Below are 69,332 nucleotides of genomic sequence, written 5' to 3'. Positions count from 1 at the left end.
GCTGGGGTTGTGTGTCACTCCCCTGCCGGCTGCTGTCTGGAGTGTGTAGCTGGGTGGGGGGTGGTGAGTCCCCCAGGCCTCAAGTGAGTCAGAGCCCGGGCTTCCCCGCCAGCCCCCGCCCGCGCGCACGGCCTCTTCTGGGGCTCCCCGGCCATCCACGGAGGGGAAGGCAGCTAACGATAAAGAAAGTGCTTTGGGGAGTACGGAGTGATTGCAGGAAGGTTGGCAGTAAATATAACCAGAACGGGGGTGGGGCAATCACCCCAACAAACTACCTTGTTCACTCTGCGGAGGCCTCTCGTCAAATGCGCAAGTGTGTGCACCAAAAACGGGGAGATCCCACTGCATGGTTTTAACTAGTCCCCTATTGTTGGGCATTCTGGTTACTTCCAGTTTTTCCCATTAAAAATAAAATGCAGCTGAGCTTGGTGGCACACACTTGTAATCCCAGTACTTGGGAGGCAGAGACAAGAGGATTGCAGGTTCAGCAACTGAGTGAGATCCTGCTTCCAAATAAAAAATAAAATAAAATAGGGCTGCGGGTGGAGCTCAGAGATAGAATGCCCCTGGGCTCAATCCTCAGCTCCACAAATAATAATGATAATAGTAATAATAATAATGCCCAGCAATAAGGGACTCTTCAGTGAAAGGCGTTACAGATGATGAAGCGCTCTGGTCACAATGGCGTTATAACGACATGAACAGTGTCACCCTTAGGTTACCAGGGTCATAAAGCAGTATTGTCCCATTTTGATTTTTCTGAGAATGTGTTCTGTGGCTCTCTCTGCACCTTTTTCTCGCCCCGCTACTGGAGATTGAACCCAGGGGCCCTCAACCAATGACCTACATCCCCAGCCCTTTTTATTTTTATTTTAAGACAGAGTCTCCCTAAGTTGCTGAGGCTGACCTCCATCCTGCAGTCCTCCTGCCTCAGTCTCCCAAGTACTGGGATTACAGGTATGCGGCACCATGCCCGGCTGTTCTGCACACTCTGTTGGCGATTCTGCTGGCTAAGGCTCTAGAAGCGGATTGCTGGGACTTCAGACACAGGGCCCTGTGTTACCGGTGCCAGGCTTGCCCGTTCTGTTTCACATTCCGGCCATCTGCGTGTGATCCCTGGTTCTCACTCCTGGGCTCCACGGTTGCCACTTCCCCAGCATCTCTGGAAGAAGTACCCTGCCCCCTTCAGCAAATAGTCTGAACAGTGTTGGTAGATACTCAAAAGTCCAGAGACGCCCCCTTGCTGGGGGTACTGATAGCCCCAAAGTGCTTCTATGCTCAAAGAAAACAGAACCAAGATCCTTTGCTTAGAACACAGCCTTCTTGCCCATCAGCGCTGATGAGGGTTTGGGGAGATGGAGCAGGGAAGCAGAGTGTGCTGACCCCTAATTAAGATTCAGAGCCGATGGGGCAGCAAGAGATGTCAAGACCCTAGATATCAGCCGGGCGTGGTGGCGCACGCTTGTAATCCCTGCGCTTGGGAGGCAGAGACAGGAGGATCGCGCAGGTTTGAAGCCAGCCGCTTGCTCTGGCTTAAGAGACCCTGTTTCCAAATAAAAGTATAAAAATAGGTCTGGGAGTGTAGTCCGGAGGTAGAAGCTGCTTCCAGGAACCCCAGCACCACCAAAAAAAAAAAAAAAAAAAAGACCCTAGATATGGGGCCAGGGCTAAGGCTCTCAGCCTTGGTGGTTAAGAAAAGTTCATACCCTTTAATTATCGTTCTAAATTATAAAAATTATCCTACAAGCAAATGATTTCAAGCCACTTACCCCAACCTTGTAATTAGCCCATTGCCTTTTCCCGGTGGCCGGTGACATTCTAGACCCGGGCAAGGAAGAGCCAAGTTCCTCCCTGGTCTGCATAGCCAGGGTTTGTATCTGCAGTCACTGAGCACCGCCGGTCCCTGTAATCCCGAGGCGCACCAAGCGCTCCCTGTGCCAGCCCTGGAACTCTATTTCACATGTAAGCATCTTCTGCCTTACATCAGTAATCCGTTCCTGAAAACTGGCCTTTCTGCGTGAAAACATTAACATTCTACCTCTCATTGGGGGAAAAAAAAAAATTCTAGCCAGGTGTGGTGGAGCACGCTTGTAATTCCCGCGCTTGGGAAGCGGAAACAGGAGGATCGCACGGGTTAAGAGACCCTGTTTCCCAATAAAAATATAAAATAGGTCTGGGAGTGTAGCCTCTTAGCTCAGCCTCCCAAGCACGGGATTACAAGCGTGCGCCACCATGCCCGGCGTCAGGTTTCCATCTTTCATTTAGGAGTTCAGCCACACGTAGGGACCTCAACGTGCATGTTCTATTGGATGGACTTCAATCAGAGCCAATCCATGGACCTCTCGGGAGTTGGGTGGGGACCGGCATCAGCAGCTTCGTCTCCAGGCTTCACGAGTTAAGTGTCCAGACCACGCGTGGCGCACAGCGGCGCTTCATATCATTTCAGAAGCTTCTTTAGGCTGCATGGTGCGGTGGCAGGGCAGGAAATTCTGTCTTGGGTCTTCTGTCTACAAATCTGATGCAAACCAAACAGAAGAGGAGGAGGAGGAGGAAGGGAACAGCCCCAGGACCTGGCTAGGTGGGCTCAAAAGTAGGAAGTAGGAAAAAGAAGATACAGATGATGTGGGAGACCTTGTTGCGTCCCTGCGAAGCTGGGAGAGGCGGTCCTCTGCTCACACCAGGGCTGGGCATCTTCACAATCCCTCTCAACATGAGTCGGGGAGTCCAGAAGGCAGTGATGCGGAGTGGGTGGGCTGGCAGGAAGCTCTGGAGAACTTCAAGGGGAATAACCAGAAAATAATGACGGACTGCTGGTGGTGCAGCGGAAGAAGCAGGCGCGACCCAGGGTGAAAGTAGTGACCACAGTAGTCACTTGAAGTCTTTCTGTCTAATTCATAGAAAGGTGTTGGCAGAGAGACCAGAAGGATGTAGCCACCTGAGGTCTCCGGTCTACTTCCGCGGGGCCCTGGTGAGGGGGGACTGCCTCCTGGTAGCAGTAACGATAACAGGGACTTTGCGTCGTCCCGCGTGGTCTCCCCTTTGTAGGGACCTCACTCCCGTGATGTTCCAGCTCAGTTGGCAATGCTGACTTTGTGACAGAATACAGCAGGAAATTGGAATTTTCTCTATAGACATTCAATGGACAACTTTTATGAAGTTAAATGTTCTTTCTTGTCAGATGCAGTGGCCTATAACCTTGGCTACATGAGAGGCTGAGGCAGGAGGATCACAAGTTCAAGGCCAGTCTGGGCAACTTAATGAGACCCTGTTCAAAAAATAAAAAGAGGCTGGGCGTGGTGGCTCACGCTTGTAATCCCCGCTTGTAATCCCCGCGCTTGGGAGGCAGAGACAGGAGGATCACACAGGTTCGGAGCCAGCCGCGGGCGCTGGCTTAGGAGACCCTGTTTCCAAATAAAAATATAAAAATAGATCTGGGAGTGTAGCCCGGAGGTAGAAGGGCTTCCAGGAACCCCAGTACCACAAAAAATAAAAATAAAAATAAATAAATAAAAAGAGGAGCCGGGCATAGTGGCCCAGTCTCGTAATCCCGGCGCTTGGGAGGCTGGGACAGAAAGATCACACAGGTTTGAAGCCAGCCTCAGCTACTGAGCCTCAGCTACTGAGGAAGGAAAGAAGGAAGGAAGAAAGAAAAGAAAATAGTGTATGCTCTTCCTTTGTTTCTCGGTGGAGTCCAAGCCCCTTGTGGGCCTGGCCACGTGCGGCAGCCGTCCTCGTGCTCACGGTTGTCCATCTGCTGGGTAGAAATGTGGCTCGGTTATGTCACCGCAAGACCAGTAAAATCTCTTTTGGTGTGGACATCCTCACATAGCAGATGTGGAGTTGCCTTCAAAAGGAAAGTGAAATTGGCTTCCTCAGCACAGATGACAGCTGTAAGTGTTTAAATGAAGCACAAGTCCTCCTGCCTCAGTGACCGAAGAATCCAAGTGTTCCTGCCTGGCCATCGTCGGGTCACAAGGCACTTGGAACCATGAGGGGTGTCTGCAGATCTTGACAGAGTGTGGTTGGTCGGGCTGGGAGCCGAGCTAGGTATGGTGTGTGTCCAGGCACGTGCCGCCTGCACCCAGACGTCTTATCTCCTGATCTGCAAGCAAAAACATCAGGCTATTTCAACCAAGGATGTTTGGCTAAAACAATATGTAACCCAAGGCCAACTTGGTGCACAGGTCCCAGGATGCCGCGGAGGACCCTCTAGGGGTGAGAGAAGACCCTGCACCTGCAGATCTCAGGCATCTCCTGAGACATCTCCCGGACAGATGCTGAGCTGCTCTGAAGTGGTGCCCCAGCCACTCTGGCGAGGGGCTCAGAAGCCACGCAGCCTTCGGACCCAGGTCCAGCCTGCGGTGGTGGGTCATCCTGCCTCCTCTACCCGCTAGCCATCCAGCATCTGCAAGGACACGTGTGCCTCTGTAGGCTATTCTACTGTGTCTGGGTTCTCTCCCACCGCTACATTCCCCAGGGAGGGGACCCTGAGGGATGGAAGGTCTCACTGGGCTCCTGTTGCCTCTCCAGCTTTTAGAAACAGCCTTACTCGGAGCCCAGCCTCAGACTTGGGGGAGGAGCTTGGCTCAGGCCCGAGCCCTCCGCTTCTCCATTGCTTATTAACGGGGCCTGCTGGGCAAGCACTTAACCCCCTCAGACCGCGCTGAGTGACCACGCAGGAACGGCGGTGTCCGGAGGTCAGCTGGAGGTCCGTGTGAGCAGATGTGTGAATCACCCGGCTCTTCTGGCCCAGGACACTTCTAGCCAGTGTTCAGAATCCCTTACGATGTTTGCATTGAGCTCAGGAAGAACGCTGAGAATTTCAGCGGCGAGCCGTCACGGTCCTCGTGACCAGCTCCTGCCGGCAGATGCCCGTGCCGCCACACCCTGCGTTTCAGTTATTCTCGCCCCTGTTGGCTTTGGGCACCTGTGAGAGCATCTGTGGGGCGATTCCTAGAAGTGAGGCTGGTGTCAAACCTGGGAGAAACTGTTTTCAATGACCTCGGAAGAAGTTTTTTTTTTTTTTTTTTTTTTTTTTTTTGCGGGTTTGGGGATGGAACCCAGGGGCATTTGGCCTCCGAGCTACACCCCCTGCCCTACTTTTTATTCTTTATTTTGAAACCGGGTCTCACTGAGTTGTAGAGGGCCTCACTAAGTAGCTGAGGCTGTCCGCGCACCGTGATCCTCCAGGTCTCAGCCTCCCAAATGCTGGGATTACAAGCGTGCGCCACGACGCCCGGCTGGAAGAAGTTTTTAAAAATTGTTTGCGAGCAAGCACCTACATAGGCAAGTTGGCTGTCAGCCAAGGAACTGACTGGACGGGTTAGGACACCCTGAGTGTCGGGCTCAGCTGCCCCCGGGCCTGAGAGGATGTCCAGCAGGCTGCCGAGGACCGGCTGTCCCCGTGTCCGGGGCTGTAGTGGGTCAGCGTGTGGAACAGCCGGATCTCCCTGGAGTGGAGCCTTTTTAACCCCTGCTGAGAGATGGATTACTCCAGACAATCTTATCAGGCGGCTAGCCTTGCGTGAAATCCTTCCAGGGCCTGTTCTTATCTTGTCAGAACATGGAAGACATCTTTTCAAATTGTAGACAGTCTTGGGTCATCTGGCAGAGGCCCCCCACAGCCCAGATGCAGCCCAATCTAGACATAGCAACGTCTAGCCTTTTGGGGCTTGGTTCTGTGGGAATTCAACCCGAGTTCCAGCCAGAGACCTGGCACACAGGGATAGCACTAGTCCTCCACCTGGTCACCAGAGACTAGAATCAGTCCAAACCCCTGTCAGTAGAAGCCAGAGAGATAAATTATGCTGCAGCCAATGAAATGCCAGGGTGCCTTTTTTTCATACTAGGGATGGAACCCAGGGCATTCCATCTCCAAGGTATACCCCAGCCCTACTTTATTTTTTATTTGGAAGCAGGGTCTCACTAAGTTGCTGAAGCTAGCTGCGAACGTGTGATCCTCTCGTCCCAGCCTCCTAAGTACTGGGATTACAGATGTGTGCCACCAAATCCAACTGAGGCAGCCATTTGAAAGAGAGCCGGGGGTATAGCTCAGTGGCAGAGTGCTTGCCTAGCAAGTGTGAGGCCCTGGGTTCCATCCCCCATACTGCAAAAGAAAAAAAAGAAAAAGAAAGGAAGGCAGAAAGAAATGTTAAGCATGAAAATATTTCTGATTTTATCTGCACTAGGTGACTTCCTAAGGTTACTAAAGCTCCTGATTAGCAGATAGGATTCATTTTAATCCCATGATTTGCGAGGCTGAGACAGGAAGATCACAGGTTCAAGGCCAGCATCAGCAGCTTAGTGAGACTCTCAGAAGCCTAGAGAGGCCCTGTTTCAAAATAAAGAATAAAAAGGTCTGGGGGATGTAGCTTGGAGGTAGAACATCCTTTATGTTTAATCCCTGGGAGATAAAGAGAAAGGAAGAAAGAATCCTTTCTGGAGAAACTCCTGGAGGCCCCTCCAGGGCACTCTGCCTTCCCACTGACCCGTTTGCCCTGGGCTGCCCAGTTTGTGGCCTGTGCCCCTTCTCAAGGACTTCCTCCCAAAACCTAGTTCCTGTCTGAGCCGGTGCAGGTTACCTGTCCTCTACTTTAAGATTGGACACAATCACAACAAGTAATATCCTAGCCCTCAGTAACTACGATTGGAGTTTAAACTGAATGATGCCCAGGCGGTCGGCCACCCTGGTCCCTGGGGCAGTGGTACCCCACGCTCTCCTGCCTCCCCAAGTGACCGGGAGGCTGAGTCTTTGCAGTTAACAAGCAGACGCTAATCTGCTTGTCTCCCAGCAAGTGGCCGGCAGGCTGCGGGCACTGCTGTTCTTTATGACCATTGCCAACCCTGGAGGATCTTAGTTACCTACATTGTTTTTGTTTGAAGAACAGTCTCTCTGCCTCCCCTCAAAGGGGGTCATCTCGAGTATGTGCGTGAGCAAGTGTGTGTGTGTGTGTGTGTGTGTGTAAGAGAGAGAGAGAGACTTTGAGTCTGTGTGGTTGTGTTTAAGTTTTAGTTGTTATTCACAATGATGATTAGCAATGAACCCTCACCCACCTTATGCTAAACGAAGTAAACCAGACACCGAAGGGCAGATCCAGCAGGACTCCTGCATGAGCAGCCATGTTCCTGGAGACAGGGCAGAGGCCGGGAGATGAGACCTGGTGTTGAAGGAATGGGTGCAGCTCCTGTCTGGGAGATGGAGAGGTGGTGGAGACGGCGGTCGTGATGGTCAGACAGGAACGTGAATGTGTGTAATGTCACTGAGCTGTATACTTAAATTAAAATGCTTACAATGGAGCCAGGCATGGGGGCCCAGTACTTGGGAGGCTGAGACAGGAGGATCGTAGGTTTGAGGCAGCCTCAGCAAGTAGTGAGATTCTCATCAACTAGTGAGATGACCCTGGTTCAAAATAAAAAACTAAAATAGGGCTGGGGGTGTAGCTCGGAGGTAGAACACTCCTGAGTTCCATCCCCAGCACCACAAAAAAACAAAAACAAAAACAAAAGACACAAGCCGGGCGTGGTGACTCACGCTTGTAATCCCAGCATTCGAGGCTGAGACAAGAAGATCGCAGTTCGGGGACAGCCTCAGCTACTTAGTAAGGTGAGAGCCTCCACAACTCAGACCCTGGTTCAAAATAAAGAATAAAAAAATAGGTAGATGCCCCTGGATTCTATTCCCAGTACTGCAAACAAACAACCAAACAAACCAGAGAGAGAAAGAGACCAAGCCATGAGGTGTTGTTTGTTGCTTGATACTAGGGATTGGACACCGGGGCATTCTACCTCCAAGCTACAACTCCAGCCCCATTTTTAAAATTTATTTATTTATTTATTTATTTATTTATTTATTATTTTTGGTGGTACTGGGGTTCCTGGAAACCGTTCTACCTTTGGGCTACACTCCCAGACCTATTTTTAAATTTTTTGTTTTGAAACAGGGTCTCTTAAGCCAGCACAGCTGACTTCAAAACAGCTCGATCCTCCCGTGTCCGCCTCCCAAGAGCGGGGATTACAAGCGTTGCCACCACGCCCGGGCTATTTTTTATTTTGAAACAGGGTCTCACTAAGTAGCTGAGGCTGGCTACAAACTTGCGATCCTCCTGTCTCAGCATCCCAAGTCCTGGATTTCAGTGTGGCCACCATGCCCAGCTGGTTCTCGTTTAAAACAGCACAAATGCTCCTGCAAACCAGCTGCTCAAGATAGCTAGGACATGAAACAAGGCTTTTAATTGTTAGAAAAATTAACAATTCAAGCGAAAGACAGATGTGAGTGCACAGACAGCCGCGCCCGAGGTTCCCTGTGTGGACAACCTTACCCTGTCCCCTTGTAGCCCGTCGGGAGGACGTCCCCCAACCTGGCCGTGGCGAGCCCGCGACGCGTGCTCACTCCTCGGTCTCCCTTTTTCAGGGGCTTCTGAGATTGCTCTGCCCCAAGAAAGCGGCATTACTGTCGTCCTAAAGCTGGGGAGACCAGCTGTGTCGACAAGATCCTGCTACATGACGGTTTCTAAAAGGCACACGACCATGTTGGTCATCAAAGGTGGAGAGAGAACGGCCTTCGTGTTCAGCTGCCGGGACCCACAGAACTTCTTCATCATGGAGATCCAGAGAAACATCGGTGAGTCGGCGCTTGCGGGCTGGAGGCTGCTCCCCGCCGTCTCCCCGGGGCCCAGAGCGGACTCCACGCTCTCCTTGCTAAGCTCCCCTGGGCCAGGCCCAGTGCCAGGATCATTTGTTTGCTCTTCCAAAGCCCTGAGGTGGCACCCATAGCAGGTAACCCGAGAGGAGCCCAGAACTCCGGCTCCGCGGTTTGTCCTTAACCACTCGGCCACAGCCTCTTCCCGGCGCTAGCGAGGCCCACAGGTGTGTGAGGCTCCTGTCTCCTGTGCCGAGAACACCTGGCCCATAGAAAGCCAGTCGGGGGAGTTTGCTTTTGTCCATCTGTGCTGCGGTAACAGGGTCCCTGAGACTGGGTAACTTATTTTTTTCATTTTGCGGGCCTGGGGATGGGACCCAGGGGCATTCAACCTCCGAGCTACACCCCCTGCCCTATTTTTTATTCTTTATTTTGAAACCAGGTCTCACTGAGTTGCAGAGGGCCTCACTAAGTAGCTGAGGCTGGCCACGAACCGTTATTCTCCGGTCTCAGCCTCCCGAATGCTGGGATTACAAGCAAGTGTGCGCCACCACGCCCGGCTCCTGGGTAACTGATAAAGAGCAAAGATTTATTTTCTCACCCTTCTGGAGTCTGGGAAGCCCAAGATTTAGGTACAGGAAGTCACACTGGGGATCAGGTTTTGGCCCACGAATTTTGGAGGAGAAAAATATTCCGACCAGCGCAGCTGGGCGTGGTGGTGCACACCTGCAATCTCCTTGGGAGGCTGAGTCAGGAGGACCACGGGTTTGCAGCCAGCTTCTGCAGCTTGGTGAGGCCCACTGCTTCACTAAGTGGGACTCTGCTTCCAATTTTTAAAAATAGGGTTGGAGGTGCAGCTCAGAGGCAGAACGCCCCTGGTTCAATCCCTAGTACCGCGCCTACACACCGTAGCAGAGTTGGAAGAATGGAAGGTTGAGTCAGGCCACAGGGCCACAGAGCACAACAGAAAGGCCTGCAAGCTTTGGAGAGGGCGGAGCTCGCGGGGGCGGGCTCTCTGGGGCATAGGACCGGGCATGTGGCCTAGTCATGTGACTTTGTGGGCGGGTCCCCACTGCTTCCTGCCTTAATTTCCTAGGCTAAAATAAGGCTTCGCTCGCCAAAGAGTAGGGTCATGAGAGAGAAATAAAGTAATAGGACTGGAAATGAATAGCACCTAAGAGTTCAACGAACTCTGGACATTTGGTGTTTTCATTATTCATAACTTGAGCTGAGGTTAGCAGATTGACGTGGAAAATATCAGCCAGGGACAAAAATAGCATCTATAATTTCCCAATCTTTTTTTTTTTTTTTTTGGTAGTACTGGGGGTGGAACCCAGAGGCTTTCTACCTCTGGGATATACTTCCAGACCTTTTTTATAATTTATTTGGAAACAGAGTCTCACTAAGTTCCTGAGAGCCTCACTAAATAGCTGAGGCTGGCTTCGAACCTGTGCGATCCTCCTGTCTCAGCATCCCAAGCGCCGGGATTACAAGCGTGCGCCACCACGCCTGGCCTTCCCAATCATTTTAAGGGAGGCATGCCAAGGAGGAATTAGTAGACGGTGTCGACAACTGTGAGGGTACGATTGTGGTCTAATCAAAACCATAGTTTAGGGGAAGGAATTTGTAAGTCAAAGGGGAAATGAAAGTATTAAAAGATAGTTTTGAAAGCTATGTTTGATAGCAAGACCTGGTTCTCTGTTTAAACTAACTGACAGATCTCTGACTGATTTCACGGAAAAAAGAGAAAATACAAATAGCATTAACAGAATGAGTTGATTTTAATAGCATATCCAGAGACTATTTCTAAAATTATAGGAAAGTACATACAACATCATAATAATACATTTGAAGATCTGAATGAAATGGGTATTTTTCAAAAACAACTTAGCAGGTCAAATTAACTCACGGGAAGGCAGGAAGTCTAAGAACCAAGGACGGAAGCCAGGTGTGAGGGCGCTCGCCTGCGATCCCAGGACGTGGGAGCTGAGACAGGAGGATCGCGGTGCAAGACCATCGTCAGCAACATAGACTCTCAGCAACCTAGTGAGACCTTGTTTCAAAATAAATAAATAAATAAATAAAAAGATCTGGGAGTTTATCTCAGAGGTAGAATGCCCCAGGTTCAGTTCCCATCCCATATGTATGTGTGTGTGTGTGTGTGTGTGTGTGAGAGAGAGAGAGAGAGAGAGAGAGAGAGAGAGAGAGAGAGAGAGAGAGACAGAGAGAGAGACAGAGAGAGAGAGACAGAGAGAGAGAAGAACACCAAGGAGGAAATTGGAAAAGTACCCAAGACAGGACTTGGGCTAGTTAGGGATTGCTCTGTACACTTTATGAACTTTAAGGTACAGAGCTTTTGTAAGAGGTTTAAAGCATTCTAGAGAGGAGTTTGGGGACTCCGTCCGGCTAAGCCAGGTGGTTTGGCCAGGGCTTTGGCAAGTGGTCGCAGGAGAGTGACCGCCCAGCGGGCTGCCCGGGCACCTCGGAGTGGGAGCAGGGAGTGTCTAGCAGGGAGCTAGACAGCCGCGTTTCCAGAGGCTCCTAACATAGGTTTTGCCTTTGCGAACAGAGTCTAATTTTCGCCACACCGGTCACCACTTTATCTGGCCCTGTTTTATTGGTCTGGTCGCACAGTGCGATGCCACAAACTCAGCTTTAACCAAACCCAGATCAGGCTGGTCCCGGGGTTTTGTTGCTGCAAGTGGTGAAGCTAATGTCGCCAGGGCCCTGGGGCCCTTTGCAAAAGTGAGGGGCCTGGTCCATTGACCTCAGAGACCCTGGACTGCCCTGGAATCCTCCCGTCATCCGCGCTCAGTCATAGTGCCTGTGTGTGCGCGTATAGTGCTGGGGGTTGAACCCAAGGGCATTCTATGCCTGAGCTACGCCCCCGGCCTATTTTGAAATAGGTTTTCACTAAATTGCTGGCCTCAAACCTGTGATCCTCCTGTCTCAGCCTCCCAAGTACTGGGATTACAAGCGTGCACCACCACTCCCTGCTAACAGTACGTTCACATACCCCAAGAGAGCAGGAAAGAAGATTTGCCGGCTATTATTAGAGGCCAGAGGCCGGCACACCTTGCAGAGCCCTGGTGCACAGACAGCAGGAACCTTGAGGTGACCTGCCCCACTCCCTCTTCTTTTCTGTCTTTCCTCGTGGTTTCTTCTTGATAGCATCATTCCCCACTTTAAAAGGCTTAGGGAACAATGAACACCAGAAGGCGTCATTAGTTGTTAGCCATTAAAAATGCACCTGCAAGCCGGGCGCGGTGGCGCATGCCTGTGATCCCAATACTTGGGAGGTTAAGACAGGAGGATCGCAGATTTGAGGTCAGCCTGCCTTAGCAATTTAGTGAGACCCTCAGCAACTTAGTGAGACCGTTTCAAAATAAAAATTAAAAATAGGGCTGGGGGTGTAGCTTGGAGGTAGGTAGAATGCCCCTGGTTTTATTTCCAGCAACACACACACACACACACACACACACACACACACACACACAGAGATGAAAGAGTCCAAAGAGTCCACTGGGAGTGGTCTGGGAGGCCTGATCAGAAGCCCACTCTGCCGCTCTGGCCTGCAGGACCTCTGTCATTGAAAGGTGTCTTGGGCTTGATGCCCTGGAAGCAGAACCAGGGCCAAGGGTTTTTAAGTGATTCATTTTTAAGTGATTCAAGAGTGTGTGCCCAGAAGAAACCTGGAGTGAGGGAGGCCACGCACAGATGCAGGGGAGCACTGGAGCTGGGGCATCCCAGCCTCCTGTCCTGGAGCCAGGAGGTTGGCCTCTTCACTCCTGTCGGCCACAGGCTGCGGCTTTCCCCAGCTCCCATTGGCTGCCGAGGCTGCTTGGGACGGGATGTGGGGGTCAGTAAGCCTCCTGGGCTTTTCCACCCCAAACCTCAGGCCCTGGGGGAGTCCGCCCGGGGAGGAGCGCGGCCTCGCCAACCCGTGATCCCGTTGCTTCCGTGGCCCTGCAGACTGCGTGTTAGGCCCGTGCCCCTTCGGGGAGGTTTGGCTCCAGCCCTTCATCGCGGAGCTGCCCGCCCTCAACCGGACCTTCCTCTGGGACATCAAGGCCCACAAGAGCAGGGGCCTGGAGCTGCGCTTCTCACCGCCCCGCCTGAGGCAGATCGGGCCCGGGGAGAGCTGCGCCGACGGCGTCACCCGCTCCATCAGTGGCCACCTCGAGAGCGCCCCAGTCAGCATCGGCACCTTCTGCAGCAACGGCACTGTGTCGCGGATCGAGATGCAGGGGGGCGTGGAGATGGCCCTGCACCTCCCCTGGTCCCACCCCAGCAACGCCTCGGGCTTCAGCATCGCCAATCGCTCCTCCATTAAACGTGAGCCCCCCCCCCCAGTGTCTGCGTGGGAGCAGGGGAAAGAGCTGTCCTGGGAGGGAGGGAGGGAGGGAGGGAGGGAGGGAGGGAGGGAGGGAGGGACAGAGGGAGGAGGGCCAGCAGTTCCAGGTGCCAGCCTAGCACCCCAGCGAGATCGGTGCACCTGTAAGCCGCGTGGCTCGCACATTTCTATGCGAACCGTGTGGGGTGTGTGTGTCTGTGTGTGTGTGTGTGAATGAGGATTGAACCCAGACCCCAGCCATAAATATAGATATGTACATATGTAAATATGTACATGTTATATACATACATATATATTTACATATTGTTTTAGTATTCTATTTATTTGTGGCACTGGGGATTGAACCCAGAGGCATTCTACTTCTGAGCTACACTCCCAGCCCAATTTTTTACTCTTTATTTTGAAACAGAGTCTCACTGAGTTGCAGAGGGCCTCACTAAGTAGCTGAGGCTGGCCATGAACTGCGATCATCCTGTCTCAGCTTCCCGAATGCTGGGATGACAAGCGTGCGCCGCCATGCCCAGCTCCCAATTTTATTTCTTATTTGGAAACAAGGTCTCACTAATTTGTGGAGGACCTCTATATATTGTGTTTTTGTGTGTGTGTGAGGTACTGGGGGTGGAACCCAGGGGCTTTTCTACCCCCAGGGCTACACTCCCAGACCTATTTTATATTTTATTTGGAAACAGGTCCTCACTAAGTTGCTGAGAGCCTCACTAAGTAGCTGAGGCTGGCTTCGAACCTGGGTGATGCTCCTGTCTCAGCCTCCCAAGCGCTGGGATTTCAAGCATACACCACTATGCCCGGCTTCTATATATTGTTTTTAATTAAAGCAGGTTGCCAAGGCTGGGCTCAAACCTGCTATCCTCCTGTCTCAGCCTCCCAAATACTGGATTACACATGTGTACCACCACACCCAGCCCTCCTCTTTATTAAATAAGCAGACAGGTGGCCCTCTCTTCTTTGCCTGTTTGCATGGAGTATTTTCATCCCACGCTGACCTGGCAATGGTTCTACAGCCTCCTCTATCGTTCCTCTTGAACCTCAGTGGCCATCCGTCCCTTGAGTTTAGTTTTTTTTTTGTTTTTTTTGTTTTGTTTTTGGTGCTGGAGATTGAACCCAGGAGCATGCTGCCTCTGAGCTACACCCGTGTTTTTGTTTTGAAACAGGGTCTTGCTAAGTTGCCGAAGGTCTCGCTAAGTTGTCAAGGCGAGCGTCAAACCTGTGATCCTCCCATCTCAGCGCCCGAGGACTGGGCTACAGGAGTGTGTCACCAGCTCCACTTGTGTTTCTATACGTGGCCAGTGGTGTGCTGGGGCGTGCTCACACGGGCTCGAGGGAGCTGCTCATTAAGTGTTCAGGACTTGTGGGAGTTGGTGTTAAACAGAGACATTACACACAAGGGAACGAATGGTATAAACTTAGAGTTAAGAAACAAAGGCGCTAAACACTCAAAACGCATCGTTTGAACGCTTTTCGATGGTCCGGTGCGCGGAGTCCCTTGCGTCTCTGTGTCGTATGGAGGACACACAGGCTAGTAGTGCTGTTCCCCAAGCCACTGCCCATCACGCTGGAAGCTTGAGACCGGCCGGGACAGGAGCATTTACACCCTGGAAATGGGCCACTCTACAAATTACACCAAGGAAAAGGGCCACTTCCTTGGGAGGTAGAGACGGGAAGATTGCAGGTTCAAGGATAGCTTCAGCAGGTAGCGAGGGGCTCCTCAATTTATCGAGACCCTTTTTCAAAACAAAGATAAAATAGGGCTGGGAGTGCGGCTTGAAGGTAGATAGATGGCCCTGGGTCCAATCCTCAGTGCCACAAAAATAAATAAACATAAAACACGGACTCCCACACTAGCGCTGTGCTGCACCCTAATCCCTGTCTTGTGTGCGTTGGTGCCACTGTAGCCCCCGGGTTCTGCCAACCGCGGCCCTGTTTTCTGCAGTGCCCACGGGGCCGTGCACAGGCAGGCCCTGGCGTAACGCCCCGCTCTCTCTGGCTTGGATTCCACCCCACAGGCCTGTGCATCATCGAGTCTGTGTTCGAGGGCGAAGGCTCGGCCACGCTGCTGTCCGCCAACTACCCGGATGGCTTCCCCGAGGACGAGCTGATGACCTGGCAGTTTGTGGTCCCCCCGTACCTGCGGGCCAGCGTCTCCTTCCTCAACTTCACCGTCTCCAACTGCGAGAAGAAGGAGGAGCGGGTGGAGTACTACATCCCCGGCTCCAGCACCAACCCCGAGGTGTTCAGGCTGCAGGACCCGCAGCCCGGGAACATGGCTGGGAACTTCAACCTCTCCCTGCAGGGCTGCGACCAGGACGCCCTCAACCCGGGGGCGCTGCGGCTGAAGTTCCAAGTCCTGGTCCAGCGGCCACAGAACGAAAGTAGTAAGTGAGCCGCCCTCCCGTCCCCAGGTTGTCTAGCTGGGCGGGTCACCTGCTGGCTTCCCATCAGCAGCCCCTGGACTCTGCCCCGCGAGGGTTTCAGGAAGCGAGTTGCCAGGCGGGAGGACCGGCTTCCCGTGAACGGGAGGCGTTCCGTTTCACCTGCGCTAACATGACTTTACCTTGGGGTGCTAGGTTGCTGTGATGAAGGCATCGGGAGGTGGTGTGTGTGTGTGTGTGTGTGTGTGTGTGTGTGTGTGTGTGTGTGCTGGTTTCTATTAGCATATACACGTGTGCATATTTGTGTAAACACACACTACTTGAGCGTATTCCTAGAGACAGGTTGCTGTAGTGCAGTGTTGAAGCCCGCCGTGGGAGGGTGTAGAGATCGGCTCAGTCTGGAGACGCAGGCTGGTGTCACCTCACGGCGGCATGCTGCTGCGGGCCTCTGGTGAGCCCTGCTCCCTGTCATGGCGGGTTGGCTTCCATGGCTCTAACAGCCAGACACGCGGAGCCAGTGTGGAGAAGGGGCACGTTCAGTTCTGAGCTGAGCGGAGACTGGCGAGCTATTGTATGTTGTCACTTTCCCGGAGGAGGTGGGCGAGGCCAGCAGGAAAATCCCCAGGACCAAGCAAGGGCGGGACCTGCTGCTCGCAGGCAATCCTCCAGCCTGGGGCTGGGTTCTACTTCTCGGGACTCCTGGAAGAAGTAGCAGTGCACTCACATATATTATTATTATTATTATTTTTTTTTTGCAGTACTGGGGATAAAACCCAGGAGTATCTACCTCCAAGCTACACCCCCAGCCCTATTTTTTTTAATTTATTTTGAAACCAGGTCTCACTGAGTTGCAGAGGGCCTCACTAAGTAGCTGAGGCTGTCCTTGAACCACGATCCTCCGGTCTCAGCCTCCCAAATGCTGGGATTACAGCGTGCGCCACCACACCGGGCCTATTTTTTATTCTTTATTTTGAAACAGGGTCTCAATAAATTGCAGAGGTCCTCAGCTGATTTTGAGGCTGGCCACAAACCCGGGTCCTCTTGTCTCAGCCTCCCAAGTACTGGGATTACAAGTATGTACCACCATGCCCGGCTCAGCCCTATTTTTTATTCTTCATTTGGAAACAAGGTCTCACTAAGTTGCAGAGGGCCTCGCGAGGTAGCTGAGGCTGGCTGAGAACCGCCGCCCTCCCGTCCACATGTTTTCCTAACTGCCCTCCTTCAGGACACTCAGGACAGGTCACGCAGGCAGTGCAGCCAGCAGGGCCGCGTGCCGTGAGGATCAGAGCTGGGGGCATCAAGGGCCGTGGCTCCCACTGCAGCCACGGGACGGGGGAGCGCTGGAGGCCCCCAGCCAGCCTGGACCCCTTGTCATCCGCGGCAGAACCTGCCCACAGCGGGCCCAGCCCCAGGAGGCAGATGAACCTGGGCTTCTTGTCCTCCCAGACCCCCAGCCTTCTATCAAGCCTCCCTCTCCTTGGCTGGAAGACAGGAGTCAGGTTCTGACTGTCCCAGAGGACTGCTGCAGGGAATCGCTCTCTCTGGCTTTGGCCACAGACCTTCTGCTTTAGGACCAGCCATGCCCAGGCTGCCCGGGACCAAAGGAATCAGGAATGTGGCCAGCCGCAACCATTCTGTGGCTCCTGCTGGCTTAGGCCACGCCGGGGTGTGCGGCTGGGATGTTCAGGAGCCCGGTTCACCCTCTTCTCCAGCCAACCGCCCACCATCACGTGCTGCGGGACGCCCGCTCTACTCTTTGGGCAGCCGGGGGCTAGCACGCCGCCCCTGGTGTTCTTACCAGCTGGCACGCAGCCTGTGTCTTCCTTGGTGTAGTTCCTGAAAGGCTGGAGTGGCCCTGCTGATAAGGTTCCAGGAGTGGATGGGGTTCCTCCTCCTGTCTGTTGTTCTCCTGACGGAGCCTGCTGATTCGCGCTGCCACCCCTGGCTTTGAGAAGATGCTTTGACGGTCTCTGAAAACACCAAGCCGACGGGGCTCATTGGAATCCCTGGGTTTCTAGATGATCCAGAGTCGATCGAGAGGACGGACGCGAGTTTCTAGTGTGTCGGTGGGGCTGCATCTTCCTGGGGGGCCGGGGGTACTGTGGCTAGAACCCAGGGGCGGTCTACATCCTCAGCCGGTTTTGTTTTGTTTTAATTTGAATCACGGAGTTTCTTTAAATGCTCTGGGTACGTACTAGCTCTGGGCACAGTTCCGTTGCTTTGGTTTCTAGCTTTCATGACCTGGTAAAGCCCCTGACCAGTGGTTACTTTGGATTGGTTTTGTTTTGCTGTTGTCGCTGACTCTTGCTCTGTGTGTTGTAAATGTGCCATGCCAGAGTCGGCGGCATGGTCTTCCACCTGTCCCCACGGCAGCCCGTTTTCATCTGATTTGGGGGGAGGGGTGGTTGGATGAATCCGGGGGCAGTCTACCTCCCAGCCACACCTCCAGCCCTTAACCTTTTTATTTTAAACCTATCTCGCTAAGTTGCTGAGGCTGGTGTGCACAAGCGCACCTGGCTCTGCGTCTTAAAGGAAGAAATTTCTTCTTATAGATAACACAAAAACAATTAGGGGCCTTGATGAAACTCTGGTCATTAACCCAATCCCTTTAAAAGTCCCCCCAGTGCAGCTTGGGAAACAGTGCCAATAGCTATCAAGTAGTGAGAAGGCTTCTTTTTAAGGGCAGGGAGTTTGTTTGCTTGTTTGTTTGTTTATTTTTGCAGAACTAGGATTGAACCCCAGGGTGTTCTATCTCCGAGATACATTCCCAGCCCTATTTTTTAGTGTGTGTGTGTGTGTGTGTGTGTGTGTGTGTGTGTGTGTGTGTGTTACTAGAGATGGAACCCAGGGCCAGTCTACCTCCAAGCTACACCCCCAGTCCTATTTTTTATTCTTTATTTTGAAACAGGGTCTCCCGGAGTTGCAGAGGGCCTCACTAAGTAGCTGAGGCTGTCTGAGAAACTGTGATCCTCCTAACTCAGCCTCCCAAATACTGGAATTAAAAACGTGAGCCATTATGCCTCGCTTAGGGGAGTCTCTTTTTAAACCTCAGCCTTAAATACATATAACATTTCCCTCCTTGTTTTTAACTGGTACATAGTATTCCACTCAAGAATGTCCTGTACTTAGCCAGGCGTGGTGCTGCACACCCGTAGTCCCAGCATTCGGGAGACTGAAACAGGAGGATCGCGGTTCAAGGGCAGCCTCAGCTACTTAGTGAGGCCCTCTGCAACTCAGTGAAACCCTGTTTCAAAATAAAGAATAAAAAATAGGGGTTGGGGGGTGTACCTTAGAGGTAGATTACCCCTGGGTTCCATTTCCAGTACTGCAAAGAAAAAAAAAAAAGAATGTCCCTCCCTTTACTGAACTACCGCAGTGTGGGGTGGTTGCCAGCTCTCACAGCACTGAGGTAAACCGAGGGCGCACGTCACCCCACACTGAGGTAAACCGTGGGCGCACGTCACCCCACACTGTAGGACCCCGGGGTGCAGGGTTTTCATTTTTATGCCAGTTCCCGAGTGACCGTAACAGGCTGTCGCCGGCTCCCACCCGTTGGTCCCCGGCTTCCGCAGCACCCAGTAATGGCAGGTGCTGACGTTTCCCCATCTGAGCAGGGGAACGGGAACATTTAGTTGTAACTGGCCTTACAGTGACATTAATAAGTTTAATCTTTCTATTTGTGTATTCACTTTGCTTTTGTACTTTGTGTGGACGTCGCATTTGTAGCGCTATTCTCGTTTTTATTGGGATAAATGTCATCACTTCTCTTTTTTAACTTTCTCCTAAAGCTATTTGTGTGTGTGTGTCAGCGTGCATGTGCTGGAGATGGAACCCAGCGGCGTTCTACCACTGGGCTATACCCCCACCCTATTATTTTTTTCTTTTGAAAAGGGTCTTGGTAGGTTGATGAGTCTCACTCCTTTCTGAGGCTGTCCTTGAACCTGCGATCCTCCTGTCCCAGCCTCCCAAGTATGCAAATCACAGTCATGAGCCGCCTCCCCCGGCCTTCTAAAGCTATTATAACATTGCCCTAATAAGAGAACGCTTTCCCCACTGCTCCCTGAGCCTGGCTTCCTCGGGAGAGGCTGTCTCCTACCGCTGCCCTCTTGCGCGCAGGGCCGGCCGCCACTCCACTCCTGCTTTCTGTGGTTTCAGGTAAAGCGTACGTGGTCGACTTAAGTCAGGAGCGCACCCTGTCGCTCACCATCGAGCAGCGGCCCTCCAGGCTGGGCCGCAAGTTTGTCCCCGGCTGCTTCGTGTGTCTGGAGTCTCGGACCTGCGGTCCCAGTGTCACCCTGGCCCCTGGCTCCAAGTACAAGCTCTCCTTCCTGTGCGACGACCTCACGCGTCTGTGGCTGAACGCTGAGAAAACCATAAGTATGCCCAACTCACTCTTCCCAGCGAGGCGCTGGGCTGGCTGTAAATCCTGAAATGCCCCCCCCAGAGCGTTGGGCAGGGGCTCAGCACCCGTAGGACCAGCCTGAGGGAAGCCACTGCGCCCTCTGGCGGGCGCTTTCCTCTGCTTAGCCTCCTGCCTGCCCCAGCCTGAGCCCCAGCCTGAGCCCCACCCGCAAACGCGGCTTCTCTACAGAAGGCTCACAGTCCTGGGGCCAAGAACTTGGCCTAGCCGGGTGTGGTGGCACACGCTTGTACTTCCTGTACTTGGGAGGCTGAGACAGGAGGATTGTAGGCTTGTGGCCAGCCTCAGCTACTTATGAGGCCCTCTGCCACTAGTGAGACCCCATTTCAAAAATTAGTTAGCTAAGGCTGCCCTTGAACCTGGGTAATCCTCTTCTCTTAGCCTCCCAAGTACTGTGGCACATGCTTAATCCCAGCATTTGGGAGGCTGAAAGAGGAGGATCGTGGTTCGAGGACAGCCTCCGCTACTTAGTGAGGCCCTTTGTTTCAAAATAAAGAATAAATGCCGGGCGTAGTGGCACACACTTGTAATCCCCACACTTGGGAGGCTGAGACAGGAAGATCACGCAGGTTCGAAGCCAGCCTCAGCTGGCTTAAGAGACCCTGTTTCCAAATAAAATATAAAATAGGTCTGGGAGTGTAGCCCGGAGGTAGAAGGCCCCTGGGTTTCACCAATACCACCAAAAAAATTAAATAAAGAATAAAAAATAGGACTGAGAGTGTAGCTCGGACGTAGAGTGCCCCTGGGCTCCATCCCCAGTATAATAATAATAATAATAATAATAATAATAATGGGCTGGGAGGGGATAACACGGAGATAAAATGCCCCTAAGTTCAATCCCCAGTGCCCCCCCAGAACTTGGCCTAGTTCTTATTTTAGATAGCGCCTAGTCCCTCTTTCACCCACGGAGCACCTAGCAGTTCTGCATACCTACGACACGACACGGCCAGAGGCGGCAGCAGAGGCAGCCGACCTCCCCGCGAGCCCCGGGATCTGGACGCGGTGCTCCTGCTGCCCAGGTCTCCCGATGGGACTTGGGAGCACAGCGCAGGCCCTGGCCCCACAGTGCCCCTGCAGCGCTGGCCACAGCACCAGCCACCCTCTCACGGAGGGGACGCTGGCGGGGCGGCGGGTCCAGGTGGGGTGGGGACCTCGGGCCCCGCCGCGTGGCACGTAGCATCTTGGATACGGATGCAAACAAGAGAATCCTTCCACCCTGAAACCCGCAGAAGTTTGTCTCTGTGTTTGGCAGAGCAAGCACGGGAGCCGGCAGAAGGGGGAGCTGGCAAAGGAGGCTGAAATGAGGGCGGACGAGGGGACGGCAGCGGCGGGAGAGCGGGGGAGGCTGCGCTGGCCTCACCAGTGCCCCACGGGCCCCTGTTCCAGGCTGCATGGACCCCCGCTACTGCCACCGGAAGTCCTACCAGCTCCAGGTGCCCGGCGACATCCTCCAGCTGCCCGTGCACCTGCACAGCTTCTCCTGGACGCTGCTGGTGCCCAGGGACAGGCTGGGCCTGGCGCTGCTCCCGGCCCAGCAGCTGCAGCAGCACACGCAGGAGAGGCCCTGCAACACCAGCCTGGGCTACCTGGTGGCTGGTGCCACGCCTGGGCAGGACCTGTACCTCGGCTCCTTCTGCCCCGGAGGCTCCATTGGGCGGATCCAGGTGAAGCAGAACATCACGGTGACACTCCGCGCCTTCACGCCCAGCGCCCAGCTCGAGGCCGCCAGGCAGGGCCTGATGGTGGCCTTCACCCCGCACTTCAAAGGTAGGGGCCTCCCCGCCCCGCCTCTTTGGGCGCTCCTTATGTTTTGGGAGGCTGAGACAGGAGGATCCTGCAGGTTGGAATCCAGGCCCAGCCACTTAGTGAGGCTCTCAGCAACTTAGTGAGACTCTGTTTCCAAATAACGTATAGAATAGGTCTGGGAGTGTGCCCGGAGGTACCCCTGGGTTCCATCCCCAGCACCATAAAAAATAAAAAAAATAATAATAAAATAGAGCTTGGGGTGTAGCTCAGAAGTAGAATGCCCCGGGTTTAATCCTTAGTACACACACACACACAATAAATATCCCAGGCTGCCACCAAGGACCCTTCAGCTAGGGACATGGCTGTGTGTGTGTGTGTGTGTAGAGAGTGTGTGTGAGCAAGCTGGGGGTGTGGCTCAGTGTCAACACGCCCCTAGGTTCAGTCCCAGTATCCCAGAAAAATAAATAGTAACCTACCAAGCTGGAGAGAAGGGATGGTTCAGGGAGCTGGTCCTCACCCACGAAATGTGAAAGCCCGACGAGCCCAACCCTGGCCCAGCGAGGTTCCCCAGCAGCCTAGCACGGAAAAGTCCAAAGGCTGGAAGGGGAAACGCTCCCAGCACCGGGCAGCAGCGGTGGGTAGGCAGCAGAACAGTCAGGTTCAAGCCTCGTCGGAAGCAGGCGGGCCGAGGAGAAACCAGCACATTTGAAGGTGGGAACAGAAGCCCACCGCAGACGTGTTCATGGTTCCGCATGTCCAGTTAAGACCACAGCGTGAAAGGACAGAGGCAGGGCAGGGAGGTGCCCGGCCACGTGGAGGTCTCACGGGGTCCAAAGAGCTCTCCCCACTGCCCTCTCTGTGGTTGATTTCACTCAAAGAACAGAGACCATTTTGAAATCGACCAAGACCTGTGTTTTCTGTTGTTCCCGGGGCTCGAACCCAGGGCATTCTACCTCCAAGCTACACCCTTTCGTCCATGTTATTTTTATGTTTTGCAGCAGGGTCCCATTAAGTTGGTGAGGAGCTCATAAATTGCTAAGGCTGGCCTCGTTCCTCCCATCTCAGCCTCCCGAGTGCTGGGATCACGAGCACGCGGGACCACACCCGGCCAGCACGTGGGCCCTGAGGTCCACAGCGCGGCACTTGATCGTGCCGGGCACAGTTCTGGCGCTCAGCAGACACACTTGGCTCCCGGCTGCTCTGCCTCGGTGCACAAAGAGACTATTCCTAGGCTCTGGGGTGTAGCTCAGCGGTAGAACCCTTGCTGAGCATGTGCCAAGGTCCTGGGTTTGCTCCCCGGCACCACAAGAGAAGAGCCACGGCTGTTTCCGTCAGTGCAGAGAGTCCTGTTGACAGCCTGTATCTAGATGGTTCCCGGTCTCCTCTGCCCTACCTTTTGTTTTCATTTTAATGGAGAGGAACTATGTCCACCTTCCCTTCCCTTCCCTGCAGAGGAAGGCATTTTCACAGTGACCCCAGACACAAGAAGCAAGGTCTACCTGCGGACCCCCAACTGGGACCAGGGCCTGCCCGCGCTTTCCTCTGTGTCTTGGAACATCAGCGTGCCCAGCAACCAGGTGGCCTGCCTGACCTTCTTCAAAGAGCGCACCGGCGTGGTCTGCCAGACGGGGCGCGCGTTCATGATCATCCAGGATCAGCAGACCCGGGCAGAGGAGATCTTCAGCCTGGAAGAGGATCCGCTCCCCAAACCGAGTTTTCACCACCACAACTTCTGGGTCAACATCTCCAACTGCAGCCCGGTGAGCAGCAAGCAGCTGTACCTGCTCTTCTGGGTGACGCTCGCCCCAAGGACTGCGGGTAAGGTCCTCCAGGGTCTCTGAGGGATGGTGATGGATAGAAAATTGGGGTCTCAATAGCAAGTCAGAAAGCACAGAGAGTCCCGTCTGTGTATCAGTCAGCTATTGCATCAATGATGCTGCATAACAAACTACTCCAGAAGTTAGTGACTTCAGACGACGGCTGTTTATGATCGCTCGGGTATCAGCCAGGCAGCTCTGGCCTGAACCGGGCTTATCAGACTCACTCTTTCATGCAGTGCAGGTCAGCTGGAGGGTTTTGCTGACCTTAGCTGGGCGCTCTCATACATCTGGGGCTCAGCCAAGACCATCTGAAACCAATGGACTCACTTGGTTCTTGTCCACCTAATCTGTGTTTTCTCCAGCCGAGCCCGTTTTCCATGACAAAGGTAGAGAGATCCACAAGAAACCAGCAGAAGCGTGGAGCGCCTTGATGCCGGGGCCGAGCGCTGCACGCCAGCCCTTCTGCCACATTCCTTTGCCACCTGATTTTTCTGTAGTTGGCCTTCCAGCATTCTTCACTCAGTCTCTTCCTGACGTAGGGAAGCCTCTGCACTCCTGTGACCTTTATCCGTGTCCTGGGGCTTCGGGGTCAGGAGTTAAAAATGTAGGGCCCTGGAGAATGCAGCGGAGATGGAGACGTGTGTTGCTGCTAGTTTTCTATTTCTTACCAGTGAGACTTTGGGATCTGTGAGGTGGCTGGGGGCAGGCTTCAGAGCAGAGTGGGGGTTTGCCTCTGTGTCTCCAGGTTGCAGGAGCCCCTGAAGGGTGCACACGGAAATGCACTCATGAAGCCGGGTGTGGTGGCGCACGCCTGTAATCCCAGTACTTGGGAGGCTGAGACGGGAGGACTGCAGGTTCAAGGCCAGCCTCAGCAACTTAGGCTCTCTGCAACTTAGCAAGATCCTGTTTCCAAATAAAAAATAAAAAGGGCCAGGGTTGTAGCTCAGAGTAGAGCACCCCTGGGTTAAATCGGAAGGATGGGAGGGAGGGAGTTTTGCACGTGTGGTGGGGGATGTGCCAGGGGCCATGTCTCCCTTCGTTCCACGACCACCACTATCATCTCCGCCCTCGCTGCGCTGTGGGCCGGGCTGGGCCAGGCCGGGGGCCTCTGGGGGCAGGCCGGGGTCTGTGCTAACCCGCTCTGCCTTGTCCCCGTGTCTGCTCCAGGCCTGGCTGCCGTCATTGCTCCCGTGGTGGGAGGAGGAGTCCTGCTGCTCGCGGTCCTCGGGATCATCATCTTCTGCTTTGTGAAAAAGAGGTGGGTGGCCCCACAGCGCCTTCGTTCACGCCGGCCAGTGTGCCCGAGCTGTGGCCATTCCCTTTCTTCCCACTGTTCTCCAAAGACCAGAGTTAAGAATACGACCGGGGGCGAGTTAAAGGCTGGGGGCCATATGCACGGGGAGCACGGGAGCGCGGGTTCCGACCTGCCGGCCGCGGCATCTCACAGCGCTGCCTCAGCCCAGGCTCCCGGTGAGTGGCTGCTGCCTGCTCGCTGAGCGGCCATCGCAGGAGCGCAGAAGGCCCACACAGGCCCCCGGAGCAGGCTGCTGGAACAGCCCCCGAGTGCCCTCCAGGGAAACCACACCGTTGCCCCAGCTGGTTCTCCTGCTTTTATTTATTTATTTCCTTCTTTATTTTGTGGTACTGGGGATTAAACCCAGAGACGTTCTAACTCCAAGCTACACCCCAGGCCCCCATTTTTTGGAAACCTGGTCTCACTGGGTGTTTCTGAGAGTCTTGCTAAGATGCTGAGGCTGGCTGTGAACCTGCGGTCCGCCTGTCTCCGCCTCCCCAGTACTGGGATCACGGGTGTGCGCCACTGCGCCCGGCTCCTGCAGCTTCTTAAACTGCTCTGAGCTGTTGACACCGCAGAGCAGCCCTGTGGCCTCCTGGGGTGGGAGGATGGAGACCCCGCTCTCTGCTCCCCCTAAGGACAGCAGCTTCCCCCGCACAGAAGGGGGATGGCCTTTTGAGTCAGTCCACGTGGAAAGTTCACTCTGTGTGGGGGAGAAGAGATATCTGTTTTCCCCAGTGTGTTTTGACCTTCCAGAAAGCCAGAAGGAAATTGTTTTTTAAATTAACCACAGCCCTGAGCATGCAACCGAGATTCCTGATTTGCAGGGAGACCAAGGCTGTCCTGAGCAGGCCAGGGAGGCCCTCTCCTGTGGTGTGTGTGTGTGTGTGTGTGTGTGTGTGTGTGTGTGTGTGTGTGTGAAGGCAGGAGGACCACTCGAGGCCAGGACCCACTCTCGGGGGCACACAGACTTGCCCACCCAGTTAGGGAAGCCTGGCAGAGACACTGGGCCCACTTGCTCCTCAGGAGGGACCTGGGCCCAGGAGGTCTGGCCTAGGCTCCATCTCTACCCTGCTTTGGCCTGTGGATGGCCAGCCTCAGCTGGCTGCTGGCTTGGCCTGTGTGAACACTGTTGGTGGGTTCACGCTTGTCCCCAGCTGGGCAGATGAGGGAGGGCAGGTGTTATGGTAGGGACGAGGGGAGACAGTGCCAAGCAGGTGTTTCCCAGGGGTCTCCTGGGCACTGGAACCCACACAGGATGCTGAAGATACAGCCAGGAGCGAGACACAGTCTCTTTCGCTATCTATGGGCAGAGAGACAAAAGAGACCGGCCAGTCTGCAGGCAGCCTGGGACATCAGGAGAGGGGCTTTGGTGTGGACAAGCAGAGCGTTCGAAGGTGGCGCCCGGGACCCTTAGGAGCCTGTGGCACTGGGTATCTTTCTATCTCAGGCACCACGGGTGAGCTGCAGCCTGTGCATTACATGGTCCATTATGCTAAGTGGGCGAATGTCTCCATTTAAGTCTCTGGTCAGCGACAAGCCAGCGTTCCCTGCTATTTGGGTCATAGAGATGAGGACCGGGCTCTGTTTTCTAAGGCAGGAAGTGCTCACATGCCCGGCCCATCCGCATGCCAGGGAACACTGAATGTTCATGGCACATCCTGGACCCTGAGCGGCTACTGGCTTGGCCTTCCTCACGGTTCTTCACCTGCCGCTTGGAGGTGACAGCCGGAGGGACCTCTGCTAGTGTTCAGCCCTGCCGTCCCCATCTCGAGCAGCAATTGGCTACACCTTCCCTCCCCAGCCTCCGCGGTTACCGTTTGGAGTCCGATGGTCACCGTTAACTGTCGGGCTGTCCTAGAGCTCCAGAAGGTCGCCAGGCATTCTGCGCCCGGTGTGGCGTGCAGGAGCTGGGACCCTGCCCATTTCCAGTAAGAAAGAGGGGAACAGACTGTCAGCTATCTCCACCGGGGGGCCCCATGAAGTCTATCCAAGATGATTTAAGGATCTAGGGGTGTGGCTCAGTGATACATGTGTGCTTGGCTGGCATGAGGCCCCAATTCCATCCCTGGTCCTGCAAAAAAGCAGTGCATGCGTAGCATTCAAGATGCCCCTCTCGCCTACTCTCTGCCACCCGAGACCCCTCCGTTGTGTCCTTGAAAGCGTGAGACACAGCTGGTATCTTCTAAATGTTTACTGGGGCCGGGCGTGGTGGCTCAGGCTTGGAACCCCAGCATTCGGGAGGCCGAGATAGGAGGATAGCAGGTTTGCGGCCAGCCTCAGCTATTTAGTGAGGCCCTCTGCAACTTGGTGAGACCCTGTTTCAAAATAAGGAGTTAAAAATAGGGCTGGGGAAAACTCAATGACATCATTTTCAGGGAAATGGATGGAACTGGAGGACATTATGCTAAGTAAGAGTAGTCAGTCACAAAAAATAAGAAATCAGATGCTTTCCCTAATATGTGAGACTTAGGGAGAAATGGGTCATAGGAGGAACTAACTCTAGATGAAAAAGGAAATCTATAGAGGAGTAAACAAGGCAACCTAAAGGAGGAGAAAGGAGGGGGGAAGAGGAAAATCTCTAAAACACACACTGTACCTAAACATATCGAAGTCAACCACTAAGCCGAGCAAGGGAAGGAGGGACAGGGAGGGAATGGGGTGGGAATTAGGTAGGGATTAAATCAGTGATGTGTACATGTATGTACACACAAGTTATTTATTTTTTTAAAAAAATAGGGCTGGGGGTGTAGCTTGAAGGTAGAATGCCCCTGGGTTCCATCCCCCGTACTGCAAAATAAATAAATAAATAAATAAATAAATAAATAAATATTCACCAGGGACGTGGTCTCAGCTCCCAACGCGAAGTGGTTTCAGGGACTTGGGGGAGAGGCAGTCAGGACCTTGAAGAAGCTAAGCTCCCATGGGTGACGCAAGCACCACATCTCAGGATAGTTTTCCTTCTGACTCCTGTCTTGCTCCTTCCACGCACAGGAAGAAGTCGTCGAACCAGGGCCCCGCGGTGGGTGTCTACAATGGCAACATCAACACGCACTTGCCGATGCAGCCGCCAAGGTTTCAGAAGGCACGGAAGGACAATGACTCCCACGTGTACGATGTCATCGACGACGCCATGGTGTACGGGCACCTGCTGCAGGATGCTGGCGGGTCCTTCGTTCAGGCAGAGGTGGACACCTACCGGCCCTTCCAGGGTTCCACGGGGCTCTGCGCTCCGTCCCCGCCCCCCATAGGCTCCCGGGTCCCGACTGCAAAGTTGACCACGGATGAGCTGCCCCCTAGTATCTCTCCGGAGCCCGAGAGCGAGCCCTACACCTTCTCTCACCCCAGCAAGGGGAGCATGAGTATTAGGGACACAGACATCCCCTTGCTGGACACTCGGGGACCAACGAAACCGGCGGAATAACATTGGACCCTTCCAAAGACTTCTCTGAGATGCCCAGACCAAGGGCCCCGAGATGTCCTGTGGTGTTCCGGACCAGAAATCCTAAAGAACGGACTGGAAGGAAGAACCCATTGTCCTGGCCTCATCCCGAGCTGAGACGCGGGACATAATGGATTGCGACCTGGACACGGTCATCACGGTTCATGTCCTTCTATACCAGCTTGCGCTGTAGACCAGCCGGTAATGACAGGAGGGAGCCACGAGTGACCAGGCAGGGCGCCTGGAGATACACAGCAGCTCGCCCTCCTCTAAGAGAGCCCCTGAGGCCCCTGCTCGCGTCGGGGTCCCCTGGATGAAGATGACCATGTGCCTTTTTATTACTCTTGTTATTTATTTGACGGTCCTGTGTATTTAAGAGGTCATGTGTAAACCCGTGGCGCTGCTTTCTCCTGACGTGGTGAGGACTCGCGCTCCTTGGCTTGTGTGGCTGGGTCTGGGGCTTCCGTCGGCCACTAGGTGAGCATGCCTGTCCCTGTGAGGAGAAAATCACTTAGCCTGTCCAGCCGAAGAGGGCGCGAGTGTTAGACAGCGCCGACTCTTACCTGCTTCCGGGGGAGAGCTCTGTGTACGGCCATCCCGCCCTCAGCACGCCCCGGTTCGTCGGCTAGGTGACCTCCTGGATCTTGGGCTGCGGGGCTGTCGCACGATGGAAGTTTATCCTGGGTCCCTTTGCCCATCAGTCCACTTCCTTGAGACACCATGTGTGGCTCCACCGGCTGCAGCCATCCTTTGACATTTAAGCAGAAACTCAAAGAATACGTTCATCCTCTAAAAACGTGCACACGTGGACCCGAGAGCGCCCACCTACTGTGTTTGCTGCCCTTGACGCACGTTTGGTGCCTCCACAGCAGCGGGAGTTGCTAGAGATGGAATCCCCAGATGGCCGCCAGGCTCTGGGGGCCGTGACCTTGCCCTCCCAGCTGCCAGCGGCCTTGGTCTCCCGCAGGCGACACTGGCCATGGCACGCTACTCCTCTTTCATTGATAAATCTGGATAGTCCCCCATCTGGAGGAGTGCGTCTGACCACGAGAGGCTCCACATCTGCAGCTCAGATCAGGCCAGGTCACTGACCCCGCAGAGAAGCCCTAAGATGAAGTAGCCCACAAGGGTGATTGGTTGAGCCTGTGTTCTTTTTTTAAAAAAAAATTGGTTGCTTACATGTAAAATTCCAAAATATTTGGGCTAGGGATGTGGCTCCGTGGTAGAGCACTTGTTCGGCATGAGCAAGGCCCCAGGTTCCACGCCCAGCCCTGCCTGCAAAAAGTCAATTTCTACAACACTGGCTTAGAAGCCAGAGCCGCAGATCTGACCGTGCTGGGCTCGCAGGCCCACCGGCGACACTCTGCCTTTAAGTGGGATCCCCCCCACCACAATGAGGCTGTGCGTTTGTGGACAGATGCCATCTCAGGGGTGCTGTCCTTGGAACAAAAGGAAAGGTTGGGGTTCACATCCCGTGAAGAGATGGACGCTGTGGAAGAAGCTTGCAGAAATGTACCTGGCTCGGCGGATTCACTCTGGGAGCAGCTTGTCCCCTGCCCTCAGTGGGAAGGAGTCTGCCAGCCTCCGGGTTGGTGCGAGTGAGCGCCGAGGCCTCCTGCCTCCTCCCAGAGGGAGAGGATGGGTTCTCTTATAGCCCGCACTGCCCATGCCCGTGTCCTTTGAAGGCCAGCTCCGTCCGCTGCCTGTGGCCTCTGGACCCAGATGCCCAGGACACCTGACACCTCCATGGGGGGCTGGAGCTGGGCGGCCTCCGGATAAGAGGCCGCTTGGGAGCCTCCGTTCTCCCTTTCCCCTGACTTCCTGGTCTCTCAACGGCCTCTTGGTGCCCTGCATCCCGCCTGAGGTGTTTTCGGCCATCTTGCATGGCTGGCCAGGGTCCTGTGTAGCCATTCTCTTTTAACTGGAGGCTCAGATCCCAGGCTGAGCAGCTGCAGGTGGGTGGAACATTTTCTAGAACATTTTCCGCCGTGCCCAGCCAGCACCAGCCCTGCTGTAAAGCCCGGGCCGCTTCCGCATAGCACTCAGGAGCTCTGCGGGCAGCTGTGTTGAATCCCAGCCTGTGCCAGCCAGGGCCTTCCGCCTGGGTCTGCTGGTGCCCAGGGGCCCTCCTGCCCATGAACCGGGCACTTGCCAACTCTGTCCTTCAGTTTTGAAGGCCAGTGCCTGTGAGGGAAGGTCCTGGAAGACAGTCCTGGGGTGTGGCCTCGGCGGGAGGGAGAGGGTTGGTTTGCCCAGTGCTGCAGTGTTGACAGGAAGTAATATTTTTTTCTTTTTTGCGGTACTGAAGATGGAACCCAGAGGCATTCTACCTCTGAGCTACACCCCCAGCCCTATTTTTTATTCTTTATTTTGAAACAGAGTCTCACTGAGTTGCAAAAGGCCCCAATAAGTAGCCAAGGCTGGCCGCAAACCCTGATCCTCCGGTCTCAGCCTCCCAAATGCTGGGATTACGAGTGTGCACCACTACACCCAGTTGGAAATAATTTATTTGATGGAGACAGTTTTAGGTAGTGTTGTATTTGTTTGCTATACTTTTTTAAATAAACAAATGTACAAATTGAAGGCATGTCGGGTTGTGTAAATCTCCCTCGGCTCAGCAGAGACCCCGTCTCCTCTGACGCTTGCGGCCCCCAGCCTAGCGACGGCCATCACTCTCTTCACCACGGGCTCACGGTGCAGGGAGCCGGCTCCGGCTGCAGCCTCTTCCCTCTCCATCGGAAGCCTCAGAGTGCGTCAAGCAGATGTTTGGATTCTGAAATAAAAACTCAGTTGGGAGGCTGAGACAGGAGGGTTGTGGTTCACAGCCAACCTGGGCTACTTAGTGAGGCCCTTTGCAACTCAGTGAGACCTGTTTCAAAAAGAAAGAATAAAAAATCAGGCTGGGGGTGCAGCTTGGAGGTAGAGTGCCCCTGGGTTCTATACCCAGTACCCCCCCACACATACACACACACGCTGAAGTTTTCCTCCTGCCCTCTCTCTATTTCCTTCTCCCCTGTTAAAGAATAACAGCTTATCAGTTTGCTGGCTGAAGGGATAAAGACCTGGCGTCTCCAGGACGGCATAGACATAGGCCTGAATTGTGCCTTCTCTGATAAGCACACCTGCCCGACCCTGAAGGGTGTGTACTCTGTGTGTGTGTGTGTGTGTGTGTGTGTGTGTGTGTGTGAGAGAGAGAGATATAAGCAATTGAACCCAGAGGCATCCTACACCCCAGCCCTTTTTAGTTTTTATTTTTGAGACAGGGACTCACCAGGTTGCTGAGAGTTTCACTACATGCTGAAGCTGTCCTCAAACCTGCGATCCTCCTGTCTCAGCCTCCCAAGTACTGAGAAGAGCTAAGTCTTGAAAGGGATGTGATTCCTGTGCTGGGAGAGAACCTGGAGTCTGGTTCACTGGTGGCAAAAAGTGATCTAATGCCTCTCACTCTTTCAGAGCACTAAGGGGCGCCCGGAGGGCCATCTAACACCCTAAGGAGTGAAGCTTGCTGGCTTCCTATTGATGAGGACCCAGATTCTGCATGTTAATTGTGTTACCTTAGTCCTAGGCCAGGGGGCCCAGCCCTGGGTCCCAACACATCAGGTCTGGCCACTGGCCCAGAAAGCCAAGCAGAAAGTAATGGTGAGAAGCGGGAAAGGGCTGGGCACGATGGCGCACGCCTGTAATCCCAATACTTGGGGGGCTGAGACAAGAGGATCCCAGGTTTGAGGACAGCCTCAGCAACTCAGTGAGGCCCTCGGCAACTTAGTTTCAAAATGAAAAATAACATACGGTAAAGGGGGGAGCTCAGAGGTAGAATGCCCGTGGGTCCCATACCAAGTTCCACAAAATAAAAAAGAGGAAAGAAGGCGCTCTAGCCGGTGTAGCCGTGCTGGGAATCGGGGACCAGGGCTGTCGGTCCTGTCTTGGTGCCGACAGGAGCGCCCAGGCTATGCAAAAGGGGGGCCAGGGACAAGCAGTCTTGTCCAGCTGTGACCTGCTGCGTCACTAGCTTGGGACTGATCCGCAGGGCCTTGTAGGTGGCAATAGGGTGGCTCTGTGCACCCCAAGACATTTACCGACCGGGTCTGCTGCTGCTGGAGTCCAGGGGACCAACTGAGAGCAAAGGAGACAGGGGCCGAACAGAGGCGGAGATGCCGCAGAGCTCCCTTTGCAGGCCCAAGTGCCAGGCAGACGCGAACCCACGGCCCTCGTTATGTCACAAGAGAGGAGGCAAGTTGCCGTGATGGTTAATTTTATGTGTGAACGTCACTGGGCCACAAGGTACCTGAATGATTAAACAAAAAAAATTTGGGGGTGGTACTGAAGATGGAACCCAGGGGCATTCTACCTCTGAGCTACACCCCAGCCCTATTTTTTATTCTTTATTTTGAAACAGGGTCTCACTGAGTTGCGGAGGGCCTAAGTAGCTGAGGCTGTTCACAAACCTGCGACCCTCAGGTCTCAGCCTCCCGAATGCTGGGATTACAAGCGTGCGCCACCACGCCCAGCTTCATTAAACATAATTCTGAGAGTGTCTGGGAGCGAGTTTAAGAACTCAGGGGGACAGAGGAAAAAATCATTTTTCTCCCCAGTTCTTATGTAATCATCTCTAAGAACAGCAAGAAAGGAAAATAGATTCATAATTTGGTATTAGATTACCAACTGCCCTCCATTTCACCTGGCCAAAAAAAAAAAAAAAATGTGTAAAATTCGGGTTAGAAGAAGCATTAAAGATATAGTGAAGCCATATGTGGTGGTGCACACTTGTAATCCAAGTCTTTGGGAGGGCTGAGACAAAAGGATCACAGGTTCAAGGTCAGCCTCCGCAATTTAGCAAGACTCTTGTTTCCAAATGAAAAATAAAATAGGGTTGGGCTTGTAGCTCAGAGGAAGAATGCCCTGGGTTCAATCTCCAGTACCAAAAGAAAGAAAGAAAAAAGAAAATTTAGTGTCCAAACCATTCATTTTATAGATCAGTAAACTCAGGCCCAGTCAAAAAAAAAAAAAAAAAAAAAAAAAAAAAAAAAAAGGATAACTCTGAAACATGGGGTTTTTTTGGTTTGTTTTTGTTTTTGTTTTTTTGGTACTGAGGGTTGAACCCAGGGGCATTCTGCCTGCTTGCTAAGTTGCTGAAGCGGCCTAAAACCTGCCATCCTCCTGTCTCAGCCTCCCAAGTATGGGGATTACAGGCACGCACCACCCTGTCCAGCTGGAAAAGATGCTCCTCAGGTCAGGGACAATGCAGCCAGCTCGGCTCTTCCAGAAATCTCCCTCGCTTCGTGAAAGGCTATTTAGTGAAATGTCTGCACCTAATATTCTCTGATTGATTGGTTGATTGGTTGATTATGGGACAAGGGAGTGAACCCAAGGGCACTCTATCCCTGAGCTCCACCCTAGCCCTATTTTATTTTCCATTTTGAAACAGAGTCTCCTAAGTTGCTGAGGGCCTCGCTAAGTACTGAAGCTGACTTCTGGCCTGCGGTCCTCCTGTCTCCGCCTCCCAGGTACTGGGATTGCAGGCGTGCGCCACCTCCCTGGCTCCCAGACAGTCTCTTTGCAAACAGTGGCAACAAGACAGTCTCACTAATGAAGAGAAACAGGCCTGGTCCTTAAAAAAATGCCCCGTCTCACATCACTCCAATTGATCCAAGATGAAGTCGCATTTTCAATTATGTTTTCCTTAAATAACCTGGACGACAAGGTCCTTTGGAGATAATAAAGCTTTTGTCTTTGGTGTTTTTTTTTTTTTTTTAAATCAATCTAATTTATTTTCTGCAGGCCAGAGACATCGGCTTTGGAGAAGAAAATGCGGGCTTGCTCCCGTTGCCAATGGAGATTTCTCACACAAACACATCGAGATGGTTCTATTTACCCCAGATCCTCGCGAAGGGCTGAGCAGTGGTCACGCGTGACAGCGCCTCTGCCTTGGTTTGCATGAAGCATTTTAGTGCCAGTAGCGCTAAACCTTGTGGTATTACTTATTCAGACAGCTGTCCAATCCAATCCAGTTATTTCCGACCACTCTTAGTGATACCTACCGTGTGCAAGCCACCAGGCTGTGTGGCGGAGAAGTTGGCGTGTAAAGTGTTTTGCAGAGGTCCTGCAGAGGGTGGCCGGGAGGGGGAGAGAGGACGAGCCCTAGGCCACCGCTCATTCATTCAACAAATGCCATCCCAGCTGGGGCTGGGGCTACAGGAGCAGTCAGAAAAGGAGATGAGGCTTCTTTGCCAAATTTCATTCCATTTCCTGAGTTCTGAGCTTGTTTCTAGCCCTGCTCCCAAGGCAACCGGCTGTGCCGTGAGTTATGCTAGCAGACTAGAGTACACCCATCCGTCATCTAATGAAGACACAGTACGGGGCCTCCCCGCCACATTCTCTAAGAATTTCCATTTTGGATACTAAAAAGAAGACCCTGCGCTCCGTCGTGGCGTCAGGAACACTCCGGGGCAGCGGCTCAGGGTTAGGGTGCTGTCTGTGTCTGTGAGAGACAGGCTCAGGCAGCAGGGGACTGCGCCTGCCCTCTTGAGCCAGCTGAGCCTCCCCTGGAAGAATCAGATTAAGGCATGGTGTAGCAGGAACCAGACTCTCTGTCGGGACTTGCTTCCACAGAAGGAACAGGCACACTGCCTGGGAGACTGGCAAGATGGCTTCCCAAGCCAGGAGGCGGCGCGCTTTGATTCCCGTGTAAGGACTGCAGACCTTTAGGCTCAACACTGGAACAGTGTGCTGGCCTCTGGGGCGCAGAGGTCAGGGGTGCTGGACACCCCACAGTGCCCAGGACAGCCCCCTCCCCCTGCAAGGGTCCTCCAGGGCTCCAGGGCTCGGGACCAAGTGGGCCCCGAGGGGCGCTCTAGACAGGCTTAGTGGGGAGAGCCCACTCCAGGACGGCGTCATCCTAGCCCAACAGCGGTAAGATGACCAGGCATCTCCTAAGCACAGGTAGGGGCTACATCTCCTAAGCACATCTCCTAAACCAGGCATTCTGCAGAATAGAGTGCCCAATTTCTCTTTCCCATTGACTTATTTTGTGGTTCTGGGGATGGAACCCGGGGCAGTCTATCTCCAAGCTACACCTCCTCCCTAGCCCTTTTTATTTTTGTATTTTGAAACAGACCCTCGCTGAGTCACTAAGACCAGTGCCACCATGCCTGGCCTTTTCCTATTTAAATGGCAAGTTTGGGTCTAATGACTGCCCCAAACTCCTGATAGATTTATTCATTTATTTATTTACTTGTTATGTATTGGTACTGGGGATGGAACACAGGGGCATTCTACCTCTAAGCTACACCCCCAGCCCTATTTTTTATTCTTTATTTTGAAACAGGGTCTCACTGAGTTGCGAAGGGCCTCACTAAGTAGCTGAAGCTGTCCACGAACCGCGATCCTCTGAATGCTGGGATTACAAGTGTGCGCCACCATGTCTGTTTTTTGTTTGTTTGTTTGTTTGTTTGTTTTGTACTGGGGATTGAACCCGGGGGCACTCTACCTCCAAGCTACAGCCTCAGCCCTATTTTTATTTTTTGCTTTGAAACAGGATCACACTAGTTTGTTGAGAGTCTCCCTACAATGCCAAGGCTGTCCTTGAACCTGCAATCCTCCTGTCTCAGCCTCCCGGAGTACTGGAATTAAAGGCATGCACCACCATGCCTGTCTATTACAGTCTCTTTTCTAATGGAGAGGAATTCTTTTCCCCTCCACACCCAGGGCTGGGAAGCCCAGGACTTCACACAGGCTTGGCCAGTACTCTATCACTGAGCTGCACCCCCTTAAGGGAGCCGAGTCTGCCCCCTGCTGGGACCATCACTGAGAGGGGGTGGACAATGAATTCTTTGGGTAGTAACACAAGACAAACATGGCTGCCACAGAAGCCAGTGGCTGTCTGACCTGAGCTGCCAATCAGCATTTCTGCCCTAGGAAGGCAGGGTGGTCGGCAGACACGCCCTCGGCCCTGGGGCTTCTACAAAGGATGCCCAATGGAGAGACCAGTCCAAGCCAGAGGCCGAGGCTGCCTGCTTAGGACTAGAAACGGGTTGAAAAGGAGCGAGGGCCTGATCAGCCACCCAGCTGGAACCAGTCTTCCAGGGACAGACTCACGGCAGCCAAAGTTCAGGAACTGAACAACCGCCATCATTTCTTTGTTGAGGCCTTTCAATTCTCCGGCCTCCTAGCCTCCTGCCCCCCACAACCTTCCGGCTGCACTGTAGAAGCTTCTGGATACCTGCCCTTTGCCCCTCTCCCTTTAAGTCTAATTTTACTTGGGATAGCAATGCACCTACCCAAAAGGTTGCACACATATATATATATTTTGGGGGGGGGTGGTCGGCAGTACTGAGAATGGAACCCAGGGACATTCTACCAACCAAGCTACACCCCCAGTCCTAATTTTTATTCTTTATTTTGAAACAGGGTCTCACTGAGTTGCAGAGGGCCTCGCTAGGTAGCTGAGTCTGCCTGCGAACTGTGATCCTCTGGTCTCAGCCTCCCAAGTACTGGGATTACTAGCGTGCGCCGCCGCGCCCGACTTAAGGTTGTGCTTCTTAATTCTTTACTGTGGCAAAGTGCTGGTGGTGAGGGAGATTTAAGGAAGTCGCCTCACCTCTGTTGGCCTTTCTTTCTCTTCTCTTACCTGATGGCTAGAATGTGGGTTGCTTGTAATCCCAGTACTTGGGAGGCTGAGACTGGAGGATCTCGGTTTGCAGACAGCCTCAGCTACTTGGTAAAGCCCTCCACAACTTAGTGAGACCCTGTTTCAAAATAAAGAATTAGCCGGGCGTGGTTGGCACACGCTTGTAATCCCCGCGCTTGGGAGGCAGAGACAGGAGGATCGCGCAGGTTCGAAGCCAGCCGCACGCGCTGGCTTAGGAGACCCTGTTTCCAAAATGAAAATGTAAAAAATAGGTCTGGGAGTGTAGCCCAGAGGTAGAAGGGCTTCCAGGAACCCCAGTACCACAAAAAAAAAAAAAAAAAAGAATTAAAAGTAGGGCTGGGGGGTGTGGCTCAGAGGTGGAATGCCCCTGGGTTCTATTTCCAGTACCACAAAAAAGAAAAAAAATGTTGGTACTGGGGATGGAACCCAGAGGCATTCTACCTCCAAGCTACACCCCCAGCCTGGGGGTTCCTAAAAACCCTTCTTCCTTCCGGGTTACACTCCCAGACCTATTTTATACTTTTTATTTGGAAACAGGGTCTCTTACGCCAGCGCGGCTGGCTTCAAACCTGCGGGATCCTCCTGTCTCCGCCTCCCAAGCGCGGGGATTACAAGCATGCGCCACCACGCCCGGCATAATTCTTTATTTTGAAACAGGTTCTAACTAAATAGCTGAAGCTGGCCACAAATTGCAATCCCCTATCTCAGCCTCCAAAGTACTGGGATTACAAGAGGCGCCGCCATGCCGGCGGTCGCTGACCCCAAATGCCAAGGGTCCCATTGGGCAGGGACAGCGGCTCAGGCCAGGCTCCAGGACAGAGGCCTGGCACAAGTTGGCACACAGCACTCACTAGTGGGCTGTTTGTGGTCTGCACACAGCTGCTTTCCGGAGAAAGCGAAAGGCTTGGCGCTCTCCAGGGAGCTGCGTGCCCTGGGCTGGTCTCACCTCTCTGCGCCTGAAGGTCGCCTTGGTCTTGGAGGTGTTTCTCCGGCGTTCTCACACGAGACCGCAGTGCCCTCTAGTGCAGAAACACGTTAGTGTCTTGCAGCCTGTTCCAAGATTTTCAATGTAAAGATTTGTGGCTTCTGGCTCATAAACGAGTCACCCATGAAACGCAAGTGACATAGACTCTAACATTAGACCTAGAAATAACCCTAAAAATCTGGACACCAGGTACCCTTTATTTGTGGCTCTGGGGATTGGACCGGGGGTATTCTACCTCCAGGCTACACTCTCAGCCCAATTTTATTTTGAAACAAGGTCTTACTAGGTTAATGAGAGTCTCACTGTTTGCTGAGGCTGTCCTCAGATCCACAAACCTCCTGTCTCCGCCTCCCAAGTTCTGAGATTACAAGCGTGCTAAGATTGGAGGACAGGTGTGCCCAGCTGGAAGTGTACAAGTATCCCAAAGGAGATGGAACTGCTTGCCCACACTGCCACCTGCAGGTGGAAGCGGTAATGCAGTAGACAATACTTGGCTCGCACTCCCCTCCCGGGATCGCCGGCCCCAGCGTGGCCCATGGAGGTGGTGCCTTTCCACCAGCATCCAGGCTCTTACGCTGAGGCTCGGGTCTTCTGGAGAGCAGCCATTTCCTTCAGGGTTTTGTGGGCTTTTTTTTTTTGCAGCACTGGGGAAGGAACCCAGGAGCATTCTACCTGCAAGCTACACACCAGCCCTATTTTTTAACCTTTATTTCAAAACAGGGTCTCACTAAGTTGTGAAGGGCCTCACTAAGTAGCTGAGGCTGGCCGTGAACCATGATCCTCCTGTCTCAGCCGCCCAAGTACTGGGATTACAAGTATGCACCACCGCGCCCGGCTTTTATTTTTTTTTAAGCCCTTGGCCATCCCCACCCTGCTAGGAGGCCGAGCACGGTGCCAAGACTCCAGGACTGAGCCTCGCCCGCCCTTCACCAGATGGACCATCTCCATCTCTAACACACGACATTACCCTTATGAGACAGTCTCTGCACCGTGTGTGTGTGTGTGTGTGTGTGTGTGTGTGTGTGTGTTACTGGGGAAGGAACCCAGGGGCATTTTTCTGCCTAACTACACTCCCAGCCCTGTTTTATTTTTACTTTGAAACAGCGTCTCACTAGACTGCTGGGCTCACCTACTTGCCGAGCTGTCTTCAAATCTTCCATCCTCCTGTCTCAGCCTCCCAAGTACTGGCATCAGGCGTGCGCCACGGCACCCGGCTAGTCATTCCCCGGCTTTGATACTGGACACACACAGAAGTGTTTAGGGATAGAGGGCACCACGCCTGCGTTTACGCCAAAAAATAATGAAAGAAAGTAGTGAAGCCAATCTAAGGGAGTGATCATATTTAGGGGCCAGAAATCTGTGCAGCTTTCGTGGAAGCCCAGCGTCTGGGCACGGCCGGGACTGGCATCCCCTCTCTTCTTTACTCCTCTCCCCGCAGCCCTCCCCAGAGTCCCTGGGAGGTGCCAACACTCCAGCTCAGCTCTCCCGTCCCACAGCTCGTCCCACAGCTCCCCCTTCGGCCGGTCCTGCGTCTCCTGCTCCTGGTGTCCCCTGGCCCTCCCAGAGGCACTGACCACACACGTGGGTGACGCTGCACCAACTTTATTTTGAAGAGGAGGCGCCGCGACCCCAGCCCCTCCCGGACCCCTGAGACCCGCACCCAGTCCACGATCCCGCCTCTCCACGGCACCCCGGCTTCCCCTGGGGCCTCCCTCCAAGGACCCTGCGCCTGGCCCCGCCCCCGGCCCTGGGCCCCTTCCAGTCCTCGGCTAGACAATGTTGTACTGGCAGATGTAGGGCAGCTCCGTGCGGCAGCGCTTGTCGAACCAGTGGCCGTGGGCCGCGCCCGCCAGCGCCGCGCAGTTTTCCGCCTTGCCGCCGTCCGGCTGCGCTGTGATCTCCGTCTCCCAGTTCTTGAAGGCCACGGGGGCGCCCGTCATGTCCACCCAGGCGCCCTCAGCTGCCAGGTCGTTGAGGCCCAGCCACACCTCGGCCTCGCCACCCAGACTCTCGCGGGCATAGGCCTGCAGCGCCTCGTTCTCGGTGCCCGAGGTGGGCACTGCCAGCGTGCCCCCGCGCCCGATGCAGTCCTCACTGGCCTGGTGGAAGGTGCGCGGCTGCTTGAAGGCCAGGAGGCACTTGAGGTGCAGCTTGGCGCCCCTCAGGCACACTGTGGGAGAGAGGCTGTCACTGCAGGCCCAGCCCAGCGCCTCCCGCGCCCAGGGATTGAGGGTCTGCACTCCTGGAATCCCCCCTCTGCTGCATGGCCCCAGGCCCGGCTCACCCACCTCCACAGCCCCAGGGCAGGGTGATTCCATGAGGTCCTGGAGCCACGGGGAGCCACCAGCTTGCCCCCTTCCCACAGCAGCCAGCCCCGCCCGGGCTGACCACGGTGCCTCCTGCCCAGCTCGCAGGGCGCCCAGGGCAGGGCCCACAGTCACCAAGGTGTGCGCAGACACCACAGGGCAGCCAGCTCCACTCTGGCGCTCGGGCCCTCCTGGCCCCTGCTGCCTTGGGGGCCATCCCGAGGTCCCCGGGCACCTCCTGTGGCCTTTGCTCGTTGGGGCTGCTTCCTGGGAACCTGTGCTCCAGAGGGGCCGCAGAGTTGGCTCCAGGATGTCAACCTGGCTGACACCGTCCTGCTGTTGGCCCTGCTGCGCACCCGCCCCAGGCCTCAGCTTCTACCTGGCCTCCACCCCTCACCTCCTCTAACCCCGCACGCCCCGATGGGCTGGAGTGACCCCTGAATGTGAGGCTTCTGGAGCAGGGCCGTGGCACCTCTGCCTCTGCGCCTGGCAGAGATGGCCCAGTGGACCCTTCATGCGTGTGCTGACTGGGGGAAGGGGCCGGTGCCGGGGGAGGGTCGCCTGCAGAGCTCAGGAGTGCCCGGGCGGTGCATTGGCGAGGGCAAGCTGGCTTGGGGGTTGTGGCAACACGGAAGGCCCCTAGGCAGGCCGGGTGGGAGCCTGTCCCCCGCTCCAGGCAGCCGAGGGCACGCCCAGAGCCTGGGGTTCCTCCGCATCCTGCTTGCTGCCGGCTGGCCGCAGGACCTCTCTGCCCCAGCTGGCCTGTCTTTAACATGGGAGAGACACCATCAGCGGAGCCGCTGCTGCGTGGCAAGGCCGGCTGCGTGGGGGATCCGGGAAGCAGGGGCTGTTTGGGGCAACTGCAGTGCTCTGGGGCCATGCCGGTGGTGGGCAGCAACTCTATGGGGGCCTTGAGCTGAGGGCACTCTACCCCCAGTCTATACCCCAGCCCTTTTTTATTCTTTTATTTTTTAATTAATTAATTTATTTATTTTGCCGTACTAGGTGTGGAACCCAGGGGTATTCTACCTCCGAGCTACACCCCCAGCCCTATTCTTTATTCTTTATTTTGAAACAGAGTCTCACTGAGTTGCAAAGGACCTCACTAAGTTAGTAGCTGAGGCTGTCCTCAAACCACGATCCTCCTGTCTCAGCCTCCAGAATGCTGGGATTACAAGCGTGAGCCACCACGCCCGGCTCCCCCAGCCCTTTTTATTTTTTTATTTTGAAACATGGTCTTGTCCATTGTTGAGGGTCTCGCTAAGTGGCTGACCTGGCCTCAAATCTCTGGTTCTCCTGTCTCAGCCTCCCAAGTACTGGAGTTACTGCCTGCACCACCACGCCCGGCTTTGCAGTATTGATTCTAGTTGGAGAACCCCTTGTCCTCTTGGGACATTCCCTCTGCCACGCCTCCCGGCTGTGCATGCCTGGGTGGGTCTTGCAGACCTGGGTCGGGGGTCTGGGAGAGGGCACCTGACCCGAGGCCGGCGTCTGCGCAGCCCACTCACCCGTGTACAGGGCCTGCTGCTCCTTGAGCAGCGCCACCTCCTGGGCCAGGGTGTCCAGCTGGCTCCTGAGCTCCTCAAACATCTTGAGGCTCACGGCATCTAGGGGGGTCAACAGGGAGGACAGAGTGTGCTGAGGAGGAGCGCGAGAGAAGCGGGCAGGGGCAGCCCGCGACCCTCTCCCCGATGCGCGTCCCCTGTGGCGGGCCTCTAGGTGAACTGCTCAGGGTTTTCCTTCTGCAGGGACCCTCCTGCCCTTGACCCCGTGAGGTGGTGTGCCTTTGGGGGTCAGTGGACGGGATCAGCAGGGGCTGGGGCGGCCACCCCGTCAGCTCAGGGACGGGAGGGCACAGGACGCGGGGCTGGGGGCCCCTTGAGACCCCAAGCAGCCCATCCCCAGGCTGGAGGGAGGAGCACAGACCAGCAGGGCGGGCCGAGGGCGGCAGGACTTTGGTATGTGCTTGGGGCCCAAGGCGAACTGCTCCGTCTCTCTGTTATTAGGGAGTGAGAGTCAGGATCAGAGGACTCTGAGAAGGGCACAGCGGGTGTGCCCACCCAGGAGCAGGAGCCAGGCTTGGAGGCAGCCGGCGGCGTGTGAGGCTGCCCATCAGCCTATGGCCGTGGGAAACGTGTCAATCCATACCGTCAGCCTCCCACACACGAGGAAACAGGCCACGCCTGATGGCCGGCCTGCAGGGAGCTCTTCGACTGCCTTGGCGGGCTGGTGGGAACACAGATCGGCATGTTGTGCAAGACTGTGGGTGGACCCCCTCTTTCTGAAAGGCCAGGGGCTCCCGGCAGGGCGTGGGTGGAGGGAGGGGACGGGCCTCGGGCGCACTTGGGCCCCATTCCTGAGGGGTGAGGTCAGAGCCTTGTCCACCCCCCAGAAGGCATTGCAGGGGGTCGCAGGCCCGTGGATTCAGCCTAGCAGAAGTTAGCCAGGTGACTTGGCAAACAGGAACCAGACAAATGCGTGAGGGGGGGGGGCTCTGGCAGCGCAGCCTGCGGGTGCGTGGGCCTCACCCGGCCCCAACTCCGCCTCGGGGTCCTCTGGCCAGCTGGGTCAGGTCAGAGGGGACCTCTCATCATCTGACCAGCACACCTGGGGACGCAGTGCCTGAGGGCTGGCCAAGGTGCTAAGGCATCGCCTCCCACCCACAGGGTGGGAGCACGGGCAGCCCTGTGGCCTGGGCTGCAGGCGGGGCCTTGGGCTGCTGCTTGCCTTCCAAACCTGCGTCCTGGTGTCTGTGGTTGGGATGAAGCCCGCCACACTCCCCCTGGGCACTGCTGTAAGGGCGTGTTTTATGACCCCCGGGGGCCTCCTGAGCTCTCCACCAGCTGTTGGTCTGGAGCTTCAGCTCCTGCCTCACCCCCGTGTGCCCCACCTCCAGCGGGACCCCCTCGGCCAGCTCGGGACAGCCACGGGTGGGGGGCAGTGAGCACCCAGGCTTTCGGCATTACCCTCCCTCCTCCTCCACCTCCTCCTCGTCTTCCTTCTCTCTCTCTCTCTCACACTAGGGAGAGAGGGAGAGGGATGCTCTGCCAAGGGGCATTCTACCTCTGAGCTACACCCCAGCCCTATTTTATTTTTTATTTGGAACAGGGTCTTGCTGAGTTGTTAAGACTGGCCTCAAACCTGCTATCCTCCTGTCTCCAAAGTATCATTCTTCTCTTTTTTAAATGGACATTGGTGGAAATATACATTGATGTATATAATAAAACCATCCAAACAGTGCATCTAGTTCAGTCTCCTTCCCAATCAAGCCTGTCCCCAAGCCTTGTTCTTCCCAGAGCCAACCTCTGTTATCTTGTGGATCCTTCCAGAAAAGTTCTATGCTCGCGCAACAGAAACGTATTTTTACACAAATCCCCTTCCTAGACGAACGTTAGCCTAGAATCCATTCTGCTTCGCACTTTTCCTTGTTCGCGTTGCAAGCACCCTCCTGGAGGTCTTGTCTTCTCTTTCTCTTCTCTGTGCTGGAGATGGAACCCGGGGCTCACACAGGCAAGGCTAGCATGAGCGCTGAGCCACACCCCGGCCCCGAGACCCAGCCTCCCCCCCTGGCTGTGCGGGCTGCAGGCTGTGCCTGGAAGCTCCCCACCGCCATTCAGGCCCTGCGGGGCCCCACCCTATGCTCTTTGCCCAGGCTGCCTGTTTCTCTAAGTCCCCGCCCATTGGCACCCCTACAGGCTCTGGCTGGCCCTGCGGGGGCAATGCCATTCCATGGCTGGCATGTCCACACCGCCCGGTGACGTGCCGCTGGCAGGGCCGTGAGGGCAGGTCCCGCAGCAGTCAAAGCAGCCAGAGAGCACCTGCACCTGGGACTGAGGGTCCCGTCCCTCCCTGCGCCTGTGTCCTGTGCCTGGACACACGGCTAGGGCTAGGTGCCTTAATATACTTTGCATAATTAATACAACAAACAGGCCTTTAAGCACACACCAATCTCCCCATTTCACAGCTGAGAAGGCCCTTGCAATTTAGACAGCCACCCTGGTTATGAGGGGCTCCCACAGCCCCCCGAAGACGCTGCACGAAAGTTCCTGGAGGCCTCATTGCAGAAGAGGAGCAGGAGCTGAGGTCAGCCGGAGGTGACCGGCCCCAGGAGGCAGGAGGGGCGTTTGCTACCTTTCTTGGCGTTTGCTGCCTTCTTGACCTTGGGTGTTGGCGGCTCCGTGGTGATCAGGGTCAGGAGGGAGAAGAGGGAGAGGAGCAGGCAGGCGCCCCGGAGCTCCATGCTGCGCTAGCTAGCGTGTGGTGGGCTGTCTCAGGCCTGGATCAGAGAGGAGTGGCGGCCACGTCTGGCCCGTGTGTCTTAAGGCAGCGGCCACAGGACCTCTGTCCAGGAAACCCTCCCTACACTTGGCTGCAGATGTGCAAAGGGACGGTCTGGGGCCCGGGAACACCCACACAGCCGTCAGCCCTCCTCCTGAGAACTCTGGGAGGCAGGCGATGGCTGTCCCAGCATGGCTGTCGACACCTGGGGCCAGGCCGGATCGGCCTCAGCTAGCGCATGGGGTCTCACGTCAACACGAGCCAAGAAGAGTCATTCCTGGCCTCAGGGAGGCGACAGGCTTGGCCCAAGCTACCCAGCCCTGAAGGAAGAGTGATCCGGGACTCTGCTTGCTCCGTTTAAGATTCCTTTGTATTTTTTGTCTCTTTTTGTTAAAAAAAATACAAGGGAGACTTTCGCTTCCCTTCCCTTCCCTTCTTCATGGCCCGGTCCCAACTATCTTGTCCTGGAGTCACGAGGCGAGAGAGGTAGAGGAGGGAACAGTGTGCCCTGGGGCAGGTGTCAGGGAAGGAGAAGGAAGGTCTGCTGGCCACTGGGCATGGTGGGGGAGGCCCTCCCTGGAACCCTGGGGTCTGGGCGAAGAGGGGAAAGGCAGAGGGGTGCGTTTTATATACAGGGGCGCGGAAGGACTACATAGACCTGCTGAGGACAACAGGAGCCAGGTTGCTCGTTGCCATGAAAGAGACTTACGGATACGGCTGAATCCTATGGGGTAGAGTCTGAGGCGCAAGTGTTCCCCTAAGGCTCAGGAAGGCCTGGTTCCCAACACCACCAGGTTCAGAGGTGGGGCTCTGCAGAAGCCATTGTATGGTGAGGGCTCTGAGCATGTGCTCAGTGGTTAGTCCACTGCTGGGTGTTTCAGCCCATGTCTGCGTCGCTGTGGCCAATACATCAGACAAGAACAACTTAGAGGCCAGACGTGGTGGTGCACGTAATCCCAACATTCGGGAGGCGGAGACCAGAGGATCACGGTTCACGGACAGCTTCAGCTACTTAGTGAGGTCCTTTGCAACTCAGTGAGACCGTTTCAAAATAAAATTAAATAGGTAGGGCTAGGGTGGAATGTCCCTGGGTTCCAGCCCCAGTGCCACCAAAAACAATAGCAACAATAGGTTTCTGCTGGAGACATCATTGGCCCCAAATTGAAGGACGCAGCACAGCCCACTGGTGACCTTCAGAACTGCCCAGCTGGAAGCCGGGTGTGGTGGCCCACGCTTGTAATCCCAGTACTTAGGAGGCTGAGACAGGAGGATCGCAACTTTGATGACAGCCTCAGCTACTTAGTGAGGCCCTTGTAACTCAGTGAGACCCTGTTTCAAAAAAAGAAATTAAAAAAAAAATAGGGGTATAGCTCAGGAGTGAAATGTCCCTGGGTTCAATCCCCATTACCAGAACAACAAAAAGAACTGCCCAGCTGAGCGAGGGGCCGATTCTGGTGGAGACAGACATAACCAAACGCAAGGTGCGATTCTGGGTGGGACACTTCTGTCTCCAGAGACACCAGCACCGCTGCTGGTGGGCCCGAGGGGCAGGGCGGCGCTGCAGCCCGGTGCCCTTGTTCTTGTGTGGTGCTGTGGCGTACCCTGGTGACGCGAAGGCGTGGGGCACACGGGATGAGCCTGACCAGGCTGGGTCAGCAGCCGGCTCTGGGTGGTGCAAGGGACTGTAGCGTGGTTGCAAGCTTTCTGTTGGAGCTCATCATCAGCCTTCCCCGGCCTTCCAGGGGCCCGCCTAGCGCCATCTGGCTCAGGGAGGGGTCTGCTCTGCAGGCGCGAGGGGAAGGAAGGAGCCTGGCTTGGCCACGGCGCACACGGCAGAGATGCCAAGGGCGGGACGCTGAGACCCACCCCGGGGTGGGAGAGGATTTCGTGTTTGCAGCTGGGCCTTGGGGGTCTGATGATTACGTAACATAGCAAGCCTTGCTTCCCAGAACTCTGGGTGTGAAGCTCATGGCAACGAATATTAATATCCTTTCTTTCTCTGTGGTTAATAACTTCTCTGGTTTCTCTGTTTCCTCACTTGAACCAACACTACTATGGCCAAAGAAGAAACGGAAGCAGTGTTTTTTCCAAGTACAAGGCAGCCAGAGGCCGCCCGTTCTCTAGAACTGGCCGATGCTGATGGTGGGGCCCTGCCTGAACTTGCCCCTAACGCCCACCCTAACCCTAATCACAGGGGCAGTTTTAAGGGAACCGAGCCCCCCAGGAGGGTTCCCTGAGGGCCCAACCCCGCTGCACAGGCTCCTCCCGTTACTGGTGAGCAGCCCCGGGAGGCAGCCTAGGACTGGGCTGCGCACACGCGGTGCTGAGCAGGATCCTGAAAATTCAAACCTGTAAAAGGATCCTGAGCAGGATCCTGCCATGGCAGGACAGACAGCCGAAGACGCCTGGGGAGTGGCGGGCAAGCCGGGGAAGAGGGCCAGCATCCTCCAGGGCCACTCTGCAATGGGCTGCTGTCCCCACAGGCAGTTGCCCTGTGCCGCTACCTGGGGGTGTAAATGACGCTGCCACGAATTCCTGTGTTCGATGCTTTTGCCCCCTTGGGCCCTCAGCCACGTTCCCAGCAGTGGAATTACTAGGTCAAAGGGCACGGGCAGGTTTGAAGTTCCTCATACACGGAGCCAGATTGTTTCAGAAGCGCAGCATGTCACACACGCTCTACTGGCAGCTTGGGTGGAGACCACTGCCTTTACCGAGTCAGCTACAAATACCACTAGAGTTCTAAGTGCATGTGTTTTCGGCCGACCTTGGCACGCACTTGTAATCCCAGTACGCGGGAGGCTGAGACAGGAGGGCTGCAGGTTTGAGGACAGCCTCAGCAACAGGGCTGGGATTGTAGCCTGAAAGCAGAATGCCCCTGGATTCAATTCCCTGTACCAAATAAGTCAATCCTTGTGTTTTACAGGTTTGAATTTCCAAGATTTGGGAGACCCAGGGGTCAGAGAAACTACGAAACCCACCTGACTTTCCTATAGCCTGTGCTCCCTCCACCTGCGTGACGTTGGGCAGTTTGTGCCCTCCCTGGAACGCTCGTCACAGGCCTCTAGACAGCTGTGTCTGTTGGAGGACGAGCAGGGCTCTCGACAGGACTCTCCTCAGCCCTTGCCCTCTCGGCCTTCAGTTCTCGCTTCTTATCCTGGCCTCCGCAGTGAACAGCCCTCCCGCTCAAGGCTTCCGTGGAGACCTGCTCGTGAGCGGCCCCGGGCCGTGTGTCCTCCCCGCAGGCCGCCCAGTAGGCTGGTGGTTCCAGAGCCGCCCGCAGCCACTGCTCCTTGCTCTGCTGGCGGCGGTGGCTTGGCGGCAGCCCACCTGGCCTGGGTGATGGAAGGTGCCGCGGGGCCGAGCCCCACGCACGCGAGTGCTCCTTCTCAGACACCTCACAGTGACACACTGTGCCAGCTGGAGGAGCCCCGAGGCCTCTACGCTTTATTCAAACTTGAGTGGCCGGTTTGTCCCAGCACAGCCAGTTTCCTGTCCCGAACACAGGCAAGAAGAAAAGGCAGGCTGTGCTCTCGACAGGGCCTGGCTTCCCGGGGGCCTGGCCACGCAGGACAGCGTCCACCCGGGACCTCTGCAAGCTGTGCAAGGGCCTGGCTCACAGCCCGTTGCTTCCATTAGGTGATACATTCCTGACACCTCATCCTATTGGTCTAAGCCATGCAGGGAGCCTCGCCAAGGGCTGAAGTGCCTTCCTTCATGAGTCAGCTCCTTCCCCAGGGCTCTTTAACACTGATATAAGAGTTTCAGTTCCCCTGGAAAAAAACAGACTGTTGTATCTAGCAGACTTAATTCCAACTGGCTGCACCGGGAGTAGCAGAGGCTGAGGGTGGGCCAGCGGAGCGAGCGCACGGTAACACCCTCCCGCAGCCTCTGGAAGCCATGGGATGGTTATGAAACGCAAAGCCACCGCATACCCAGAGCCGCTAGGAAGGCTGGTGGGCCAGGCGGCCGCACCCGCCCTGGGGAGCGCTGTGGCCCCTTGGCGGCAGGGCTGGGGCTCCCCTGCTGGCAGACCCCCAGGCTCCACATGCACATGCAAAACACACTTCTCTCTGTGATTCTTATTTTGAAGGCTCTGGGGAGGAAAGTCAAAAAATTTGTGTCCTAAGCACTTCCTCTGAGCCACTTCCCACAGGTCTCTACTGCAGCCTTGGGGCTGTGAACACGGAGGCCGGCCCCTTGGAGGCTGTGAACATGGAGGCCAGCCCCTCGGAGGCTGTGAACACGGAGGCCGGCCCCTCGGGGCTTGTGAGCGCGGAGGCCGGCCCCTCGGAGGCTGTGAACACGGAGGCCGGCCCCTCGGGGCTGTGAGCGCGGAGGCCGGCCCCTCGGAGGCTGTGAACACGGAGGCCGGCCCCTCGGGGCTGTGAGCGCGGAGGCCGGCCCCTCGGGGCTGTGAGCGCGGAGGCCGGCCCCTCGGAGGCTGTGAACGCGGAGGCCGGCCCCTCGGGGCTGTGAGCGCGGAGGCCGGCCCCTCGGGGCTGTGAGCACGGAGGCCGGCCCCTCGGAGGCTGTGAGCACGGAGGCCGGCCCCTCGGGGCTGTGAGCGCGGAGGCCGGCCCCTCGGGGCTGTGAGCGCGCGGAGGCCGGCCCCTCGGAGGCTGTGAACGCGGAGGCCGGCCCCTCGGGGCTGTGAGCGCGGAGGCCGGCCCCTCGGAGGCTGTGAGCGCAGAGGCCGGCCCCTCGGGGCTGTGAGCGCGGAGGCCGGCCCCTCGGGGCTGTGAGCGCGGAGGCCGGCCCCTCGGAGGCTGTGAGCGCGGAGGCCGGCCCCTCGGGGCTGTGAGCGCGGAGGCCGGCCCCTCGGAGGCTGTGAACGCGGAGGCCGGCCCCTCGGGGCTGTGAGCACGGAGGCTCTCCCTTGGCACTCTGCACTCAAGATCTCTGCACTCAAGAACTCTTGCCAGACCAGACCTGAAAATAGACTTTAATCACATGTACAAATGTTACCTTGAATTTGTAATGGTTAAGAAAAATATATACAAACTTCTGCTTAAAAGGAAAAGTAAGAAACACACACTGCCCCGTTGACGGGTGAGGCGCAGGTCATCCCAGGAAGCCGACTTTCTGCCTCTTGGGCCCCAGGCTCTCCTCCTTGTGAAGGACGCTCTGCAGGGACACGTGCAGCAGCTTGCCCACGCGCTTGCCGGTCTGTGGGGCGGGAGGGAGCACAGGCCGTGAGCACGCCGCGCCGGGGGACCTCCCTTTCTGCTGGCAGCCGCTCCGGAGGGTCTGCCCGCAGTGCAGGCTGTGTGTCACGTGATGTGCACACGTGTGCATGTGTGTAGGCTAGAACCCAGGGGAAGCCCCACTGCTGCGCTCTGGCCCCAGCCCCTTAGAGGACTGGTTTTTGGTGTCACCGGAGCTACACACCAGTCCTATTTACTTATTTTTAACAGGGTCTCTCTAAAGTTGATGAGAATCGCACTACTTGCTGAGGCTGTCCTCCAATCTGCGATCCTCCTGTCTCAGCTTTGAGGTCTTTTAATTAAAACAAAACCTCTAACCATGTAGGGGTTACCTCTTGGGAACACTAAGACCTGGTCACAGCTGGCCAGCCCACCAGCCGCCCCGTGGGCTGAGCCTGCCTGGGGGTGTGCGTGGGGCTTCCCAGGGTGCCACCCGGCCCTCACCTCCATCATCTCGAAGATGCTTTCGGGGTCCAGGCTGCCCTTGCCCACCTTCCGCATGCACGTCAGCACTCCCTTGCTGGTCACCGACAGCAGCAGGCTGGCCAAGGAGCAGGCCTCCTCCTGGAGGGTGGCGTCCACCACATGCCGGCAGCCGATCTGCAAAGGTGGGTGCAGCGTGCTTAGGGCCCGCCCAACGGCCAACCGGGCAGAGGGTGCGCTACCCGCTGAGAGCTCGTTCTGCTCCAAACATGTTTAACATCCACACCGAAGGCCCGCGCAAGGGCGTAACAGACTCAGGATGAAAACATGATGCGCAAGGGTCAGAGCCCCCCCACCCCCGAGCCGGAGGCCTCCACGGCGCTCCACAGAGGCCCAGGGAAGCCACCATATCACAAATGGTAAGCTCAGAGGGCCCACGTGGAGGGACAAGGTCACGAAGGAACAAATGCAGGGGCCACGGGCGTCCGGCTCCCCATCGGCACCACACCCAGGCTCGTGATCTGAGTTCAGTGGTCGAAACCTGACCCATGCAGCATGGGCTGCGTGGTCAGCCCGTCTCAGCCAGCATGGATCTCTGCGCGGCCTGGGCAGTGCTGGTTACCCAAGGCCCGGGTTATGGCCCACACCTGACCCCCACACTGGGACCTGCTAGGACGTGGACACGGACCATGGAGGGAACGGGCTTTTCTACCCACCACCCCCGGCCATCCTAGGGCCCACAGAGCGCAGGGAGGTCGCGTACGTCCACGCCCAAGTACAGAGTGCCGTGGGGAAGGCACGCATGGAAAGCTCCGCACCCTGGCTCCTACTCCTACGAGTCCACTCGGGGCTCCCAGGACTCCATCCCACTCCCCGGTTAAAGCGAGAAGAAAGAGCTACGTGTGGCAGTGATTCGAACCTAACTGAATTACTGGATTTGGGTTAATGACTTCTATATGGTTTGTGAAACTTCTCAACCTATCAAGTAATCTCAACAGGCTGGGGCTGGGGGAGTCCCACCTCCACAGGCCATGTGTACAAAACATGAAAGGTGAGCCGGTGTGTTGGCGCACGCTTGTAATCCCCGTGCTTGGGAGGCTGAGACAGGAAGCTCACACAGGTTCAAAGCCAGCCTCAGCTACTTAGGCTCTTAGCGACTTAGTGAGACCCTGTTTCCAAATAAAGCATAAAATAGGTCTAGGAGTGTAGCCCCGAGGTAGAAAGCCTCTGTGTTCCACCCCAGTACCAAAACAAACAAACAAACAAAACCCAAAGGTCAAAGCTCACACCTTGCACAGAGTGACGATGCAGGGCACGTTCTCCACGCTTAGTCGAATACAGTCGTAAGGGTCATCGGACAGCTCAATGTCCTTTGACCCCTCCTCATCCTCCAGAACGCGAACCCTTGGTATCCTGGAAGTAGAAGCACAATTAAAACATCCACTTAGCTGGGACACAGTGCTGCACACCTGGAATCCCAGCTACCTGGGAGGCTGAGGCGGAAGGATCATAAGTTCAAGGTCAGCCACAGCAACTTAGTGAGACATGGCCTCAAATAAATTTTAAAATACAGCTGAGCCGGGCGTGGTGGTGCACGCTTGTAATCCCCGCGCTTGGGAGGCTGAGACAGGAGGATCACACAGGTTCAAAGCCAACCTCAGCTACTTAGTGAGGCTCTCAGCAACTTAGTGAGACCCTGTTTCCAAATAAAATATAAAATGGGTCTGGGAGCATAGCCCGGAGGTAGAAAGCCTCTGGGTTCCACCCCCAGTACCACCAAAAAAAAAAAACAAAAAACAAAAAACAAAAACAAACAAAAACAAACAGCTGAAGCTGTAGTCAGTGCCAGAGCATTTACCTAGCATATGTGAGGCCCTGAAGTTAATCCCTGGCACTACAAAAAAAAAAAAAAAAAATTATCCCACTTGTTGGAGAAAAGTAACTTTTTTTTTTTTCCTTAAGACTGAGAACAGCAGTTGCAATCCCCATCTTTACAAGAGAAAGTGACAAGTACCTACAATGCTACCACCCTCATCCCCATCGTCCCTGTCACAGGGCCCGGCAACAGTGCTGGGCAGCAAAGGAAGGAGCTCCTCTAGAAAGCAACGCTAAGTTGATTAGACGGTGGCCGTATGGGGAGAAAATTAGCCTCGATCCCTACCTCACACTACATACAAAACCTAACCAGAGTGCAGCTGCAATGTGAAAGATAGACAGTGGGGCCCAGAGCCAGGCACCGGGGGCCTATGGTCCCAGCTACTTGGGAGGCCGAAGCAGGAAGGCCACCTGAGCCCAGGAACCTGATGACAGCTTGGATGCTATGTCAAAACAAAACCCAAGGATAAACAAACAAAAACAACATGGTTTTCAAAGAAAAACTGAGAGCATCTTCATGACCTTGGGGCAGACAAATATTTCTTGAATAAGACATGAAGAATTTACCATAAAGGAAAAAAATGGATGCAATTATATTGATTATGAGCTTCTGTTCATTAAAAGACATCATTTAGAAACTAAATAAATAGTCCAGAAAAATAATTGTAGATCTATATCTGATAATATTAACTCACAAAATAATGAACAGCCCAATAGAAAATGAGCAAGATGTGAACAAAGGCTTTGTACAGGAAGCTGCCTAAGTGGTGGGTAAACAAAGGAAAGGTGCTCAGCTCAAATGTGCACCACAGAAATGAAAATCAAACCATAACGCAACACCAAGATGTCCTCGCCAGAAAAGGTAACGTTAAAGACAAGAAGATCCAAGGGCTGGCAAAGATAGGAGCACCCGGAACTTCAAACCCTGCTGTGTGGGTCTCAGCTGATACAAGCACCTGGAAACGTCTGGCAGCATCCACTGGCCAGCACAGCTGTGCTGTGGCCCGCCGCTCTCACTCCTCCACGGAGCAGATGCCCACATGCAATGAAAGGCATGTTACAGAAACGTCCATGCTACCACTATCTAGCTAAAACTGGGACTACCCATCAGTCATCAACAGAGAGGATAAACAGTGCCACACGCACACAGCGGCACGCCGTAGGCAAGCACGCCAAGCCTGCAGGCAGCAGTACAGATGCCTGAAGTGTGATGCTTACTAAGGGCGCAGACCGAGACACACCGGTGGTCCCTCCCACGGCAGGTGCAGGCCTCGTCTGTCCACTCACAGTGGCCATCCTCAGGGAGGGTCATGACGCAGGCACAGGGTGAGGGCTGCGGGGTGCTGGCAACGGTCTGTTTCTTGAGTGGGGGAGGGAAGTTATTTAACCCAATTTATTTCCCTACAGTCTCGGTGGAGGACCAGGGAGAGGTGACCTATCCAGCTCTCGCAATGGAAACTAGGTGCTTTTCCCAGTCCCTCTAACAGAAGCCCCTGATTCAGGTCCACTGGTCCTTCTACACACAGCAGCATCCACAGCAGCTGTGTGGCGGCCAGAGAATGTCCACCACGGCTGGGAGTCCTGCTAGGATCTGGGGACGAGCCCGGGGTGATGCCACGCACCACCGCAACCCGGGCAGCTGGGTTTTACATCCTGGTGTGTGGTTTACCCGGCAGCTCCCCCACAGCCAAACGGCTCCATCTGAACTCCCGGCGCCCGTGGGAAGCAGCAGGCAGCTGGAGCCATTTATGAGGCTCAGATGGCAACCTCCTCCCTGCTCCAACAGAGCCCAGGCACGGCGGCCAGGACTGCGGGCCTCCACCTCAACCGGGCTCATCAAGGAGCCCAGGGGGGCGCCACAGCCTTCACCCTCAGCAGACTGCTCAGCCTGCATTTTCTGACCTAAGTTTATTTAACTTTTTAAAACTGCACAGGTTAGCTGGGCGTGGTAGTGCACGCCTGTCACCCCAGTACTTGGGAGGGAAGATGGAGGAATGCAGGTTTGAGGCCAGCCTCAGCAACTTAAAAGACCCTCTTTCAGAATAAAAAAAAAAAATGAAAAGAGCCAGGGGTGTAACTCAGAGGTAGATTGTCCCTGCTGGGTTCAATCCCCAGTACCAAAAAAAAAAAAAAAAAAAAAAAAAAAAAGTAGTCTAAATTCACTACAGAAAAAGTTTAAAAGCCAGACACAAGTTAAACTGCCATAATGTGAACACTGAAAAATAGTTAATATGATCATTCTGAAATATGTAAATATCTTTTCAAAACAGATGTTTTGAAATACAACAAACAAACTGGATGTGGTGGCACACCCTTGTAACCCCAGTACTAGGGAGGCTGAGACAGGAGGATGGCAGGTTCGTGGCCAGCCTCAGTTACTTAGTGAGGCCCTCTGCAACTTAGTGAGACCCTGTTTCAAAATAAAGCATAAAAAAAAAAAAAGGGGATGGAGGTATAGCTCAAAGGTAGAATGCAAAAAAATACATAAACACACACACACACACACACACACACACACACACACAGCAGGCTGTGCGCACTGCATCACTCAGTGGGTTCCCATATAGCACACCTCTTTTTTTTTTTTTTTTTTTTGTGGTACTGGGGGTAGAACCCAGAGGCTTTCTACCTCCAGGCTATACTCCCAGACTCATTTTATATTTTATTTGGAAACAGGGTCTCACTGAGTTGCTGAGAGCCTCACTAAGTAACTGAGGCTGGCTTCAAACCTGTGCGATCCTCCTGTCTCAGCCTGGAATTACGAGCATGGCCACCACGCCTGGCTCATGTGAATCTTTTTTTTTTTTTTTTTTTGGTGGTTCTGGGGTTCCTGGAAGCCCTTCTACCTCTGGGATACACTCCCACACCTATTTTTTTACCTTTTTATGTGGAAACAGGGTCTCTTAAGCCAGCAAGGCTGGCTCCAAACCAGCGCGGTCATCCTGTCTCTGCCTCCCAAGTGCGGGGATTACAAGCGTGCCCACCACGCCCGGCCTCATGTGGATCTTAATCCCCTAAACTGGGCACCTGAATTGAGCTGGGCTCTGGGAAATACATCAACCCACAATATCATCGTCGTCTTCCTCTTCCTCTTTTGTGGTACTGGGGGTGGAACCCAGGGACTTTCTACCTCCAAGCTACACTCCCAGACCTCTTTTATACTTCATTTGGAAACGGGTATGAGTTGCTGAGAGCCTCACTAAGTAGCTGAGGCTGAATGTTCCTGTCTCAGCCTCCCAAGTGCGGGGATTACCCTCCTGACCAATTTTTTATTCTTTATTTTGAAACAGGGTCTCACTGAGTTGCTGAGAGCCTCACTCAGTAGCTGGGGCTGGCTTCGGAGCTGTGTGATGCTCCTGCCTCAGCCTCCCAAGCGCGAGGATGACAGCTTCAACTTCTTACCATTACCAGGAGGTTGTGGTGAACATCCTAGAATAAACATCTTTGCTCACATGTCCAATTATTTACTTAATCCTCTCCCCCCCCCTTTTTTTTTTAAGTTTGGAGATTAAACCCAGGTGGTGTTACCACCGAGCTACATCCTTAGCCCTTTTCATTTTGAGACCGGGTCTTGCTAGATCGCCCAGGCTGGCCTTGAACTTGCAATCCTGCCTCAGCCTCCCAAGTGACTGGGATGCAGGTATATGCCCGCCAGTCTGGCCTCATCCTCACCTCTTAGAAGCGCAGGGTCCCCAGGGCCTCCGTATAAGCTCCCACGGGACAAAGACGCACGCACACTGCCGAGTGCTACCAACGCCTCCAGGCACGCGGCATACAGGAGGGCGAGCTACACAATCAGAGCCCAAAGAAATGCCAACTCCAAAGACGCCTGGCATAGCCGCCTAGGACGCTCAGCCACGGCGTGCCCGTCTCGGGTTCTTAAACCAAAGAACAGCTAGCTGCCTCCCTCCACACTTTGAGCCCGTGATGTGTGCAATCAAGGAAAGCACCTACCACGCGTCAGGCCACCTGTGCTACCGAGCAGAGAGTCTGCCGTGTGCCGGCGCTGTCCATGGTGCTGGGCCCGGGAGCGTGAGCCCACCAGAGCTCGCCAGTGGCCTGTGGTTAGTGTCCATTCCCTTCCCTTTCCTTTCCTTTCCTTCCTTTCTTTCTCTTTATTTTTGTTTTCTAACATTTTTCTACATGTCACATGTTTACTTAAAATAATAATATAAAGATATAAAAATAATTTAGTTTTAACTTAGGAAATCTCTTTTCTGGACCTAAGAATAGGTATCACCCTTTTGAAAAGTGCAACCTGTCCCATGACGGTATAGAGACTCCCTTGGTGGGCCACGGAAGTGCTCCGCAGGCCGTGGCTGTTTCCCGGAAGACCTACCTCGTGTTGAAGAGAGCAGCCTTCACAGCAAGGGCAATAGCGTCGAACAAGTTCCCACCACACTCCAGCAGCTAAGGGAGACAGGGGTGGACAGGAGAGAGAGCCAGTGCCATTCAGTCGGGCGTTACTGAGCCACGCTGACCACATGATTGCACCAACAGGCTAATGGCAGCTGGCCACGCGGCCAAGACCCCGCTGACCCGGCACGCTCACCACAGAGTGTCCCGTGGGGAGCACAAGCCCTCCATGCGGCTGCCTGTAAGCCTGACAGGACTGTTGTGCGTGGACACCACTCCAGCCCCCATTCATAAGTGAAGGAACGGAGACCTGCGAGGCCAGGCAACTGGCCCGAGACCCAGCTCGGGAGCAGTGCCGCCAGGCGTGATGGCGCGCACCTGTAATCCCAGGGCCTGGGAGGCTGCATCAGGAGAGCTGCAATTTGAGGAGAGCCCCAGGAATTTAACAAGGCTCTCAGCCACTTGTTTCAAAATAAAAAATAAAATAGGGTGGGGCGTATAGCTTGGAGACAGCACGTCCTTGAGTTGAATCCCAGCACCCCTCACTCCCATGCCCAAAAGAGCAGAGTCCCGGGTCTCAGCGCGAGGCCTGTCTGATGCCAACGCCTCCGGCCCCCATTCTGGCACCACCCGTAGAGCCCCTTCTGCTTTTCTACCCTGTACTTTATCCTTTCTTTCTTGATACTGGAATTGAACCCCAAAGCCCTATTTTATTTTCATTTTGAAACAGGGTCTGAGTTGCTAAGCACCTCACTCTTGCTGAGGCTGGTCGTGAACCTGAAATCCTCCTGTCTCAGTCTCCCATGTTCTGGGACTACAGGCGTGCGCCACCATATCAGCTTCCCCCTGGTGTTCTGTGGATAACTTGGGTGCTGCTGTAACATTTTATTATGGAACGGCATTGCACGCATAGGTGGCCTTTCTCTTTAAAAATCATTACAGGGGGTTATCTTCTCCCGTTCTCACCCTGGAGGGCGGCTGCACCCCCCTAAAGTGGGGCAGAGCAGCGGAGCGGTGCCACGGAGGCTGCGCGGCGCGGTGCGGACTCACCAGCACGTCCACGTAGAGGACCCAGCAGTGCTCCCGGGGGCTGATGCACAGGGAGCTCAGGTCCACGCTGCTCTTGTTGTTGAAGACCCGGTAAAGGGTGTTAGCGATCTCCGTGCCAAGCTCGTCTCCTCCGCGACCTTCAAATTCAGGGGTGGCATTGGCTGAACTACATAGAAGGGAGAGCAAAGCCAAGTGAGTCTTCCCACAGCAAAGCACAAAGGGGCGAGGCCTTCAGTGCCCTGTGGAATGCTGGGAAAGCCGGCTGCTCTGAGGAAGACACCGAGGGCTGGGAGTCTAGCTTGGTGGTGAGCACTTGCTAGCGTGCAGGAGGCCCTGGGATCCATTCTGGGCACCACAGGAAGAAAAGAAAAAGAGAAAGAAAAAAGTAAGTCACTGGCTCAAAGAAAGACTGGGTCTTGCCACCTCGCCAGCTTCTAGACACATGCCAGGCACAGCCCGGCGCTGGGCCCTGCCTGGATTTGTCAGTGGGCGTCCCTGGACTTCCAGCAGCTAATGTCTAGAAAAGCCATCTTTAGCCAAGAAACAAGTACGTGAGCCTCGGATGGTGACAATTAATTCTCTCCCAAGTACCTCAAAGGTAAAAACATAAATAAAAAAGAGGGCTGTGTCAGCACAGACTCTACACAATCCCACATACAGACTTCCTGGCCCTTATTCTGGAAGGTCCCAGCCTGCACTGCTTGCTGGTGACCTGGAGAGCTCTGATTCTCCCACCTTCCGAGCACAGCAAATCCTCTGCTCTGGTTGGCCGGGGAGCTGGACCGTCCGGCTCAAGAGGGTCACACTACACGTGCAAAGCCACGGCCTACGTACAGGAGCACGCTTTCTGGGATGACTTAGAGACACGTGTGGCAAAAAGTCGGCGTGTGTCAGGAACACGCCCCTGCGGGTGACGACACACCAGTACCCCCTCTTACTTTATTTGACTTGGGGGTACTGGGGATTGAACCCAGAGGCATTCTACTGCCAAACTACACCATGATCAGCCCTTTAAAAGGAAAAAAAAACAAAAAAACAAAAAAAACAGAGTCTTGTTAAGTTGCTGAGGCTGGCCTCAAACTTGCATACTGGGATTTGCCTCAGCCTCCCAAACATTGGGATTACGGGCATGCACCACCAAGCCTGGCTTGTTTGATATTTTTCTTTTTCTTTTAATTTTTTATTGGTGCATTATATTCATACATCATATTGGGGTAAAAAACTTGTGTGTACAGACATGTACACATCGCTGATTTAACCCCTACCCAATTCCCACCCCATTCCCTCCCCGTCCCTCCTCCCTCGCTGGCTTAGTGGTTGACTTCGATATGTTTAAGTACATTGTGTGTTTTAGAGATTTTCCTTCTTCCCCCTTGTTTGCTATTTTTCAAGAGGAAAAAATGTTTCCTTTCTGAACTCTTGAATCTAATGCCCAATTACTTCAACAAAGAACTAAGCTAACATGATTCAACACTTACCACTTGAAACACTACTCAAAAGTGTTTAACAGGAAATTTTTAAGTTTTGGCTCGACACAAATAGACCTTTGATAGGCCTGTGAAATAAGTACCATGAATCGCTTTACTCTCACAGTAAAGGTCGGGCACAGTAAGCGAGCAGCTGCTCCGCACAGGCGCTATGAAGCCCCACCTAGAGGCTTCCTGAGCCCTCACCCACCTGGAAGGCGCCAGCTGCTCCCAGCATGGCAGCCCTGCGACTGAGCGGGAGACGCACCAGCACGGCGCGGTCCCCGGGAGGCAGCGAGGTGTGCAGGAGGCCTTCCGAGCGCCCGCGTGCGCCGCCCGCAGCACCTCAAAGGGCTGGCTGCCGCAACCCACTCAGCACCTGAGGAGGGGCCGGCCCTCTGTACCTTACTCCTGTGGTGCTGGCGACGGAACCCGGGCCCAGCGTGCGAGGCAAATGCCCCGCCACTGAGCTGATCCTGGGCCCTGATCCTATTTTATTTGTTTTTATTTATTTATTTTTAGTACTGGGGATTAAACCCAGAGGTATTCTACCTCTGAACTATACCTTAGCCCTATATTATTTTTACTTTGAAACGAGGTCTCACTAGGCTGCTGAGCTGCTCACTACAGCCAAGGCTGTCCTCCAATCAGCCACCCGTCTCAGCCTCCCAGGACTGGGATTCCAGGCGCTGAGCCACGGCCCCGCCTGACCTCATTTCAGAGAGGAGTGAAGCGAGTCAGAGGCTGCGCAACTGGAGCTAAGGCTCCGGCCGGGCCAGTGGGCCTGCCCGCCAGGCCTCCTCGCTCCCCCTGGACTTGTGGCTGCTGGCTTGTCTAGAGCGTAACACCGGTCAGCGCAGCCTTTCCTCGGGCTTAAATTCTGCCTCAGGATACTGAACGAGTGTTCTGCTCTTGGGACTTTAACCAGCCCACAAATGTAAGGAAGGCAGCCCAAGGGAGCCCTCGATAAAAAGCCTGTTACTTACAAAGGAGAGAGAAGAGAAAGGGAGAGGCTGAGGCTGGTGACTCAGCCCTGCTCATGCGCATCACGATGCACCGTTCAGCGGGGACGTGGGCTTTCCAGCATAAAACCCGGTGCTTTCTGCATTTAGTTACCACAACAAGACCCTTCATAAAGCCTGACCCAGCCTCTCTTCCCTTTTTTTGGTGGTACTGGGGTTCCTGGAAGCCCTTCACCTCCAGGCTACACTCCCAGACCTATTTTTTTATATTTTTATTTGGAAACAGGGTCTCTTAAGCCAGCGCGGCTAGCTTTGAACCTGCATGATCCTCCTGTCTCTGCCTCCCAAGCGCAGGGATTACAAGCGTTGCACCACCACGCCCGGCCTCCAGCCTCTCTTCTAGAGCTGTGGAAAAGGGCTGGCTGAGCTAATAGAGCCGGGGCAGCCGCTCCTCCTGCCTGACTCACCACTACACCCTGATCCTCCGAGGGAGGCCGGATCAAAGCCCTATCTACCGGGAAGGGAGCTCTACATGCTAGGCCCAGGGTTGCTTTCCTTGCAACAGAATAGCCAGTAGGCTGACAGAGCCTTGCAAACAGCCAGGCAGCCCACAGCAGAGAAGGACTGAGTGCCCAGAGTAGGGCACTCTGGGGGCTTGCCCCCAGAAGCCATCTCCCCCAAGGCTGATTTCTCTGTGTGCGTGGACTCACTTCTGAGCTCACAGAGACATCCCTATGAGGGGTACAGGAGGAGTAGCACATTCTGAGCCTTCCATTGTAAGGTCCTGCTTGAACTTTCTGGAAGTTACCTCTTTGGTTCCAGAGACTGAGCCCAACCAGCCTCAAAAGGCTCAGGCAGGCTGCTTTCCACCCGCCCCAGCCCAGGGAGGGCCCCCGCTGCAGCACCCAGTGGGCAAGGGGCTCTCGGCGGCTCTGCCCCAAGGGACCCAGTGTCCTGGTCCTGTACTGGTGAGAAGTGTGAAGGACCACGCCAAAGAGTAGCTCTGATCCAAGCGGCAGCATCAAGGGCCGTGCGCATGGACACCTGAGGAGACCGCTTCCCGAACCCTCTGTTAAAGCCAATCTCCTTGAGAGGCCGGCAGCAGCCCAGAGCACGCCCAGCTTAGGAGACTCCCTGGGGCTTGGGTGGAAACCTTCCTTTCTAGAGTTTCAATCTTCTCCTTTCAAGTGGCCTATTCTCAGGCTACCGTGAGTAAGCCAGAGGCGCTCAGGAGGGCTGGGAGGTCGGACCCTCCCTGCTTCTGGTTCCGTGGGAGTGCCGGCCACCCGTGCCCTTTCCCACAAGATGTCTCCTCACTCCTGAGAAACAGTGAACCGTGAGGCAGGGAGTACTGTCTGCTCGGTCTCTGTGTTACCATTCCGAGCAGATAAACCAAAGGGAAATGAGTCAGCAGAAAAGCAATTAGCTTTCTGGGACCTCTCTACCACTGGGACTTTAAATAATTAAAACCTGGAAGTTGTTGATACAGAATTAAATCAAGCTAGGCTCAGAGAGGCATGAGGGACCCCACCCAACACCAAGGGCTCTTCTCCCACTGGGAGCAGCTGCAGTGGCTGGCAAGTGCCTGGAGCTCTCCAGCGGAGCTCCAGGTGCGGGCAGGGGCGTGCCCGGCAGCCATTCCTAGTCACTGGGTGGGACGAGGAGCTGCCATCTGAGCAGTTAGGAGCGGCTCCTGGGGAAAATGCCACAAATAAGTTGCCCATGGGTCCTAGCAAACCTTCAAATGGCAGGGGGTTTAGGAGACACTCGGTACCGACATTCTACACCTCCACCTAGCATGAGCTCGCAGGGCCTCACCTGCTGGAGGAGGGCCTGCTGCCGGCACCCAGCTCCTAGAAGAGCCCAGGACCAGCCCTGGCAGCGGAGAGGAGTGGCGCTGGCTGAGGGCCGAGGAAGCCTGTGCCCCGCGCCCGCCAGCTTCCTCCTCCTCACCCCGCTCTTCTGGTCTCCCTATTCCAGATGAAGTTTAGGCAGAGAGAAACTTGGTAAGCAGCCAGGTCCCCTGGCTGAGCAGAGGGGGAAGCGGAGAGGCCCAGGGCTGACTGCACGGGCTCCCCCAGCACCCACAGCCCCAGCCTCACCGGACCCCGAATGCACTCTGTGGAGACACAGCATCTATAGGCGGCCCCTGCCATCCGCCTCTGGCATTTTTCAAAGGACCATAACACGCATCATCTCACTTGACCCTCAGAACAAGCATAAGCTGGGCTGCCTGGCAGATGCCCTCGTTTCAGACAGAGAAAAGAACGTGTAGGAATGTAGGAAGGACCAGGCGATTAAAACAGGCAGGACTCCAGCCAAGACCCCGTACCTGGCAAACGGGAGGAGGTCAGTAAACCCTCCTAGATGGCCGAATGACCACACAGACACACGAGGGCTCGATGGGGACTACAGCCTCATTTTCTGAATCTTCATCTTTTATTTACTTCTTTTTTAGTGCTGGAGATTGAACCCAGGGAAGTTCTATCTTTGAGTTATCTATCTCTGAGCTATACCTGTGGCCCCTGTTTTTTTGAAACAGGATCTAAGCTGCAGAGGGCCTCACTAAGTTGTTGAGGCTGGCTGCAAACTTGATCTCCGGTCTCCGCCTCCCGAGTCCTGGGATTACGATGTGCCATGCCTGGCTGAAGCTTCAATTATTAAGTCATTTCCTTCAAAAACACCCACACAGTACTGACCAGTCAACGAAGAATTCCAGGTAGCCTTCATTGGGCCTGTCCAGCTTCGGCGTCCCCATTTCCGCTTTTACTCCCACCAAGATGTCTGTGTGGCCCTGCAGACACACGCAAGAAGGGTCGTTGCGCAGAGCAGGCAGCTGGGAACCCCCCCTTCTAGGCACTGAGCAGTCCTCCCGAGACTGATCATCGGTGCTGGGACCTGGTGCTTTGTGAGGGGGGTCCTTCAGCTCTGGAGAGACCCCCACTTGCTTGGGCTTGGGTTTACCCGGGCAACTGCTCCCCAAAAGCCACCAGGGGTCTGCAGCTGTCCCATTGGGCCTGCCCATTTCCCGCCTGGGCATGAATGGCCAAAGTACCTACCAGCTTGACCCGGGCAGACCCGCTGGTGTTGGACACCACATCGGTCTCCACCTCAACACATCGGTAGTCCTCGCAGCCGCGGCCATCCACGCGGAGGTCTACCTAAGTACAATGACAACCCCGGGCTGTGACCCTGCACCGACCACAGGTGGCCGGCCCAGCTCACTCCTCTCCCCAGAGAAATACACAGCAGGCATCTCTTCTCTCAGTGGCTCCTGCACCTCCGCCCTCACGGCTGCTGACAATATCACTACGGTACACGTGAGGGCTGGGACCCTAAGCTGAGCGGATTGTCCAAGGCGCGGCCAGTGAGGACAGAGCTAAGTTTCCGTGCCAGGTATGTCTGACTGCAACGGCCATTTTGCTACACAGAATATGTGCACAAAAGAAGCACAATCTGAACAAGGAACAAAAATAAGCCATTCCTCTCCAATGTGCCAGGCTAAAACTGCAGCAAGAAGCAGGCGCTGTCAGGGCTTCGGGCCACAGGCCGCCGTGTCTCACCCATGGCCTCCGTCCACAAAGCTCCTCAAGATGTACAGTGCAACTCTCCTGTAGGGGCTAGGACTGCTCTCCCACCGCACAGCAGAGACGAGTGGCTGTAACAAGACCTGCAAAGCGCCACGCCGCTCCTACCTAGCCCCTTCCAGGACAGTCTGGCCCCCACGCCCCCTCCCCCTGCAGAAGATGGTTTTCCAGGTGGTGTATCTGCCGCCTGACCTTCTGCCCACCTGCTCACTTCTTCCTTTATGTATTTACATCTGTTACGTATTTACATCTGTACATTATGTATTTACATCTATATGACCGCCTCCAGCAGTTTTGAAGCGCTCACTCCCTTCCTCTCTTGTGCCTCCCTGGCCCAGCCCTGGTGAGCAGCCCTTTCTCCAAGGACCCCAGCTCCCACTATTGGAGCATGGCCCTTGAGACCCAAGCTCTTCCTTGCTACAAGGGCATGGCTGCTTCTAAGCCTCCCAGCAGAGCAAAACGCGTCCATATACTAACGCCCCAGGCCTACAGCAAATTCTGTATGTACATGTCCACTGAACAGCCTTATATCATAACTGAGAGCTCAAGTCCAATCTAATACCCACAGGGCAGCCCAACCTTGGATCTGCCCCTTCTCAGGGGGAGAGCAGCTGCCTTTATCTACAATGTATTTACACAGTTGAGATTTCCTGGCATGCAAGTGGAGTAGTTTCAGAACTGCTATCCCATTCCACTGTGGGAAGCAAACTTAGGACCCAGTTATGTGTAAAGTTCTTAGTGTCTTTAGCCTTATAGTACTGGGGCAAAATGTGTCTTCCAGTTACTTTAGTTCTTTTCTTCCCTACACATTTCCTGTGTGGTTAAATATTTATTTGTAACACAGGCTCATTTGTGACTGTATTTCAGTTTGGGTCTGCACATTCTGGTTACATTTATTTATTTATTTATTTATTTATTTATTTATGTACTTACCAGGGATGGAACCGAGGGGCATTCTACTTCCGAGCTACACCCCCAGCCCTATTTTTTATTCTTTATTTTGAAACGGTCTCACTGAGTTGCAAAGGGCCTCACTAAGTAGCTGAGGCTGCCCTTGAACTGCGATCCTCCAGTCTCAGTTTCCAGAATGCTGGGATGACAAGCGTGCCACCAAGTCCAGCTCCTGGTTACTTTTAATTACTTTTAGTTACATGGAATGTCACTAGGGTCCTAAGATCAAACCTATCAGAAAGGCACGCTCAGCTTGTCATCCCAGCATCGGGGAGGCTGAGACAGGAGGATCGCAGGTTTGCAGCCAGCCTCAGCTACTTAGTGAGGCCCTCCACAACTCAGTGAGACCGTTTCAAAATAAAGAATAAAAAATAGGGCTGGCGGTGTAGCTCAGAGGTAGAATGCCCAGTACCCCCCCAAAAAAAAAAAAGAAAGAAAAAGAAAGGCATGCTCAGAGAAATGTTCCTCTTATGTGCACCCCACTCTTCATGTCCTCGAGGCAGCCCAGGTCACCGGTGGTTCTCTTTGTTTCTGGTGTATATTTCTTGCATTTCCCCTCCACAAATGAGTAGATACATGAACATTTTTATGCCTCTTCCACTAAAACACACACATACACAATTAACTAAATAACACACACACACACACACACACCTGCTCCAAGTCTGCTCATGGAGACCTTCTTTTTGCAACTATTTTTTTGAAAGCAGGATTCCCTCTCGTCTCCCTTTCTGCTCTCTTGCTCCCCCCTTTCAGGAATCATTAGTTTCATCATCCCAAAGGGACGAATGCTCCTCAACACACGAAGGACAGCAGACACACTGAAACCACTGCTCTAACGTACGTGCTTATTGAAAACGTATCTCTGGCTGCATATGTGAATTGACTTCTTGAGAAATTCAACAAACAGAGAAGCAAAACACTGCTGCACACTCCCACCACACAGTACTGAGCACAGCCATCTGTCATATTTGCTTCAGCTCTTAAACACCCTCAATCGTGAATGTGTGTGTGTGTGTGTGTGTGTGTGCGTGCGCGTGCATGCACATGTTACTGAGATTGAATCCAAGGGCATTCTACCTCTGAGCTACACTCTCAGATCTATTTTTTTTTAATTTCGAAACAGGGTCTCACTAAATTGCAAAGGGCCTCACTAAGTAGCCGAGGCTGTCCTCAAACCTGCTATCCTCCTGTCTCAGCCTCCCAAGTACTGGGATTACGAGCGTGCACTGCCATGCCTGGCTCCCTCTCAATTCCGCGGCAGTCCCTCTACAGTCCTTCAGCTCCCTGGCTGGAAGCAATCTGTTTGAAACAATGAAATTTCAAGCCTAGGGGAGTAAGCCTTTTTGGGGAGAAGTCTATAAAGAGACCCCTCTTCACTGGAGGAGGCTCTAACCAAAGAACCTGAAGACTTTCTGGGTCCATCTCTGGCACCTCACCCTTCCCCACCCCATCTGCCCCAGGCCCCAGGCATGCTCAGCCCAGAATCAACACTCACAAGGACTCTCTCTGGGCCGCCGGTATGGTACAAGAATGAGCAATCATTAGCATTAGTAATGGTTCCCGGCCTGGTCCTACCACTAACTAACTAGCCTACTACTAACTAGCCATTTGACCTTGATTAAGCCCTTTCCCCTCTGGACTAGTTTCCTCACTCGTAAAAGATGATGAGTAAATGAGACAGTCTCAAAAGTGATTCTTCAATTCTATATATCTAAAAATTACTTAGTGCAACAAGTAATAACTACTATTTGCTGCATGTTTACTATGTACCAGAATATGTGCCAGAAACACCACAGGGTCAATCCTCACAATTACCCTCTAAGAGAGTATTTAGTCATTCCACTTTACAAACGGGGAAACTGAGGTTGAAAGATGCCAAACCAGTGGCCATGGGCACACGCCAGTGAGCAGCACTTGAACTCCAAGGCAGAGCTTGGGCCTGCTGCCGCGAGTGGCCTGCAGCCTTCCAGGGCCTTTCGCGTTGCATAGCAGTTGACAAAGTGTCTGTCAACTCTGACAGCTCCTAAGACTGCTTAGAGAACACCCAGCACTGGAAAGATCTGGCCACACCTCTCGTTCCAAGACGAGGCTGGGGAGGCGTCAAAAAGGGGCCTCAGCCAGGCACGGTGGCGCACACTTGTAATCTCAACACTTGGGAGGCTGAGACAGGAGGATCACGATTCATGGACAGCCTCAGCTACTTAGTGAAGCCGTTTGCAACTCAGTGAGACCCTGTTTCTAAATAAAGAATAAGAACCGGGCGTGGTGGCACATGCTTGTAATCCCCGCGCTTGGGAGGTAGAGACAGGAGGATCGCCCAGGTTCGAAGCCAGCCTCAGCTACTTAGTGAGGCTCTCAGCAACTTAGTGAGACCCTGTTTCCAAATAAAATAGAAAATTGCTCTGGGAGTATAGCCTGGAGGTAGAAAGCCTCTGGGTTCCACCTCCAGTACCACAATAAATAAATAAATAAATAAATAAATAAATAAAATTAAAAAAAATAAAGAATAAGAAATAGGGCTGGGGGTGTAGCTTGGAGGTAGAATGTTCCTGGGTTCCATCACCAGTACTGCAAAAAACAAAAAATACAGCTGGGATGTAACTCGCAGGTAGAATGACCCTGGGTTCAATACCCAGTACTGAAAAAAAATAAATAAAAATAAAGGGGGGGGGCTCACGTGTTTTGCTTTTCCAGGCTCACTCACTGCTTTCTGGGAAAAGCTTGGGGGCAAGTAAGAAACAAATAAAAAGCTAATAAATGTCCTTTCCAAGGACAGGTAAGGCACTCACACCTCCCACAGGGAGGGGAAAAAAGCATACAAAAGAATAGAAAAATACACCCTACACTTAACTAGTCAATAAAAAGTTGCACTAGGGAGTAACTTTTTTTTTTTTTTTTTTTTTTTGGTGGTGCTGGGGTTCCTGGAAGCCCTTCTACCTCCGGGCTACACTCCCAGACCTATTTTATATTTTTATTTGGAAACAGGGTCTCTTAAGCCAGCGCTGGCTTCGAACCTGCGCGATCCTCCTGTCTCCGCCTCCCAAGTGCGGGGATTACAAGTGTGCCCATCACGCTGGGCTCAGGGTTAACTTTTAAGAACCTAGTTTTTGGGTGGCTGAGCAGGATGATTCCAGCTTTGAGGCCAGGCTCAGGAACTCAGAATGAAAAAGTAAAAAGGGCTAGGGGTGCAACTCAGAAGTAAAACGCCCCCGCACACAGTTTTCCTTATTAAAAAAAAACAAGGAAATCGGCTCCCTGGCCGGGCTCAGGGCCTGGAGTCCTACCACAATTTTTACTTATCTCCAGTACTCAGGAGCAAGGGAATGAATCCACGTGCGAACACTTCAAACACAGGTCGTTCTGAATCGAAAGCTCCATTTAAAAAAAATCGACAGAGGCCGCGGCGAGGTGGTTGACTTCTGTCATCCCAGTACTCTGGAGACTGAGACGGGAGGATCGTCGTAAGTTCGAGGCCAGCTTCAGCGACCTGGTGAGACCCTGAGGTTTCAAAATAAAAAAAATGAAGCCGGGCGCGGTGGCGCACGCTTGTAATCCCAGCATTCGGGAGGCTGAGACCAGAGGATCGCGGTTGGCGGCCAGCCTCAGCTACTTAGTGAGGCCCTTTGTAACTCAGTGAGACCCTGTTTCAAAATAAAGAATATAAAATAGGGCAGGAGGTGTGGCTCGGAGGTCGAATTCCTCAGGGTTCCATCCCCAGACCCGCCCCCCCAAAAAAAACAACAACAATGAAACAGGGCTGGCGGTGTAGCTGTGCCTGTGGGTTCAATCCCCAGCGCCACACACGCACACACGGAGCAATCGGCAGGGGCGCGCGGAGTCGCATCCCTCCCGCGGCCTGCGCGTCCTCGGGGCCGCGGCCGTGTGTCCCGGCCGCCGCTGCGCCGCCGCCCGCCGCCCGCCGCTACCTGGACGCCGTGCACGATGTACACCTTCTCCGCCTCGCTCAGCGCCACCGACGCCATGCTGCTGCGCCCGCGTCATCCGCCCGCGCCGGCCCCGCCCGCGGCCCCGCCCCCGATAGGCCCCGTCGGCCCTCGCGTCATCAATCCGCGCCGGCCCCGCCTTCGATAGGCCCCGCCCCGCCGGTCCTCGCGTCATCGGTCCGCGCTGGCCCCGCCCCACGGCCCCGCCCCCGATAGGCCCCGCCCCTCCGGCACTCGCGTCATCGGTCCGCGCTGGCCCGCCCCCGTCAGGCCCCGCCCCGCCGGCCAGCCGCGTCATCCGCGCGCGCCGCGCCCTGCCGCCGCCAGCGCCGGGAGCTCCATGGGCTTCCCCCGCGCCGCCGCCGTCTGGCCGAGTCCGGCGAGCCGCCGCCCGAGGCCCGGGCCGAGCGGGGACGGCGGGGACCGGCGGCGGGCGCCCGCCGGGGCCTGGGAGCGCGGATCCGCCGCCCGCTTCACGGTCAGTGCGGAGGGGCGCGGGCGGGGCGCAGCGGGACCCCGGGGCGCGCGGCGCGGCGTGCGGCGAACGGGAGTTGAAGGCGCAGCCCGAGGGCGCGCGTGGCGGACGGAGACCGGGTCGGAGCGGCGGGCGGGCGTCGTGACTGGACGAGGGCCGGCTCCCCGCCCTCTCCACTTTCCTGGTCCTTGAGATGGTTGAAAAGATCCCCTCTTTGGGTCGTTCCCGAGGGGCTCGGTCTGGCCAGGAGTGGAGCGCTCGTTCCCGGCTTCCTCGCCCCTCCACCCCGGGGTCTCCTCCGATCCCCCTTTCTCCCTCGATCTCTCTCCCTCTCCGACCCAACCTGACCCAGACAGAGCCTTGCCAGGTCCCCTGATCTCTGATGGGCGCCAAAGCATTGTCCCAAGGAGAGACTGGGGAAGAGAGGGTCTCGGTCACTGGCGCCTGCCAGGTGTGCAGTGTCCGGGTGACCCCTGCACTACTGGAAGCTCTGGTCCGATGGAGGTGATCGCGGAGAGCTGCGGACAGTTGTCCCCCAAAGAGCCAAAACCCTCCCCGTCCCGTGGCTGAATAAGAGTAAGGGCCTTAGCTGTCCAGAGGGGATATCTGCAAGGTGAAGCTGGGGTCATCGAAGGAGCAGCGGACGGTACCCTGCAAGATTTAAAGGAGCCGTGCAGATAAATGGGGGGAAAGTTCATCTAAACTGGTTAAATCTTCTC

General features: G+C 54.7%; 3 protein-coding genes across 4 annotated transcripts in view; 1 reads left to right on the top strand and 2 right to left on the bottom strand.

Annotated features, from left to right (window-relative positions):
- Nucleotides 1–28,083, top strand: part of CDCP1 (CUB domain containing protein 1) — a gene marked incomplete at both ends in the record, with an annotated part of 30,199 nt that extends 2,116 nt beyond the window's left edge. The window contains 8 exons of the mRNA XM_080714917.1: nt 8,411–8,620; nt 12,611–12,973; nt 15,014–15,382; nt 19,535–19,756; nt 21,186–21,566; nt 22,998–23,363; nt 24,533–24,623; nt 27,654–28,083. Of these exons, the coding sequence (XP_080571043.1) occupies nt 8,411–8,620; nt 12,611–12,973; nt 15,014–15,382; nt 19,535–19,756; nt 21,186–21,566; nt 22,998–23,363; nt 24,533–24,623; nt 27,654–28,083 (2,432 nt within the window). The remainder of the gene's footprint in view (nt 1–8,410; nt 8,621–12,610; nt 12,974–15,013; nt 15,383–19,534; nt 19,757–21,185; nt 21,567–22,997; nt 23,364–24,532; nt 24,624–27,653) is intronic.
- Nucleotides 28,084–39,502: 11,419 nt separating this feature from the next.
- On the bottom strand, nt 39,503–44,279 carry CLEC3B (C-type lectin domain family 3 member B; the record flags this gene model as incomplete). Its single annotated transcript, XM_080715978.1, has 3 exons — nt 39,503–39,903; nt 41,548–41,646; nt 44,171–44,279. The coding sequence occupies 3 exons, from the start codon at nt 44,277–44,279 to the stop codon at nt 39,503–39,505; spliced, it is 609 nt and encodes a 202-aa protein (XP_080572104.1).
- Nucleotides 44,280–49,378: 5,099 nt separating this feature from the next.
- Nucleotides 49,379–68,177, bottom strand: EXOSC7 (exosome component 7; the record flags this gene model as incomplete). Of its 2 annotated transcripts, XM_080715885.1 has the most annotated exons (8): nt 49,379–49,483; nt 49,966–50,121; nt 51,234–51,357; nt 56,159–56,229; nt 57,226–57,391; nt 62,353–62,447; nt 62,713–62,814; nt 68,121–68,177. In XM_080715885.1, the coding sequence occupies 8 exons, from the start codon at nt 68,175–68,177 to the stop codon at nt 49,379–49,381; spliced, it is 876 nt and encodes a 291-aa protein (XP_080572011.1). The 2 variants fall into 2 exon arrangements, with proteins under 2 accessions (XP_080572011.1, XP_080572012.1); XM_080715886.1 differs by lacking the exons at nt 57,226–57,391; nt 62,353–62,447; nt 62,713–62,814.
- Between the last annotated feature and the right edge of the window lie 1,155 nt (nt 68,178–69,332).

This window comes from Muscardinus avellanarius (assembly GCF_963383645.1).
Source record: "Muscardinus avellanarius genome assembly, chromosome: 18".
NCBI lineage: Eukaryota > Metazoa > Chordata > Mammalia > Rodentia > Gliridae > Muscardinus > Muscardinus avellanarius.
This window is presented reverse-complemented; position numbering and strand designations above follow the sequence as displayed.